This window comes from Zingiber officinale, chromosome 4A, assembly GCF_018446385.1.
Source record: "Zingiber officinale cultivar Zhangliang chromosome 4A, Zo_v1.1, whole genome shotgun sequence".
Classification (NCBI taxonomy): domain Eukaryota; kingdom Viridiplantae; phylum Streptophyta; class Magnoliopsida; order Zingiberales; family Zingiberaceae; genus Zingiber; species Zingiber officinale.
Window position 1 is genome coordinate 145,264,339 of NC_055992.1, and position 72,089 is coordinate 145,336,427.

The 72,089-nt window shown below is 35.6% G+C and overlaps 4 protein-coding genes across 5 annotated transcripts; 3 read left to right on the forward strand and 1 right to left on the reverse strand.

Moving 5' to 3' along the window:
- Positions 1-18,982: 18,982 nt before the first annotated feature.
- LOC121973750 (transcription factor MYB36-like) lies at positions 18,983-20,488 on the forward strand. The gene is made up of 3 exons (XM_042525115.1): positions 18,983-19,164; positions 19,491-19,620; positions 19,728-20,488. The coding sequence occupies exons 1-3, from the start codon at positions 19,029-19,031 to the stop codon at positions 20,395-20,397; spliced, it is 936 nt and encodes a 311-aa protein (XP_042381049.1). The 5' UTR covers positions 18,983-19,028; the 3' UTR covers positions 20,398-20,488.
- A 3,880-nt stretch (positions 20,489-24,368) lies between these two features.
- LOC121972898 (zinc finger MYM-type protein 1-like) lies at positions 24,369-25,748 on the forward strand. The gene is made up of 3 exons (XM_042524514.1): positions 24,369-24,994; positions 25,235-25,307; positions 25,410-25,748. Exons 1-3 carry the CDS (start codon positions 24,369-24,371, stop codon positions 25,746-25,748), a joined length of 1,038 nt encoding a protein of 345 aa, XP_042380448.1.
- Positions 25,749-26,842: 1,094 nt separating this feature from the next.
- LOC121971579 (putative lipase ROG1) lies at positions 26,843-55,699 on the forward strand. 2 transcript variants are annotated; one of them, XM_042522900.1, is made up of 10 exons: positions 26,843-27,330; positions 27,426-27,493; positions 46,850-46,920; positions 47,104-47,355; positions 47,495-47,658; positions 47,750-47,805; positions 47,897-47,949; positions 48,053-48,167; positions 54,646-54,743; positions 55,389-55,699. In XM_042522900.1, exons 1-10 carry the CDS (start codon positions 27,014-27,016, stop codon positions 55,458-55,460), a joined length of 1,266 nt encoding a protein of 421 aa, XP_042378834.1. In that variant the 5' UTR covers positions 26,843-27,013; the 3' UTR covers positions 55,461-55,699. The 2 variants fall into 2 exon arrangements, with proteins under 2 accessions (XP_042378834.1, XP_042378835.1); XM_042522901.1 differs by lacking the exon at positions 55,389-55,699 and having other exon boundaries at positions 48,069-48,167.
- A 1,575-nt stretch (positions 55,700-57,274) lies between these two features.
- Positions 57,275-58,678, reverse strand: LOC121971580 (mitogen-activated protein kinase kinase 5-like). The gene has a single exon (XM_042522902.1). The coding sequence runs from the start codon at positions 58,599-58,601 to the stop codon at positions 57,558-57,560; it is 1,044 nt and encodes a 347-aa protein (XP_042378836.1). The 5' UTR covers positions 58,602-58,678; the 3' UTR covers positions 57,275-57,557.
- Between the last annotated feature and the right edge of the window lie 13,411 nt (positions 58,679-72,089).

A 72,089-nucleotide genomic window follows, 5' to 3' on the forward strand; every position in this document is an offset into this window, starting at 1 on the left:
CGAGAGGGGAATTCCGTCCGACTAGCGCATAAAATGAGGGTCCGGACGTCACTCCAAGTCCGGACGGACGTACCGGCCTGTGGGGTAGGGAAGGACAAGGACATCTTCTGACAGCTGTCAAGTCCCAGGGCTAGGCCATACTCTTAGTCTGACAGTTAAGTGTTCTCTTGTCACATCGAAGACGTGCTTGGACTGTAGCAGTATGGCGTCAGGTAAGCTTTCTGACATATACATACTGAGGTATGGGCTGCGGACACGTACGCGCCTCGGTGGATGTGTAGGAGCTCTTTCACCGCTCTATATAAAGAGCCGCATACTTCGCCGGAGGTACGCGTTCAAGACCTTGGGAGCTACTTTTTCCACCACCTGCTTACCTGACTTGAGCGTCGGAGGGTCGCCGCCGGGAATCCCTTCCCGGCCCGACTTCTGTGCAGGTTCGCCGGAGCTTCGTGCCACCAGTCGAAGATCCACGTCAGCAGTCGGAGAGCGCCCCGTGCCCAGCGTCCGCTGATTCAGCATTCGGACAGGATCAACTAGCATCCACGTTTAACTCTCAACATCTCAATGTCTCTAATCAGTGAGAAAACAACTGCTTGGTGAACCAAGGAGTATAACCCGTGCTAGTCTTATGGAATTAATAATGTATGAATGCATTAATTTGACGACTAGGGAAATGTTAATACGTTTATAATTACGCATGTAGAGATAATCACTAGTTGTGATCCAATCATAATTTCTCTCATACTATGAATTGTATTGTGGATATTTAGTAAATGAGTTTAAGACAATCAAATATATAATATGCACTCAAATAGTGAATCTATATTTAGTAAAAATCGTAAGGCAATCATTGCCTTAGGACATTCCTCAAAATCTAACACTCCCACTTGGCCTAATGCTAATCGCTAGAGTGTCCTAAACCATAAGCATGGGCGTGACTTTCAAACTTGCTTTGTGGTAGAGTCTTTGTCAAAGGATCCTCTAGGTTCCTTTCAATGGAAATTTTCTCGAGCAATATTTCTTTCCTACTAATGATCTTCTTGATCAGATGATAGCGGCGAAGCACATGTTTTGATCGCCGATGAGACCTAAGTTCCTTTGCTTGTGCAATGACTCTAGTATTATCATAGTAAACAGGTAATACTTCGACAATGGATGGAACCACTCCAAGTTCAGTAACGAACTTTTTGATCTAAACTGCTTCCCTTGCTACTTCTGGAACTGCAATGTATTTCGCTTCACAGGTAGAATCTGCAATAGTGTCTTGCTTGAAACTTTTTCAACTAACTATGTCTCCATTTAATATAAATATGAATCGAGATTGGACTTGAAGTCATCCTTGTCTGTTTGGAAATCGGCATCTATATATCCAAGTATGATCATATCACCATCTCCATATACCAAAAACATATCCTTAGTTCTTCTCAAGTAGTTAAGGATCGTCTTGACAGTCGTCCAGTGATCCATTTTTGAATCAGACCGGTATCTACTCGTAACACTCAGAGCATATGATACATCAGGTCTTGTACATAACATAACATACATGATAGATCCTATTGTGGGCGCATAAGGTATCTTATCCATGCAAATTCTCTTGTCTTCTATGCGTGGACACATAAACTTCGAAAGGTGAATTCCATATCTCATAGGTATGAATCTTTCTTGGATTCAAACATGCTAAATCATTTTAGCACTCTATCTATATATATCGACTGTGAAAGACCAAACAACCTTTTCAATCTATCTCTATAGATTTTCATCTCGAGGATGTAAATTACTTCTCCCATGTATTTCATGGAGAATATTTTACACAACCAAACTTTAATTGACTGTAGAACTAACACATTGTTTCCTATAAGCAATATGTAATCAATATATAATATCATGAATATGACTACACTCTCACTAACCTTTTGATACACACAAGGATCATCTGGATTTTGTGAGAAATTAAATTCTTTAATTGCCTCATCAAAACGAATATTCTAACTCTTTAATGCTTGCTTCAGCCCATAAATGGATCATTGAAGCTTGTATACTTTATTCTTGTTAACTAATGTGAAACCTTCAGGTTGTGTCATATAAACGTCCTCGAGCAGATTTTCATTAAGGAAAGTTATTTTCACATCCATTTGGCATATCTCATAATCATGATGAGCTGATATGGCCAGGAGTATCCGAATTGATTTAAGCATGACTACAAGTGAGAAAGTTTCATCATAGTCAATGTCTTGCCTTTGACAATAGCCTTTTGCTACCAACCTTGCCTTGTAGGTAATTACATTACCATCCATGTCGATTTTCATCTTGAAAACTCACTTGCACCCTATAGGCATTATGCTCTCAGGTGGATCCACCAAATTCCAAACTTAGTTTCTGTATATGAAATTCATTTCTGACTTCATGGCTATAAGCCACTTATCCTTTTCTGAACTATTCAGAGCATCTTTGTAATCAACAGGTTCCTCATCCTCAATAAGTAACATGTCATTCGATTCTCTTATAAGAGAACCATATCTCTCAAGAATATTGCATGTCCTACCTGATTTATGAGGAGGTTGTGTCATAATTGGTTGTGATTCTTGACTAGACATCTCGTTAATGTTTATTGGAGTCTCTTGAACTTCATCAGGTTCAATCATACTCCCACTTGCTTTCTGTAAGAGAAATTCTTTCTCTAGGAAGATAGTATGCCTTAAAACAAACACCTTTTGTTCTAAGGGGTGATAGAATTGGTAACCCTAGTTTTCTTAGGGTGTCCAATAAATAAACACTTATCAGACTTAGCGTCCAACTTGTCTAATATAGTCCTCTTCACATAAGCAAGATATCCCCATATCTTTAAATAAGATATGAGGGGTTTCTTACTATTCCATACCTCATATGGAGTAGTTGAGATTGTCTTCGTCGAGACTCCGTTTAACAAGTAAACAACTGTCATGAGTGCATAATCCTAAAAGATTTTGGGAAGATTTGCACGATCCAGCATTGACTTAACTATGTCCAACAAGATTCAGTTATGTCTTTCCGATACACTATTATGTTGTGTCGTACATGGCGGAGTTCATTGAGACAATATACCATTGTCCCTTAGATAATCTTAAAACTTTTGGCTTAAATACTCACCACCTCGATCGGATCGAAATATCTTGATATTTTTTTACCAAGTTGTTTCTCTACTTCATTTCTGAATCCTCTAAACTTTTTAAAGACTTCGGACTTATGTTTCATTAGATACACATACTCATAATAAGAGTGATCATCAATGAAAGTAATGAAGTAGCTATAACCTCCTGGTGCATGAGTTGATATTGGTACACATACATCAGTATGTATGAGCCTAAACAACTCATCAACTCTTTCCAGAAAAAGATAACTTTGTCATCTTGCCTTTTAAACATAAATCGCATGTATCAAATATATTTAATTCAAATGATTCGAGAACTGCAATCTTTTACAATTCGGACATGTGTTTCTTACTTATATGGCCAAGGTGGCAATGCCATGAGTAAGGGGTTAATTGATTATCTAATCGAGTGTGTTTATTGCTCGTATCGATATTGAATGCGTCACTAGATGTATCTAACGCGTAGATGTCATTGCATAAAGTTCAAGTGCAATAAAGAATATCATTCAATGTTATATAATAACAATTGTTACTAAAAGTCAAATGGAAACTTTTTTATTTAAGTAAGAAATAGAAACAATGCTCTTTATTAATGCGGGAACAAAATAACAATTATTTAGTTCTAAAACAAGTCCACTAGAAAGCTATAACAATTATGTTCCGATGGTGACTGCAGCAACCTTTGCTTCATTCCCAACTCACACACTTGTTTCTCCCTTGACGAGTCTTCTGCTATTCTTTAGCCTTTATATGTCATTACATATTGTGAGTCACACCAGTATCCAATATCCAAGTGTATGAGGAAATAGCATGACAATGAATAACAAAAATACTTGAAGAAGATGGGGCATTAAATGTCTTATTCTTCTTCACGAACTCAAGATAGATCTTGCAGTTTTTTCACCAGTGTCCCATCTTGCCACAATGATGGCATAAACTTTTTTGTGTCGGTTTTAGTGTCTTGGGCTTTTTGCTCTTCCCCTTAGCTTGATGTTTTGGTTTCCTCTTAGAACCTTTCTTCAAAGAGTCTACTAACATCACAGTTTTCTGCTTTAACAAAAGGCTTTACAGTCTTGAGCATATTAATCATCTTGGGAATGATCGATTCCAAATTGTTCATCCGATAGTTCATCACAAATTGTGAATGATTTTTTGATAAACCATGTAGAATTAAGTCAACACTTAACTCATGATCCATTGTAAAATCAAGTGATGTTAAACGCTCTATGTAGCTGTTCATCTTTAGTACATATTGTACTGCAAACAAACCCTCTTGCATCTTTGAGCAAAAGAGAAACTTATGTTGGAACCCCAAGGTTATTTTGGTGTGATCAACAAGTTAAGTTAGGTCCTGTGTGTTTCTAACCTTGTGTCTAAGTGTGCAGGAGCTTAGGAGCACAGGTAGTCGAGCGGAAGACGCAGTTAGCGAGAAGGACGGCAGTCCGAGGGACGAGGTGCTGCGGAAGAGTACATCGGCGGACGAGAAGGAAGCGTGCGGTGGTTCCAAGGGACGAAAGCTGGAGCGGAAGATTGCTCGAAGTGCAAGAGACGTAGCTAGCGAGAAGGACGACATGCGGTGCGTCCGAGGGACGAAGACTACGGATGAATACGCCGGCGGGCGAGAAGGAAACACGCGGCGTTTCCGAGGGACGAGAAGCCGGAGGGAAGCACGCTCGAGAAGACCAGAACTTGGGTTCGAATGAGCCCTATTCCGGATAGCATAGATCACCCAACTAAGAAGAGGACCCGGACGAAAGTCAACTGGAGTTGACTAAGCACCCAGGGTGCCCGGAACTGTCCGGGTCGCCCGGACCAGCCCGAGGTGCCCGGAACCCTTTCGGGCGCCCGGAAGTGAGTTTTTGACCAGATCGAGCTTTGACTCGATCTGAACATTGGGGGATAAAATTTATCCCCCCTAGGGCGCCCGGAACCCTTCCAGGCGCCCGGAACCCTTCCAGGCGCCCGGAACCCTTCCAGGCGCCCCGACCAAGGCTATAAATATAGCCTTGGTCTAGAAGCTTTTCATCTATTCAAAAATTGTAAACAACACTTGTGCGCTTCCACTGTTTAGATAAGCTTCTATCTTTCTGTGCCCACACTGCTGTAAAAAGGCTTCTCCACCAAAAGGAGATAATAGTACGACATCTTCCTTGGATTAACAAGCTCCCCGGTTGTAACCAAATCAACTCTCTGTGAGCCTTTTACTTTCTGTTTTTTGATTTTATTTGTTGCTTTTATTTGATGCAAGTGTTCTGTTGAAAGTTCGAGAAGGGTACTTTTGTTTCAGTTTTACAAGGCTATTCAACCCCCCTTCTAGCCGGCCCAACGATCCTACAACTTAGAGACCTCGAACCTTTCGGATCTAGCTTGCTCATCAAATAATTCATGAAGATGATAGACAATATCATAAGCATCCAAATGCTTATGTTGTTTATGTAGCTCAGGAGTTATAGTAGCTAGCATGATACAACTTGCAAGTACATAATCATCCTTATATTTCTGAAGGGCTAACAATTGGTCCGCAATTGCATCGGCATCAAGACTTGTGAGAAGAGGCTAATTAAGGACATAAGATAGTTTTTCAGTTTTGAGAACAATTCTTAAATTTTGAAATCAGTCCAAGAAGTTTAGCCTAATCAGTTTGTTCGAGTCCAAAATCAAACGCAGATTAACAGAAGTCATAATTAAATGGTTAACCTAGAAATACGAAAACGAGAATGTATGAAAGATATGATATTATTTATGTAAATAATTTACATAAAAGCCCGCTTATTTATCAATTTAAATATCCTTATTTTTGAATTCGAGAGATGATAGGTTTTCTTCAAGTGGGTTGATATCCACTACTGATAAAATTAACCTTGACTTTGGCCAACAAGTCATTCTTAGCTATATCGGAAGGTAACAAGTTTACCGATTGCATATTACTTATATGCAACTATCACATTATGCTAGCAACTGATTGATCTTCGCATAAACATCGGGTTGTTAACACATTAACAAGTATACATTAAATGCATATCACCTAATTTTACCTCTATTCACATTTATCATGTCTTTGACACAACAAATCAATGCTTCAAGTTTAAAACTGACCCGTTAATCATGAGATTGTATCTCTATGGTTTGAATATATTTAATTTCAAGTTTGAGCTTGACTTTAGCTAACAACTCAAACAAGAACTTAAACTCTGGTTCTTATCATATTAACGAATGGTGTAGGTTTTAATATTGAGTAAGAGATTTAGTTTCATCTACATCATGCAAATATTCTATCTAAATGACATTACATGCATGACATAAATAATGACACGTCTTACGTATGACATAAATAATGACATGACACATCGTACGCATGACATAGCATGACACATCACACATATGGTAAGATCTAATCACATCACACAGTATGATAAAAATTTAATCATGTCATAATTAATGCATCTACATGACATACAATATGATATGAACATGACATAAATTTATATAGGTTATAATTCTATTTTAGAAATAAAAATATGTTATAAATCTAATTTTAATAAATCAAAACTTATCTAATCAAATTAAGAAACTAATTTTAAAATTTAATTAACATATTTCATCTATAATATTTCTGTCAATCAAAATTCTTTAATTATTTTGAAAATAAATTTTCAAATTAATTTCCTAACAAATTAGGAAATAAATAATTAATATTTCTTAATTTATTACAGAATAATTTAAATTTAGATTTTTTTATGATTTTCTAAATCTTTCTAAATTTAGTATTTCCTAACAATTTAGGAAACTTTTAAAAAATAAAATATTTTAATGAATCCAAAAATTCTATAAAAGATTAATTCTATAATTTAATTTAGAATATCTTAAATCTAGATTTTTAATGATTTTTCAAATCTTTCCAAATTTGGTATTTCCTAATAATTTAGTAAAGTTTCCAAAAATAAAATATTTTAATAAATCAAAAAATTTTAGAAAAAATTAATTCTATAATTTAATTTAGAATATCTCAGATCTAGATTTTTTCTATAATTTTAGAATCTTTTCATATTTGGTATTACCTAATAAATTAGGAAAATTTTCAAAAATAAAATAATTCTTAAAATTTCAGACAAGTCCAGAAATGATAATTTTTAATTAAAATAATATTTCTAAATTTAATTTCTCAAAATTATATTAGAAATTTTTAAAATAGATTTTCCTAACAATTTAGGAAACTTCCAAAAATAGAAAAAGTCTTAATAATTCTAAAAAAATTCAAAATTAATTACAACACTAATTACAAACCATAAAGTAATTTTACGATCATATCGAAGCACGATCAGAGTCTGATACCACTGTTTGGATATGCTTGATGCGAGTTCGTGTTAGAACACGTTTCGTAAACATGCACAACGAAAAATAAAATAATAATAATTCTTAATTATTACATCATACACATCACACGCATACAAGATACAACATGTCAAACATGATCGCATAATTAACATGTTTTGAGAAGTAAATTTACTCTAGATATATCTTATGGATGACTTGTAACAAGAAGGGCATCAACAGTAGCGACGTTGTCGAACCTCGCCTCTATTCATATCCATGCCGAGCTCCTCAAGACAACTCCTTGAGTATAAGCCTCTCCTTCGGAAGTTATAAGTCACGAGCGAAGAAGAGGGATCAAGAGGAAGAAGAAGAGAAGCACACAAGGGCGAATTTTCTCCCTTGTGGTGGTCACAGCAACAAGAGAGAGCACCCTCTTGTTGGCGGCGGGAGAGAGAGGAGAGGGAGAGGAGGATTGAGTTTTCAAAAACCAATCAACCAAATAATGAAACTTGTATCTAATTCTCTCTCAATTACATTTATATATAATCTTTTTTAATTAGTTGGATTAGAAAGCCCAAATCCAACCCATTATCCGTTAACAAAAAATTAGCCCATTAACCCCTTGGTTTGGTTCACAATTAAACCAAGTTAGTTCATGACTAATTCATGATTAAATTAAATATAGTTCAACTCTACCATAAGAAATATAACCCATTTGCGCTTCCATTATGACAAATATTTCCATATTTGTCTTATGTATAGTCCAATTAAACATTTATCTCTCGATCTAAGAATCATATTTTTAACTTATTTTATGTTTTTGAGAGACTCGTTAGTGCGTGTGACCCAATAGGTTTTTGGTTTATCTTGGTCGTTCATAATTAACTACTCAATTATAGAATAATCATGAGTGACACCTAGTAGTACATCATGATCGCCAATTAGCCGAAAAATCATAGTTGATCTTAGATCTAATTCTAAACTCTTAGCGGCTACAGTGAGTCATGCCTTGTTCCTTTCACTCGTCTTATACCCACTTAGTTCAGGACATGGTTCATGTGTCTGTCCCCACTAGACTGACTACGTCACACTAGTCCAAGTAATACTTCCTTGTTTTACGGATTCAAATTACTCGTACATGTGTATAAGAGTCTCGTACTCTTAACATGTGATACTTTGGCTAAAGACTTTGAGTAATAATCCTAACGAGTGACCATAGGGTATACGTCTCCTCACAAGGAACGGTGAATCCTCTGTCGGCTATCCAAACATCTTCGGGCATTTCGACTTATAGCCAATCATCCCGGGTCCACACCTTAATGAGATTCTTGCTTAAGATGTCAAATTATAAGTCTCCATAACCAAGATGAATTGTATACCTCGAGTCGAAGGAAACTTGCATTTGAGCTATAGTAAGAGCTTCACAGACATATCCATATATATAGATAATCATATGAAGTCTTACAGTGAGTCATTCTAATGAACTAGTTACCATAACTAACATCTACGTTTAACTCTCGACATCCCAATGTCTCCAGCCAATGAGAAAACAACTACTTGGCGAACCAATGAGTATAACTCATGCTAGTCTTACAGAATTGATGATGATCGAATGCATCAATTCGACGACTAGGGAAATTCTAATACGTTCATAATTGCACATGTAGAGATAATCACTAGTTGTGATCCAATAATAATTTCTCTCATGTTATGAATTATATTACGGGCATTCAGTAAATGAGTTTAAGACAATCAAATATATAATATGCACTCAAATACTGAATCTATATTTAGTAAAAATCGTAAGATGATTGTCTTAGGATATCCCTCAAAATCTAACACCTTCGACACCTCATCCTTGCCATAGTTATATGCAAACCTAGTATAAGACTTTCCCTTAGCCTTAGAGATATTAGATCGGTATCCCAAACCCGATCTATCATTGTTGGGTCTTTAACTACCCAACATCATATCTAACCCTTTAGATCCAACCTTTAATCTCTCTAGGGTGTTCTCCAATTGATCAAGCTTTGCCTTCAAATCTTAATTTTCTCTTTCTAGGTTCCTAAACCTATAGTCAACATGTCCACCTTGGATATTCCTAGACCTACCCTTTCTAGGCATGTGTCTCCCCTTCTTGGGATTAATGCCTTGGTTCTCCTTAGGTCAACCATTACTAAATTGTCTAGGTCTCCTAGGGTTATGATCTATATTAACTCTATTTCTATCATGATATTTAAATTCAAAATTTTGTATGGGTAAATAATGAAATTTATTCCTAGCATGCATGGGAAAATGAAAATTTGAATTACAATTCAAATTAGGATATTCCTCCCTTACCCTTGAAGCTCCCCCTTGACTTGAGCTTCTCTTCTTCTCCCATTTCTTCAAATGCTCTAGCTTCTTGATCTCCCTCTTCTTGGGGTATTTGGTGTGGTAGTGACCCTTCTCCCCACACGTGAAGCATACTATACACATTCTCCTCTTTTGGGCTTCTTTATTTCTACAACCCATGTTAGTATTTAAATTAACTTGATTGGGTTTAGGAGATACCTTCTTCCCATAGGATGCCTACTCTTGTTGCCCCTTCTTATTGCACCCGAAGCAAATGATGTGGCCATTTGACTTTATTTTAGTGGAGGTGCTCGCTAGATTGGCTTCCAAGACCTCCTCTTCACTTGTCTTGAATTCTTCTTCAACCCTTGAAGATGTGGATGATTCCTCATCTTCCTTTTCCTCGGAAGTTGAACACACATCACCTTTTGATTGCTTCTCCTCCACTTGAGTCACTTTATACTTTTCTTTGGATTTTTTTTCTTCTTGTGTAGGCATAAGTTCTTTGTCTAGAACCTTCTTCACTTTTCTCCACAAATCATGGGAATTCTCATATTCACCTACACAACTCACCACATAATTAGGTAAAATATCAATTAAAATTGATATTACCTTTGTATTTGCCTTTGATCGTGAGGCTTACTCTTTCATCCAATAGTGTGGTCGAAGTTTCTTCCCTTTCTTATCTCTTGGGACTTTGAATGGCTCCTTGACAACCATCATAGTGTCCCAATCCGTTTCGAAGAAGACCTCCATCTTCATCATCCAGTACGTGATGTCCTATAAGGTTCCTCCTTTATACTTCGGCGGAGCAATCAAACCGGTCACCCTTGGAAGTTGCTCTTCTTGACGGTTAGTCCAGTGAAGTATGACCTTGCTCTGATACCACTTGTTGAAGATCAGATGGTCGGCTAGAAGGGGAGTTGAATAGACAGTGCCCCAAATTCTATCGCTTCCTACAATGTTAGCTTACGCAGCAGAAATACAAACTAATATAAATAAGGAAAGCTAAACTAAAAGACAAGAAAGCAAACCAAACTCGACACGCTCATTTGCGTGGTTCGGAGATAACTTGCTCCTACTCTACAGCTGTCGATAAGGTGGACGATCCCTGTGATCCTTTGGTGGATCAAGCCCTGGAACTTCGGCTAGCACGAACTCTTTCTCGGTAGAGTAAACCTTGGACAACCTTGATCAATACACCATACTCCAATCACAACTCAAGGTAGATTACTAATAGGGGTTAATCACCTTTATTTCGTCAGCCTTAACCAAGCTTCCAAGCCTTCGTTATATAGGCTACGAGTTGGAAAACCCCGTCTACCAACCAACTGGTAAAAGTACCAGTCAACTGCCCTATGTGGAAATTCGACTGTTACAACCCAACGGTTCGATACCAGTCGACTGGTAAAAGTACTAGTCAACTACTCCACACTGGCCGAGCAATTAGAGACATTCTGTTCGCTCCCAGTTGACTACACCAGTTGACTGACAAAATCATCAGTCAACTAGTAAACCCTAAAACCTAGGGTTTCCCTCTCAGAGTACAATCTCTCAGTACTCGGACCCTCACGACTCACTTGACTCTTCTTTGCAGCCTTGATAGCTTGCCTTCAAACGTACTTCCTTTGACTCTCGTCCCTTGGATGCATTCAAGCTTGCGACTTGTCCCAATGTCATCCTTCGCGTATGCCTTGAAGTGTGCTTCCTTCGGCTCTTGTCCTTTTTGTCTTGTCCACGGTCCCTTGAATGCTCCATCCTTTACCGAACCCGAAGCCATGAAGCTGAGTCATATGTATATCCTGTAAACCTGCACAACTCAAATACATATATCAAATACAAAGGTAAACCTAAATTAAACTCTTTGCCCAAACATCAAAATACATGGTAACATCAGACCTCAAGATTGTTGGAGCAATCCCAATGGTCCGCGGGACCATGTGTTTTGGTGTTTGGGCAAAGGGTTTAAGTTAGGATTACTCTCGTTATTTGATATGTGTACTTGAGTTGTGCAGGACTGCAGGTGACACATGTGACTCAGGTTGACGGCTTCGGGTCCGGTGAAGGATGGAGCATCCGAGGGACCGTAGACAAGGCAGCGAGGACAAGGGCCGAGGGAAGCGACTTCGAGGCATACGCGAAGGATGGCATTGGAGCGGGCTTGGATGCATCCGAGCGAGAAAAAGGCTTGAAGGCAAGAGGTCAGGTGAAGAAAGCGTCAAATGAGTCATAAGGGTGAGTGCGAGTGCATGAGAGATTGTACTGAGTAAATCTAGTTTTAGGGTTTTATGGACCGTATGTGATCGGTGATGGATCGATCGCTGATGCCTTTATGTGAGCCGTTGAGAGAGCGTTGGGTGGCACGGTCGGTGGTGCATGGACGATCGGTAGTAGCAATCTGGTTCTGATTTGTTCCAAGCTCTATAAGAAGGAGCTTAGTATGGCCGGCCAAGGCGACGAAATTAGACTTGGTTAAGGTCTAATTAGTAGTCTACAAGTGCTCAAGAGTTTCCCTTGTATCCAAGAGGTCTTGGTGAGTTTGTGGTGAGGTTTCTCCACCCACAAGGAGGTTTGAGCTAGCCGGAGGTCTTCCGGGGAGTAATCCACCGATGGATAGGGATCGTCCACCTTACGGACACGCCGTGGAGTAGGAGCTTTATCTCCGAACCACGTAAATTGGCGCGTGTTGGTTTGCTTGCTCTCTCTTGTTCTTTGTATTAGTATTTATCTTTCGTATTTGTGTTTGTATTATTTGTATTCCGCTGCACAACTAACAAATACGTAGAAAGCGAGCGATTTGGGGGCGCCGTCTATCCAACCCCCCTTCAAGCCGGCCGCAAGATCCTCCAACAAAGATTGCCTCCAACAGGCATATCCGAAGCGAAGCTTGCATAAGATAGGACATTCTTCGGAGCAAGCTAACAAACCTTTACTTGGAAAAAGGTGAGAAAGTGGTCAGACTACATGCTAAGATCAAGGAGCTGATCACTGGACTGGTCAATCTCAATAAAATGGTAACAAATCGGAATTCAGACCGCTATGCACTTAACGGCTTTCCCAGAACTCCAGAGTGGATCTCATCATAGATGCCTACTATATCTCTAAGGATTTGGAGGTAAGTACCTTAGAAGAACTTTTTTCGACATTAGAATTACATGAATCTAGATGTGCAGGTACAAGAAAAGAGTCAAGCTAGAATCTAGCATTGAGAGGCAACAAGACAGACGAACCCGAGTCAGACTCATACCTTGATGCAGACCAAGAAGCATGTATGGTAAGAAAATTAAAAAAAAAATAACAAGTTTAAAAAAATGCAGACCAAGAAAAATCCAAGGAGCAAATGAAAGATTCGATGCTACAATTATCAAAAAGAAGGACACATGATGGATGACTGCCCAGAGTTCAAGAAGGAGAAAGACAAAGGGCCAAAGCGAAACAAGTACAAAAATCTCAAGGTTACTTGGTATGAAAGTTCATCATCCGAATCCTAGATAGAAGCCTATCCTGGACTAGCACTGATGGCTAGTCACAAAGAACCAAACAACTCAGAAGCAAGCATCGATAAAGGGGGAACTACATCTGAAGAAAGCATCTGTGAAGGAGAAGAATCCAACTTCGAATCAGATCTGGTAAGTGAGGTATATCTTCTACCACTTGATAAGTTATATTCTGCTATAAAATCAATGTCCAAATCTTTTTGTAAGCTTAAAACTAAGAATATAAATTTGAAAAAGGAAAATATAAGTTTAAAAATAATTTTAGCTAAAGCATGTCCACTAGAAGAATTCGATAAAGTTAAAACTGAAAATGTAAAATTAAAAGAAAAAAAAATTTGAAAAATTCTATCTGTTTAAATTATGTTGTTTCAAATTTAAGAAATTATCAATAGCTAAATTGATATTATAAATTTTATAAGGGTCAAATCAAAAAAATGACAAGAAAGTATATTTCAAGAAATTTTTTTATTAATGCAGTAGGTAGGAACTTTTATTGAGTTTCAAAATCATGCATAGGTTAAATCTTTATGCATATTTTTTTTAATTTACTTTAATATTTTTTTGCATGCTTAAAATTATCTAATTTTTTTAAATAAATTGTTTCATATCTTTTCTGTTCAAAATTAATTAGATCCTAATTTTTCCATGAAAAAGGATTGAATTACTGCTCAGTAGAAAAAAAATTTTAAATTTTTTTTACCGTTAATGAATTTTTTTACAAATTTTTTACTAAGATATTAATTTTTAATATTAAAAATTGTTTAAAAATCAATCTTCGAAAATCTATTTTTTTACCCAAATACTTTCTATTTTACATACTCAAAAAATTTTGTAAAAATTTTCAAACTCAAAATATATTTTAAAATATTTTTTTAAAAAAATATATCTCTGTATAAAATAATTAATTATTACTTATATTAATTTTATTTATTCGTAAAAATTTTATCACAATTCTGGAATATTGTGTTTAACAGTGACAAATATTTTTAGAAATTTTCAAAAATAAAAATAATCTTTAAAATTATTTTTCTAAAAACTAGCTTTTAAATTGTAAAAATTCATATTTTCTAAAAATAAATGTCACACATTTGTTTGTAAGTCTTAGTCAATATGATCAAAGGGGAAGAGAAAAGATTAAGTCTAGGGGAAATACATTTTTTTTTGTATTAAATGCTTAAATTTGCATATTAATTTATTTTACTATTTTTTGTTAAACCCTAACTTAACTTGGATTGATTCATATTAAAAATGGGAGATTGTAAGTACCCCATGGTGATTTTGATGTGATCAACCAAGTCAAGTTAGATCATGTATATTTGATCCATGTGTTTAAGTGTGCAAGGGCTTTGAATCACAAGAAGTCGAACGAAAGATGTAGCAGATGAGAAGGATGGTAAGGGAATCAACTCGACAAGCTCGGTGCATCCGAGGGATGAGAAGCTGCGGAAAAGTACATCAGTGAAGCAAGAAGGGCGTGCGCGACGCTTCCGAGGGACGAGAAGTCGGAGCGGAAGACTATTCGAGGAGAATGTCCGAGTTGGATTCGGGTGAGCTCAACTCTGAAAGGTCGGAGGATCATCCAAGCGATAGGAGAAGGCGCCATCGACCGGAGAAGGAGCTAGCGATCGGAGAAGGCACCGGACGGTGAAGTTGACTGATACGGGTGCTCGAACAAGATTTTTTGGGTGCCTGGACCACCAGGGTGCCTAACGGGCACCTCATCGCAGTGGATCACTTTTTGGGTCCACGTTAATAACGGTCAGAGAGCCCGAACATGGTATAGGTGCTCGAACATGAAAATTTTCATCTTCAAACCGTTACGAAGTGATTGCATCAAGATAAAGTTTGTCACGTTGGGGGCACCCGGAGATGACCTAGGCTCTTGGAGTTGTCATGTTAGCAAATGACTAGTTTGTACTTCGAATTCTTCATTCAGTTTACATTTTATGTACTTCCAACACTTGTAAGAGACTTCTCCGCCAACGATGAAAGGAGAATTTTATTAGTGCTTTCAATGCCTTAGATTAACAACTTCACTAGTTGTAACTAAGTAAAATTCGGTAGCCTCTTTTATTTTTATACAATTTAATTTTGCTTATTATAGTGGTTGCCTAATCTAAAAGTCGAAAGCTTTGAGAATGGTATATTTTTAATTTCAAGCAATTCATCCCCTCTAACCGACCGCACCGGGACCAACACATTTTAGTTGTCTTACTTAATCAAGGGGCTCACAAACATCACTTCCGTTATATGAAAGTGACAAATTTCATCTACATCATTCACATCCCTCCACATAACTCATTGCATACCCTGTAAATAATTTTATAATTAATCTTATTATAGGTGACGTTTATCGATACTAAAGTACACAATTTCTTATGTAGAGAACCGTAGTGATTTCAGGTCAAAAGAATGTTTATATTAATAGTCACTATGAGAATATTTATGATACTCATATAACAATCCATGAAATATTCTCATGACGGTTCAATTAAGTACATATTCTCTAATATATACTTATGTCTTAACTTGATATCTTATATCTATAACTTATATGCTAATGTCAATGCATTAATATTACTCTTGTATATTAATATTTAACTAGAAATGTTTGAGAATCTGTGTTGTATATATCTATAATCTATCACAATCAATTCAAAGATGCTATAGAACAGAACATGCCATTTTAGAATTTTATTATATTTATTCACTTTTACATAAATATAAAATAAATATAATAAATACAAAATATTAGCTGTTATTAAAATATGATTAAAAAAAGTCTCATATCAATCATCTACCAGGTGGACGAGATGGATTGTGCTTCCAATTATGGTCAAGCGTCAAGTTTGATAAAGAAAAAGCAGAATGGAGAATTACATGGGACGACTAGCTTTTGGTGAAGAAGGAAGGAATGGAATATATGAGAAGTACAAAATGCTACATGGTAGCTAGGAGAGACAACAGCGTCCTTACATAGTGACAACAATTTTTTCAACATATGTAGCCATTTTGGACAATGATACTTGGCCTCAAGACTTTTGACAGGGATTGGTAAACCAAATCAAAGAACACTTGTTCTCATAATTCCAAGTCATAAAGTAGCAGACAAAGTGTTGTGGCTTTGACTTCTGGGTCATGCATGACTTGTGGATTTTGGTAGAGTATGATGGGTCAAAGTTAACTTTCAGGGACTTTGAATCGTCAAGTGAAGTTGCTACCATTCAAGGTTTGAACTTTACACCAGCCTCGTCGTCAAAGGGAAGAAACATGAAGGCTTCATATGTATACATATTCCTCATTGCTCTAAACCTAGAGACTCGACTAGTCCAATTGAACACCCACAACGCTTGGTCTCACTGAACAAGTCAATCAAGATGGTACAATTGCACGGGTCAATCAAGAAGGTCCATTTGCATGAGCTAGATGAGCTGAGCTAATTTGCTGGTCAAGTAGGCAATATGGTATAGCTGTCCAAGCGAGCTGGATAAATTAAGCAAGTTGAGTGAATCGAATAAATCAAACGAGTCCAATGTATCAATCAAATCAGACTTATCAAATGAGTCGAACCATCCAAAAAGAATGAGAGTGGGACAAAAATAGGTTGGATAATAAAGGATGACAATTTAATCAGGTTCAGATCAGATTACATATCCTCCGTCTTCGTACCAAGGATCAGATATTATCCTCATACTCGTACCCACTAAAAGATCATATATCTTCTACACTAATAATTTTTTTTATTTATATCCTACTATTATTATTCAATAAAAGTATATTATATATATATATATATATATATATATATATATATATATATATATATATAACTTAATTGAGTATTTGGTTCAGATATTGGTAGTCCCTCTATATCCTCCTTTATTCAGGTCGGATATCCGATCCTCCATCGGATTCGGAGAAAATTGACATCCCTATAGATATGATCATTGGACTCACATGGTAGGTGTGTTTTACGTGTAAAGTCGGGCTAGCTAGATGACCCAGTATGAAGTTGATTAGGTCAATCAATTTTATTGGGTTGAAATCTAATTTGGTTGAGCAAACTAACCAAGATAGGTCGACAAATCATTCATCTCTCTCACAATTAGGTCGACAACTATTTAAATACAGTTTCCGTGTGCATTCCGTGGCAACATGGCAACAAGATTATACCTGAACGGTTGGTGATGTCCCACTGGGCCATCAAGATCAGTTCACTGGATGTTTGCTTGCACAAATCGCCATTGCTTGTGAGCAATATCATCAAGTAAAATTGTTTATTTATTGAAAAAGAAAAAGCTCTTTTGCACAGAGTTCCATCTGGGTCTTCTTAACTCTGAGTACCTGGCCTTCAATTTAATATCCAAGTGCGCCTTCCACTTACACCAGTAAAATAATTCATTATTCCTTTACTTTAAGAGACTGTGGAAGTTTCTACCTTGTAACTTAGTAGACACTGCAACCCCTTAATGCTTCATTTACTAGAATCCAATTAGGTGTATCAAATTCCTCCTTGATACCTCACTCCCTTTGTATTTCCAGTTCATTGCCCTTGGGTATCCCTTGTGCTTATCCTAATATACCTTTCCCAAGCGTCAAGAGAGGGCTTGTTGCTGATGGGAGATTATCCCCATGAGATTCTCAGCAATAGGCAAGGACAAAAAGAAAAATACACAAGCCAAGTCTCTTCTTATTTATGTCTAATCCTCCCCAATATATTTGTTAATCACACAATCATCAAAGTAGGGATTGCCTTTTAGGGTGTCAAAATTTTACTTTTTAGAAAGTTTTAATATCGTTCTTTGCACCCTTCTCAACGTCAGACTATTAAAGTCAATGTGAGGCTCTCTCTCCTTTGGTGTCCATCGACTTCCCTTTGTTAATTAATTGGGGAAATATGTATCCACTTGTCAAAGAGACTTAAGGCCACTAATCACTCTTTCATTTTTAAAGTCCTATTGCAATGCATAAAGATGGTTCATAATTGATTAATTATGAGGTTAGTCATAGGGTTGTTGAAATGTTAATTAGGGTTCGTTGTGAATGGAAACAATCCCCATGTTGACTATCAACTCAAGCTGTTACTATAGAAAGTAAACAAAAGGTTGTCAAGTGGATAGGGGATCTTGAATTACTTCGTCCCTGTACACACATTTCCTTCTTGAAATCAGGTAAAACCCAGTGCATGAATTATGAAGAAATAGAGCAAAGAATACAATAGTCTTAAGTTGACCAAATCTATCTACTTCTTTCGAGCTAGTTTATTACTCTTGGTGTAACAAATTAAACAGGTAATGGGAAATCAGTCTCTTAACCTCATTATAATATAGTTTTAGCTCAGTGGATTTGGGATGTAGTCGATGACAAGTTTTTTCTTTCAATAAAGTTATCTACAGTGTCACCGTGGTGAACTTTGCTAACCAATCTAATAAGATCTTGGATAGTCCAACAGTTCCATATGTCAAACTAAAAAGATTTACTTTGAAGCTGCTGCCTAGAGAACAAAGGCCATGCATTGAAAAGTTGTGCAAAGATGGCCAAAAGCAATGACAAACGAAACCCTCGAGAACAATTCAGCAAAGCCTTCTACCATAACAAGTCAAAAGCAGCTTTGTCCTGTCCTAAGCATCACATCCAACCTGTGCAACTTTTCTGTCCCAGTCTCCTCCTATTTAACCTGGTCTTGTGCCACGGTTCTTCTATTGTCTATCAAAATTAAAAGCTTTCAAGTTGTGTAACTAAGAGAGAGGAGAGAGATGGGGAGGGCTCCGTGCTGTGACAAGGCTAATGTGAAGAGGGGACCTTGGTGCCCTGAGGAGGATGCTAAACTCAAGGCTTACATTGAAGAGCATGGTACTGGTGGTAACTGGATTGCACTTCCCCATAAGATTGGTTAGTGAATTCGTTGGGCTTTTTGTTCCAAGGAAAAGAAGTATTGATCATTAGAAAGTTATTCAAGTTATTCCATGCATGAGCTAAGTTTAACTAGCTACCTGTTTACTCTTAAACACTTTGATACTAATTGCGAGGATATATATATATTTCAGATGTTTCAATGTGGTCTATATTTCAGAAGATTCAATCTTTAGTAAAATATCTGTTGATTTGTTTCCTTATCATTCAAGCATGAATAACAATAAGATAACAGAAATTATTCGAGAATAATCTGAAAACCAAGTTGTAAAGTAGCAAGTGTTTAAAGTGTGCCATTATTGCAGGGTTGAAAAGATGCGGGAAGAGTTGCAGACTAAGATGGTTGAATTATCTGCAGCCAAACATCAAGCACGGTGACTTCTCCGAGGAAGAAGACTTCATCATTTGTAATCTTTATATTAGTATTGGGAGCAGGTAGTTAGTTATTGAATCATACAACTCAAAACCTTTTAGATTTCTTGACTTTCTAATTAATCATTCAATTATATATATTCTCAACTCATCTAACTCTGCATGTATAGGTGGTCAATAATAGCAGCTCAATTACCAGGAAGAACAGATAATGGCATCAAGAACTATTGGAACACCAAGTTAAAGAAGAGATTTCTCGGGAAGAATAAAAAGCATCATGCAATATTGCAAGAACAAAAAAGTCAGAGAGCTACTGGAATAATATCTGACGATAGCATAAACTCAGAATGCATACCCACGTCGGTCATAGAAAGGATGCAACTCCATATGAAGCTTCAAAGCCTCTACAATCCCTTATCTTCGTGCCACAATCCTGCATTTTGGCCCAAGATGCAAACCAACGACCATATCAGCACTTGGAAGGATGCCTGTGCCATTGAGGCAAACTATCAAACAGAATGCAGTCAAGTCAACCTTCACCATATGCACGACATGAACTGCTCAAAGCTACAGTTTGACTCACCTCCAGACATGAACCCATCAGCTGCACGACACATCAACAATGAAATATTTGAGGATAAAAATGGGTTCTTTGAGCAGGATGAACACGAGATGAACGGGTTGTGTGATTACAGATCACAAATCAATTGGGAGAAGGAGAGCTGGGATTCATGGGCTACTTCTAGTGGCGAATTCCAGGAGGAGGCATCGAGCTCTTGGGACTTGTCGGCAGTCTTCCAGACAGATTCTATTCTTCAAAATGACAACAGAGATTTGTAATGGACGAGACAATTTGGTTGCATCCGTCTTGATGATGTTTGGATTCCATAATGCATGTTGTAATAGTTGATGTAGATTTTGTTGACGATAGTTGTGGATTTTATCAAATAAAGCACGAGACTCCTGATGCTTTAAAAAGGGACACAAAAGACATAAAAGTGGCACGATACAAGAATTATTACAAAATATTGATTCGTCATTAGCCAAAAATTATTACAAAATATAGATCGACTGTTTATGAATAAGAACAACCTGACAAATTTATCCATTGAGAATTTCCTATATAAAAACCTTGGATGGATGCTACTCTCAGTTATCTCAAATCCTAGTGATTCTATTTCTCCTTTTTCATTCTTTAGTTGAGATATGAGTTTAGTTTTATTTTATTTTTCTTTCAATATTAAAATTAAAAGAACTCTTCTGGAGATCATAATTAAGCAAGGAGAGAGCGCAAGCACCGCCCAATATATATGTTACTAGAAGGTGAAACAGGGTTAGATGGAGAGAATCTATGAAACATTCTTTTCATGGAGCCCTAAACTACTATGATGACCCTGAATGCTAGGAAGGGTAATTGATATGGAGTAACTTCCCCCTATGAATAGTACTAGGTCACATGGTTCAATTTTAATTTTTTTATTTTATATCGAGAGCTTAGAGCTTACAACACGATAGATGATCCAGTTTTATATTTTATCCACTAAGTAAATTTAGGAAGCACGATACACATCATCAGAAATTTGATCCTTACAGATTCACCTTGCATGAGAATCAAGTTTTCATTGTATGAGCGAATTGTCAAACCTCTTGCCATACCACCATTGCTCTAGGGCACGTCACATGGCTCAATTAGAGCATCCAAGTGGGAGCTCTGTAAGCTCACAGCAAGGGAAAAACCTCCCTCCACTGTGGAGGGAGGTTTTTCCCTTGAATCGAAGAAGCGGTTCTGTGGTTACGGAGTCACTTCTTCGACTTTTTGTTTTTGTTTTAATATTATTTTTTGTTAATAATTGTAAAGAAAAAAACAACAGCTATTTTAGCCGTTGAACAACGACTATTTTAGCCGTTGTTCAATGGTTAAATTTATCTTTTTAATTTAATTTTTTTATAAATACATTATCGATTTCATATTTTTTTCATTCATTGTTATCTTTGCTTTCGACTTCTTTCCTCAACTCTCATTTATAAAAGTTATTTTATGTTAGTAATTTATAAATTTAAATTTTATTAAAATTTAATTATATAAAATGTAAATATGAAGGAGAGATAATGAAATATATATAATGAAAAGTGTGAGACCTATGAAAAAGTTATTGAGAGGTTTTTTGATAGTGAAGAGGGGTGTGAGGTTTTTAACTTTTGATGTAGCGCAGATATGACAACGAAGGAGTTTTCAATGGGCTCTAACAACTATGGATGTCCTTAAGTTTAAGGCACATTATCCCACCACATCCCTGTAAATGTGTCAGCATTAGACAGTGTGAACAAGGGCGGATGTACCGGGGGTGGAACCAAAAAAAAATCGGGGTGGTAAGAAACTCTTCACAGACTTCACAGGCACTCGCAGCAGCCAGCAACCGTAGAAAAAACACGAGCGGAGCGGTAAGCGGAGAAAACGAAGAGTCGAAGTCTCGAAGATACGAAGACCAATTCATGTTTTTAATTGTGAACCACGTCCACATGTCCACGTTGACACGTTTCCATATATATAAAGGTTTACTTTTTATATTTTTATTTATCTCCTGAGGATACATATTTTACCCTAATCAGATTTACTTTTTATATTTTTATTTATCTCCTGAGGACATATTTCCCTTTTATACATATTGATTCTCCTCCGTTTTTGGTTTCCGCCACTCACAAAACCTTGTGATCTTGCCCTTTATTTTTTTTGCTCTCTATCGAGCGCCGACCAAAGCGGCAAAGCCTTGCGTCCAAAGGCTTTTTTTTCTCTCTACCGAGTGCCGATCAAAGCGGCAAAGCGGCAAAGCCCAAAGGTGAAGCCTTCAGCTTTCAGGCCGTGTTCTAAAAAGCGTCATTAAGCGTCGCTTAAGCACGAAGCGAGGAAGAAAAGCTTCACTTTAGGTGAAAGCGGGGGAAAAAGCGATCAAAGTATGTTTGACCAAATTAAGCATGATTAAACGCACTTAATAGCGCTTAAGCGTGATTTTTTATTTATAATTTTAATTGATTTGTAAATTTTTAAAGAATATAAGGAAAAAAATTTAGAGAAAATGAAGAGACACAACGTCTCTCAACTCTTGAGAGAAAAGACATAATCTGCCATAAACTCCCTATCTGCCTATTATCGAGAAAAATTGAGGAGATCGAATTAGAATCAGACAAGGAATTAGATAATATCTAGTTTTTTATGTTCTTTTATTGTGAAAACTGAAAACTGATGGATATTATAAATTTTGTGACTTTTGCCTTTCTAAACATGTGAAAAATTTATGCATGAGACTTAAATTTATCATGTTTAAGTATTATTTGATCTATTTATTTATTTAAAATAATTAAATTTTATTTAAAAATCAAAAACGCTTTTTTACGCTTAAAATTGTCCTAAGCTCGCTTAAGCTTATAAAGCTTGAAGCTTGGACTCGGCGCTTCATCGCGCTTTGTGCTTTTTAAAACATTGCCTTCAGGTAAGTGGATTACTAGATTTTATTTTATTTTATTTTTTTAATAATTGTTTGATTGTTTCTTGATTATAATGTATGATACAATTAACAATTTTAAAGTTTGATTGTTTAAATGTTTAGTTGCTTTTTATATTTTATTGTTGGATAATTGAAAATTTAGATTTTGTATATTTAATGGTTGGATAATTTGTAATTTAATTTTTGTATAAACTCCGAATATGTAATTAATTTTTTTATTAGCTGTTAGTTAATTATAATTTGTGAATATTGATAATTTATGCTAAATTAATTTTATTTTTTTAAAAGAAATGATGTTAAATAATTTATTTGTGTTATTGTTAAATTGTTCACATTACTTTATGTTGATAATTTTTTCTCATACATTATAATTTGTAGAAACTGTTGAAATATTTTGCAAAGAGGAGTTTAATTGAACCGTCTAGTGTTCTGGATGAAGAATTTACTCCTGTACCACAACCACCACCACCTCCTTCTCCTCCTCCGCAAATTTTATTTGAAAATATTGAAAATCTTAGTAGTGAAGTATAAATTGTTGTTGATCCTGATTTACGAAAATTGATTGAAGAGTATGATGTTGGTGCTAGAGATCGTATTCGAAAAAAATATGTTGCTATGAGCCCTTGTCAACCTCGAGGCCATAATTTTCCAAGAAAAAAAATGGGTAAAGACAATAAATATTTTAGAGAGGTTTGGTTTAAAGACCGTGATTGGTTGGAGTATCGTGTTTCAAAGGATGCAACCTTTTATTTATGGTGTTATCTTTTTAGACCTAGCAATATAGGGTTTGGAGGAGATGATGTGTTTACGAGATCTGGTTTCATAAATTGGAAAAAAGCAATTGAAAAATTCAATGAGCATGTAGGTGAAGTTGGTAGTGCACACAATGAGACAAGAATACAGTTTGAGAGTTTTAAGAATCAAAGACAAAGTGTGGAGTATTCATTTTCATCGGGGAAACATAAGCTTGAAGTTGCTTATCGCAAACGCTTGACTTCCATTTTAAAAGTAATTCAATTTTTGTTGTTACAAGGATCGCCTTTTTGGGGACATGATGAGTCTTCGACATCAACCAATAGAGGAAATTTTTTAGAATTACTCAAATGGTATAGCTCAGAGTGTCTAGAAGTTGCGGCAGTTGTTGGAATGAATGCACTTGGAAATAATCAAATGATTGCCCCAAAAATTCAAAAGCAATTGGTGAATGTTAGTGTAGTTGAGACCACAAATGCTATTCTAGCTGATCTTGGAGATAGGTGATTCACTTTACTACTTGATGAGGCTCGTGATTGTTCAGTGAAAGAGCAAATGACAGTTGTTATTAGATATGTGAACAAACATGGAGAGGTGATTGAACGATTTATGGTTGTAGTTCATGTTGCAACAACTACAGCTGCTTGTTTGAATGAGACAATCGACTCTTTATTTGCTAAGTATGGTTTGTCAGTGGCGAGATTGAGGGGTCAAGGATATGATGGTGCTTCAAATATGTCTGGAGAATTTAATGACTTAAAGTCACTGATAATGAAAGAAAATCCGTATGCATGGTATGTTTATTGTTTTGCTCATCAACTCCAGCTAGTGGTTGTAGCCATTGCTCAAACAAATCAATATGTTTGTGATTTCATGTGGATTGTTGGTTCGATTGTGAACACATATGCATCATCTTGCAAAAGGGCTGACAAACTTCGACAACTTAAACATGACAAAAAAGTTAAACTTCTTGAAAGAGGAGATATTAGTTCTGGTAGAGGACTAAACCAAGAAACTAATCTAGCTAGACCTGGAGATACACGATGGGGGTCTCATCATTCAACTTTATGTCGTATTGAACAAATGTGCCCATCTGTTATAGAGGTTCTTCAAAATTTGATTGATGATGGTGATCGTTCTTCTAAGGGTTTAAGTAGAACTTTGGTTGAAAGAATGAAGAGGTAAGAATTTGTGTTTATTCTACTATTTATGAAACGTATATTGGCAATCACAAATCATTTGTCAACCGTTCTACAAGAGAAAGATCAAAATATTGTGAATGCGATGTATTTGATCAATAATGTGAAATGCAAATTGCAAAAGTTGAGAGATTCTGGATGGAATATTTTACTTGAGGATGTGAAGAAGTTTTGTAACACTCATTCCATTGAAATAATTAATATGACAGATAACATCAACAGTCGTAGTAGTTTGAAGAGAGATGGAAAAAATGTTAATTTTTATCACTATTACCATGTTGAAATCTTTTGTGAGGTAACTTCATAATTCTATTTTTGTTTATCATCAATTAAATTCTTTTAAACAGTAACATATTTATTAATTTTTTACTTTTGTTGTTTGATTTTTAAATTGTAGGTTATCGATATTATTCTACAGGTGATGGATAGTCGTTTATCTGAAACAACTATAGATTTGCTGATTTATATGTCATGCCTTGATCCTAGAAACTCGTTCTTTAGATTTGATGTACAGAAAGTAGTGCGTCTGACTCATTTTTATGAGGATGATTTTTCTTGGAATGAGCGGATGTTAGTTGAACAAGAGCTTGAAACATATATTGATGACGTCAGATCAGATGAACGGTTTGAAGACATTTCAGATTTGGGAGCTCTTGCAAAGAAAATGATTGAAACAATGAAGAACCGCGTGTTTCCTTTGGTTTATCGGATGATTGAGCTAGCCTTACTTCTTTAAGTTGCTACTGCAACCGTTGAAAGAGTGTTTTCGGCAATGAATATTGTCAAAATAGATTTGCGAAACAGGATTGGAGATGAATGGATGAGTGATAGTTTGATAGTCTATATCGAGAAATATGTTTTTAATACTGTCGACAATGAGCCAATTTTACAGCGTTTTCAGAACATAGAGTCTTGAAGAATGCAATTGTCACGTATTCGTTAGTAGATTGCTTTAATATTTTAATATTATTGTACGAGTTTTTTTTTATAATATTGTACCTTTTTTTTTCTATATGCCAAGTTATTTGAAAAATATTTTTTAATTACATAGAAGTTATTACTATTAAAAAAAAATTTGCCGCACTCAGATCACGACCGTCCCTCTATGATTGAATTCTTGGATCCACCACCGAGTGTGAATACAAACCTAAAAACCTATAAATATGTCCCAAGACAACTAAAGAAAAAGAGACCTTTTGAGTGGGGAACTCTAGTTGTACTTGTAGCAACTTCACATTGGCGTGACAGTAAACCCACTTAGGAATACAGCAAGCCCACATGGTATCATAGTAACCCACCTTGGATTATCGTGCTCTTATAAAATGGATACAGTTTAGCCGAATTATTTACATCTGAGTTAGTTCCGACTACTCTTAATAAAATTAAAATAATCTATCATAACTGTTCGATTAATTTTATTTTTTTAAATATTACTTATTCAATTTATTAGAATTCAATTTTAATTTTTAAATTTAAACTTTGATTAAATTGATACTTGGATTAATTAACTGATATGTCATTAATTATTTTTACTACTCTTAATACTTTGGATGTTCAATATCACAATCGGCTGTTAAAATCGATTAATTTGATAAAAAAAATTAAATTAATAATTATTATTTATTAATTTGATTGGTTTGATTTTCAATTTAATTAGTACGATCGAATCAGATTTTAACCCTACTTCCGGGAGATTGGCTGTTTTGCGGGAATCCCATGGTCCCGCATCGCTTGACGCAGCGATGAATTTCTAGCGGACCCATGTTTATACGAAAAAAAAATTCTTACACCTATAAATTAATTCGTGAGCAATGGCGCAGAGTCGGTCCAGGCGCGTGATGCACATAAGCAAAGCAGGTTCACGGCCGTTAAAAACGGATGTCGGAGTTTTGTAGTTAGAAAAATATCTCCATCGCATCGCTGCGGTGGCGAGCTAACGGAAGGAAAAACTCTCTCGCTTGACCACTGGAAGCCAAGCTCCCGCCCTCGTGTCGGCCACGGATGCTCGCCGCCGACGCCATGCTCCGGTCGTCGAGGTTCGACTTTAGGGTGCCCTGGATCCGTCGCCCCAGAGGCGGATTGGGCGAGAGATTAGGGTTACGGCGGCGATCCACTAGGCAGGAGCCGGGTACCGTCGGTGAAAAGGCTGGTTCCCTCCGCTGGATGACTTCCTGCTTCATGGATCCCGCGTCTAAGGGGAAAAAGATGGAGGCGGAGTCCGTCCGCGGCGGGGAGGACCTATGGGACGCCGAGTCGGCCGCGCAGCAGGGGAGGTTTCCTGAGCATCTAGTTGTGATGGTTAATGGCTTGGTCGGGAGGTAACTCGACTCCTTCTTCCAGTTTCTGCCCCTCTCGATATCTTTCTGTTCTCCCATCCGCGGAGAAATTTTCACTTTCTTCCGATTGGTTGCAGCGCCGAAGACTGGAAGTTTGCTGCTGAACAGCTGGTTAAAAAACTTCCGGACAAAGTTATAGTCCACCGTGAGTTTTGCTATTGAACTTTCTTTTTCCCTTTTCATTTACTTCCTGATTTGCTAATTGTTTGATTCTTCCTATCCCTTGTTTTATTTGATATGAAGTTTAAATATTAGACGGAGGCTGATTCATGAAGCACTCGGAAGAGTTAAAAGTTGTTTAATTATCAAAAATATATCCATTAACTTGGGGTTGGTAAATCAAAAGTAAAAATGATGAAATAATTGAATGGCAAAACAAACAACTACATATGAATGTAGAAAGTAGTTTCTGTTATTTTCTTTCATGACTTTCCATCTGTGTCAGATTTTGTCACGCCCTGCACGAGCTTTTAGTTTATTTCCTATTTTTTGTGAATTTGAGTTCCAGTTTGGTACTGCATGGCTTACAAGTATCGCTTTCATGCTCAATTACCCTAAGCAGATGTTGTGATCTAGTAGTAGAGCACCATGTTTCAATGACATCATGATCATGAGTCTGAAGCATTTTTTAAAGAAGCATGGCATGAATTATACTTCTTAGAGAAAATACCACCAGCGTAGAAGATCCCATTAGAAACCAATGAAGAAACAAGAAGGATGGTATATCAATCAGGGAGGATGATGACAATGATTCTCTCCTGTCTAGGATGTTCAAATTCAAACTATAGATTCTAGAACTTTTAACTATGGAGCAATATTTTGTTCTATGAAGCACAAATTTATTTACTAGTTTATATATTAGTGTCATTATAAGCTCACAATCATACATGTTTGATGTGAATTCTAACAAGTTAAAAAACTGAAGTTGTGATGTCCCTATGGGTCTATGATAGTTGCTAATTGGTGACTCTTGTTCAACATCCTTTTGCCTAAACCTTGCTATTAATTTTAGTTTATGTTTTTCACACTGAATTTTACTTGATTTGATCATCCCAAATCAACCTAGTTTACCTGATCCTAGGTTTGATTGGTCCATAGGCCAACTTTATTATTAATTTATTTATAACAAGTTAAAAGAACTTAAGTTGTGATATCCCAGTGGGTCTAAGACAGTTGCTACTTGGTGACTCTTGTTCAACATCCTTTTGCCTAAACCTTGCTATTAATTTTGGTTTATGTTTTACACACTGAATTTTACTCGACTTGATAAACCACCCAAATCGTCCTATTTTACTTGATCCTAGGTTTGATTGGTCCATAGACCAATTTTGACCTCCTAAAGATGAATTTGGTGCAAATAGATTAGTTTTTATTTTAAAATTTGAATTTGTAATTAGTTTTGGTAATTGTCCTATTTTAGTTATTGAAAATTTAGTAACTTTCTATCTTGCAACATTATTTTTTAAATTGGTAATAGTTTAATGAGTATCTTTTGATTTGGTAAAAGTTTATTATGATTATTACGTTTCTCAATTAGTGGTATTTCTTTTCTAATTTAGTTGATATTGAGTCAAAGCGTCATGTCTCTTTATTTCTTGATTTTTCTTTCTCAGCATGAGATAATTGTCTCTGTGCATCATCGATACGTCCTATTCTTCTATGTGATTTGAGGGTTCATTTTTTGGTGCTGCATCAATTGGTATTGGAGCTAAGTTTCAATTTTAGCGCTTATTTCTCCACCATTTGCCATCCATTTACGATTTTAAATTCATCATTGTGCATCCACCCATCTGCTACCTTCACCAAAATCCATTTACAACCACCAAGAAAAAAAAAAGGCAGAAAATCATAAGAGCGCCTGTTTATCAAAAGGGTGTCCCTCTTTTATAAATTATCAAAACAATGCCCACCTATATTTTTTTTGCCCAAATCACCCCTCTGCGCTCCACATTAAAGTTGCTTTGTACAACACTATCTTGGAGCTCCTTTATATAAAGCTACTCGAAGGTGGAATAGTTTTGACTAAAGCTAGGCCAAACCTGCTCTGCCGTAGAGTAGTTGTGGGTTAAAGCAGCTCCAAAGTGGAGTGTAGAGGGGTATTTCTGTAGGAAATGGGAACGTGGGCTTGTTCACGTTGCCCACTTTTTTAGGAAAAATGTCCCTTTTACCTTTGGGATAATTCCCATTACAAAGGGCGCATCTAAGGGTGGTTCACGAGAGAGGTGTGGAAGAACGAGAGGAAAAAGAACATCCGAGGCTGTGAGATTTGGTTTGTGGAATTGCGGAGAGCTTTTCGATTTTTGTAATTGCTCTTCGACAGCAAGTTCTGCCATCGTCGATTGCAGATTTGCGGGAGATTGCTGTAAGTGTTTACTATTTACCGTTTTTATTCGTTTTAATACATGCATTTAGAATATCAACAATAGTATCAAAGCTTTATTCTAAATGCTTGAAATGAATTATGAAATACATGTTCGGATTTTTTTTTGTAAAATCGCTTGCATGAAAATATCTGTGTTGTTCATTGTCAAAGTTGCTGCCGTTAAGGATTGCGAACTTGTTGCAATATGCTATTGTCCCAAGGTAATAGACCTTGTTGCGAACCATGGCCAATGCTGTTCTTGTGCTCCTAAAGCCAGGAAATGTATCATGGCTGAGGGATATGTTCTCTCCGTCGTCGTATTATAGCAAGCAAGGGTAGCGATCGACTTTTGTGGTCGGAGAACCCGGCGACCGCATCAGGATGCCGGCAGTAACATTTCAAGGCTGGTGATGAAGTCTTGTTTGGTCGGTTGCGTGCTCAGGCTGCCTCTCGTAGTTTCTATGCAAGTAGGTGACGACGACGTCTTTGGGTAGGGGCGACCGACATCTAGCGCTAGAAAGGACAAGCGAAGGTAGGCGACTGGCCATCTTGGCCGGTGACTGTGTTTGTTGTGGTTGAGGCGGCGTGCGACATGGGATCGTGTGGCGAAGAAAGTGGTGAAGAAATAAAAATGTGGGGAAATGACGAAGCACAGTGATTTGAGGAAAAGTTTGATTTTAGAAAATCAAATAAAAAAAGAAACCTTTTGGTTTCGAATACAGTAGCAAAAGAATTTTATTTTTCCATGCATATTTTTTTTAAACTGTCTATTTTAAAAAAAAAATTATATATATAAATTATGCATGTTGGAATAAATTATGATTAGTTGGTGCAATTAGACCCGATTTAGATTAAACCATTAGTTGGTTTAGCCGAACTAGTTTGATTCAAACCGGAATCGATTTAGGTTAACTTATTGGGGCTTAGACCAAATATGATCAAATGACCAGATTTGTTCTATTGGGTCAAATTTGATTATATTGATTAGGTTTATTCTAATAGGTCAGACTTAAATCAATGGTTATTGGTTTGATCAAACGGACTAGAGTTTGATCAATAAGTCTGAAATTCGATGAAATGGACTTAGATTAAACAATAGCAGAACATATGTACAGTAGATTCCTGTCTAATTAGATCTGTTTTAATTGAGGACAATGGACCAAGCTTAGGATTTGGATTCCCGATCGACCGATCCAATGGGTTAGTAGACTTAAACTCTTAAAAATAAAAAAGATTTATTTTTCTTGATTTATTATGTTAGTTCTATGTCTGTATAAATTGAATTAAGCCGGTTTTGTACTGGTTAGTTGGTTTTGTACTGACTTACTAATTTTAATTTTTCAGATGGCACGAACAATTACTACATTGACTCGTCGCAAAGTGCGGCGGAACCAGCTCAGGGAGGAAATTCAGGAGATGAAGTATAACTTTACTTATGCAGTCGACGGACACGTTGAACGACTTTATGAGCTATTTTGCAAACTTGAGTGAGAAGAGTTTCCAGTCTTGGACCGTTATAGGATTTGGACTTTGATGCATTCATTGCCAGAGTATCCTAAGGTGATAGCAGACTATGTTTAGGGACGTCATGAAGGACGTATCACATATTCAGAGTTATGTGAGGAATTGCTTCACCATATAGCTGAAGAGGATCCTGAAGAGTTTGAAGAGGACCGGAAATGATTGAGGAAGATCCAGAAGAGGATTCGATTGTGGATCCGATAGAGAATCTGAAGCTGTCCCATCTGTGATTATCCCAAATGAGCCCAGATTGAAAGGGATAATGTTGGCCATTGCACTAGTGTCTGTCTTAGCGGGAGTGGTGTTAGCCTATCTAGTTTATTAAAGTTCTGTTATTGTTATTGCCATTATGTATGAACAATATTAGTTTATTTAGTTCATGTCAGTTTGTTATATGTTAACAATATGCAACATATTTTTATGTTAATGATATGTTCATTTATATGTTTAATTTATGCTGTTTACTCTACATGCTGCATGATAAATGATTAATTCATTTTGTTAAATGATTAGTTCATTTAATTAAAGAAATCATGATATAATAAATGATTAGTTTATTTGTGGGGATGTGTGTAATAGAATTGATCAATATTGATTTGATTGGTCATACGAATGATGAGTGAAAACATAGTTATCACTTTATTTTGTAAACTAATTCAAATTAATATTGAGTCAATCATAAATTGCATGCATATGATTTAAATACTAAATAATCTGTTTATTTATAATAGATTATGACAACCAAAAACATTATAGCTGAACTCAACAAGGGTGAAAAACTTAACGGGGATAACTATAAGATCTGACAACTCATGATACAATATGTACTTGAGGAACAAGAAGTTCTGGAGGCTGTAATCAGGTTATGGTAGAACCTGTAGATGGTCCTATTGCATAGAACAGACAAAATCTTGATGCCTATAAGGCATGGAAGAAAAAAGACTCCATTGTAAAGGGTATATTGATTAGTTCAATGGTAGACGACCTAACTTTTGAGTATGAGTCATATACTGAGTAGCCCTTAAAGAAAAATACAGTGGAGTGAGTCCGAGCAAGCTTCAACAGCTGAACATGATTCGGGAGCTTAAAATTGCTGGTTATGAGTTGATCGATGAATAATAGGTTCAAGCAGTTGAACAAAAAGAAATGGTTCAAGAAAGGGAAGGGAATGAAGAAAGAAGCTACTACTGGGGACAGGGCCTAATCAAGAAGATATGAAAGAAGACTGGAAAGAAACCTAAAAGCAAGTTGACTTGCTTTAACTGCGGCAAGAAGGGTCACTTCGCTCGGGAGTGCATTGAGCCGAAAAAAGTAAATCCAATGTGTCTTCTTTTCCCTAGCTCAGTGTTGTTAGTTGATTCCTATTCTTTATGGATTATAGATTCGGGAGCAACCAACCATGTAGTTCGAGAGCGAGTTACATTTGTAGAGTACCGTCAGGTACCCGCTGACAACAAATGGATCTATGTAGGAAACAATGCAAGAGTTGAAGTTAAAGGAGTCGGCACTTGCAAACTCAACCTTTGTAGTGGTAGACTCCTTAAATTTGATAGAATCTTGTTTTCGTTACGTGCCTTCTTGATTTAGGGTATTGTATTAATTTTTATAGTCGGTGTGTTAAACTTAAGATTGACTCAGTCAATTGGACATAGTTTTTTAACAAATGATTTTATTGTTCTTGATGTAGAACCAGATGTCAATTGTGCAATTGAAAGTTGTTTTTCAAACATTGCTAACTAGTGATGTAGGTATAACTGATGAGGTTTGACATGCTAGATTAGGACACATAGGACAAGAACGTATGAATCGGTTGGCTAGAGAAGGTCTATTGGACACTCAGGTTAAGATTCACTTGTCTATATGTGAGCATTACCTTGGTGAAAAAACTAGGAAACCATTTGGTAAGATTATTAGAGCTGAATCACCATTACAGTTAATTTATTCAAATATTTGTGGTCCAATGAATGTAAAGGCTAGACATGGAGCTTCTTATTTCATTACATTTATTGACGATTTTTCTCGTTTTGGTTGTGTATTTGATTTCTCATAAATCTGAAGTATTAGATTACTTCATTCGTTTTGTGAACGAAGTTGAGAATCAAATATAATGTAAAGTTAAGACTTTACGCACTGACCGTGGAGGGGAATATTTGTCTGATATGTTCAAGACAATATGTAATGATAGAGGGATTATAAGACAGCTGACAATCCCTGGAACTTCATAGCAAAATGAGGTAGCTGAAAGAAGAAATAAGACTCTTATTGAAATGGTTAGGTCTATGATGACATAGGCTAATTTGCCCATCTCCTATTGGGGAGATGCATTATTAACTACAGTATATATATTTAACAAAGTGTCTTCAAAATCAGTTTCATCTATCCTATATGAACGTTGGAAAGATAGAAAACTAGATTTAAGTAATCTGAGACCCTGGAGGTCAGCTGCTTATGTTCATGATAGTTCTCACAAGTATAGAAAACTGGGACCTAGGGGTAAGAAATGTATCTTTATTAGATATCATGAGACCTCCAAAGTTTATGTTTTCATAGGTGAGCAACTAGATGGAACTATCTCCGAAATAGATTTAAGAGATGCGACTTTTCTCGAAACAGAGTTCCCAACCAGAGGTGATGTTGATAAAATAGTTCCTCTATTTGAGGAGGATGAAATATTATCAACAAGAGAGGTGTCAAAAGGGATGCCTGAGTCTAGTCAATCGAGTGGGAATAATATGCCAAGTTATGAGTTGACTTTTCAATAGCCTAACTTATGAAGAAGTGCTTGTAAGATCAAACCTAAGAAGATGTTTGATATTGAGAATGAGACATTAATAACACTTCTAGTTGATGATGACGAACCTCAATCCATTGAGGAAGCATTGGGATGTAGAGTTAGAGAAAATGGAAAGCTGTAATAGTTGAAGAGATGGAGTCTATGATTCAAAATCATGTTTTGGACTTAGTCGATCTTCCTCTTGGCTGAAAGGCTATTGGGAATAAGTGAATTCTCAAAATAAAGAGGAAAGTTGATGGATCGATTAACAGATACAAAGCTCATTTATTTTGAAAAGACATTTTCTCTTATAGTAAAATTTATATCAAAACGAGTTATTTTGGCTTTTGTGGCACATTATGACTTAGAATTACATCAAATGGATGTAAAAATCGTTTTCCTTAACGGTGAGCTTGACGAAGAAATCTATATAGTTCAACCAGAAGGTTTCATTGCTGAAAGCCAAGAGGAGAAAATATATAGACTTAAAAAGTCTATATATGGGCTAAAGCAAACGTCAAGACAATGGAACATAATATTTAAAGAAGTCGTTTTATCTTATGGTTTCGAGATGATCAATGAGGATTATTTCGTTTTCTTAAAAAGAGAAAAAGGAAAGTATGCCATTTTATCATTATATAGTGATGATATGCTGATAGCTAGAAATGACATTGAGTATGTGAATGAAGTCAAGAAGTGGCTGTCATCACAATTTGATACAACAGATATGGGAGAAGCTGAGTACATGTTAGGGGTGAAGATCATTAAAGATCGTTCTAAAAGACTTTTGGATCTGTCACAAGAGTCTTATATAAATAAGATGTTATATCATTTTAGCATGTCTAATTTGTGAAAGGTATTATTTTGAGCAAGAGTATGTGTTTTGGAGACCTAGATGATAGGAAATCCACATCGGATTATGCATTCTTGCTGAATGGTGACGCCATCTTATGGAACAGCAAGAAACAAGCTTGTGTAGCTTTATTAACTATGAAAGTTGAATATGTGACATGTTCAGCAGCTGTGCAAGAAGTAGTCTGGTTGAGAAGGTTCCTGAAGTCTCGTAACTGTCTACTGTGACAGTTAAGCTGTAATAGTTTTTTTCAAGGATTATAAATATCACAGCAAAGGCAAACATATAGCTATAAAATATAACTTTGTGTGGGATATTGTGGCTAAAAGAAAGATAATTCTTGAGTATGTCCCTACACGTACTATGCTTACAGATCCTTTTATTAAGCCAATGACTAGAGAGTCATTTAAAGAACATGTAAAATCTTTGAGATTTCGTAGAATGTAACAACATTATAATTACAATCAGATATTGTGATTTGATTGTATAATTTATCATAATTTATTTAGTATATATAATTTTATTATATTCATATAAGATGTGAGCATGTTGGCAGGATGAGATTGGTCATCTCACACGGACAATCATCTCTGTTTGTTGAGTATAAATAAAGGTAAGACCGTTGCTTATGGGACCGCTTATGTAGCTGTGAACAGAGACAGATCCATAAGTTAAGGTCGCCTTGATAATTGTGTCAAGTTGAGATCATTTATGTGTTAGTAATAATCGAAGTAAATGAACCAACCATTTACTGAACATGTTGAAAGCCATATTGGAATTCATATGTTGAATTCAGAGTTAGACTAGGTATGTCTAGATTAAAATCTGTACGATGTTAAATTTGAGAAAACATGCGCTTTTTTTAGTAAAGAGATTAACATCGTAGTATGTGATTCATATCACGTGCTATTGCGATAATGAAGGTGGTAGGAGAATAGATCCCTGTTTCTCTACTATGTGAGACTTTTGAGATTATAAGTTAATCTTAATTTTGCTCTTAATGACTATTTAACTGTTTACTTGAAGTTTTAATCAATATATGTTACTTTAGCATGTATCCTATAACTATAGATGATTCGGTCTATGGAACATAATTAGGAAAGCGACTGATTAGAATAATAGATTCTAGCTAAAAAGGAAGATTAAATAGATTTACATCTTTTAATGTTATTCATTGGTCTACTCGTTTCTGTTATGTATAGAAATCATTGTGAATATTGAATATGGAATATGCTCTTGACATAGTAGTTATTATAAGAGATTAGAGAAGTTCATATTGATGTAAATAAAGCTTATTTAATCTGGGTAAATAGCAAGATATGTATATCTTCAAGATAATGGTTGTGTACCACTAGGAGATTGGATGTATCATGGATAAAGGGTATGTGCCATCAGGACAGAGAGGCTATGTGCCATTATGAGAATGTCTCTGATTCATTTGGTAGAACGGCTAAATGAAGTGTAACAACTTTGTTAGCACTGATTACTCAAAGAGCGGCTATGTAAGGTGTAACAATCTTCTTAGCATCTATCGCTCAGTGTGTTGCTGTCGCACGAATTATTTTCTTTAAGTATGGATTGGATGTTCTGATATGGTCCTTTTGACTAAACTCTTATATAGTCTATGTGACTTATTTAGTCTTTGTGACTAACTGGTCTTAGTGATTTACCTGGATGAACTACTCTTAGTGACTTACCTTGGACGAGTCGGAGATGTAGGAAATGGGAACGTGGGCTTGCCCACGTTGTCTATTTTTTTAAGGGAAAAGTCCCTTTTATCCCTGAGATAATTCCCATTATAAAGGGTGCGTCCAAGGGTGGTTTACGAGAGAGGGGTGTGGAAGAATGAGAGGAAGAAGAACATCCGAGGCTGTAGGATTTGATTTGTAGAATTGCGGAGAGCTTTTCGATTTTTGTAATTGCTCTTCCAACAGCAAGTCTTGCCGTCGCCGATTGTAGATCCGCGGGAGATCGCTGTAAATATTTACTGTTTATCATTTTAATTCATGTATTTAGAATATCAACAATTTCATTATTAAATTATGTTGTTTTGATAAATTTTGAAAGAGGGGCACCCTTTTAATGATATAGATAAAAAGGATGTCCTTTGATTGTCTGCCAAAAAAAAAAAATACTGCATTATCAGAGTCCTGTCCTTAACACTTGATCTGTTTCGTAGTTGTGCCAGGTAGGGATGTAAACAAGCCGAACCGAGCCGAACAGTATTAGACTCGAGCTTGGCTTGTTTAAGTTATATTCGGGCTCGAGCTCGAATCAAACTTTTATTACAAGGCTCGAGCTCGGCTCGTTTTAGAATTATCAAGATCGCGAACAGTTCGAGCTCGGCGCGTTATTAGCTCGATTATCATAGTTAACGAGCCTAATTCCTTAAGCGAGCTCGGGCTCGTTTTCGGACTCATTTTAGAGCTCGTTTTTTTGGCTCATTTTAAAGTTCGTTTTATGGTTCGTTTTAGAACTCGTTTTTTGGCTCGTTTTAGAGCTCGTTTTTTGACTTGATTTAAGGCTCGTTTTAAGGCTTATTTTAAGGGGGCGTTTGGTTTTTTCCTAGGAATAGGAATCGGAATGAGAATCATTGTATTATGGAATGAGAATGAGTATGAGTATGAATATCACTCTTAAAAGTAATGTTTGGTTAGTTACATATTTTCTATCAGAATAAATTAAAATTTCCTTTTTTACCCTTAAAGGAAAATAAGAGAAAAAATTAGATGTGAGAGAAAAATGAATGTGAGAAAAAAATATGATAAAAGAGAATGATGAGAGAGAAAGTGTGATGAGAAAGAATGAAGAGAGAAAAAGCGTGATGAAAGAAAATGAAAAAAAAGATTGTGATAAAAGAGAGCATGATGAGAGAAGATGAGAGATAAAATATGATGTGAGAGGATGAAGAGAGAGAAAATGTAATGAGAAAAAAATAAGGAGAGAGAGTGTGATGAGAGAGATTGAGGAGAGAGAAAGTATGGTGAGAAAGAAAGTATGATGAGAGACCAAGTGTGATGAGAAAAAAAGAGAACAGTGAGTGTGATGAGAGAGAAAGTATGATGAGGGAGAAAGTACGATGAGAGAGAAAGTGTGTTGAGGAAAAAAAGGAGGGAGTATGACAAGAGAGATTGAGGAGAGAGAAAGTGTGATGAGAAAAAAAAAGAAAAGAGAATGTGATGGGAGAGATTGAGGAGAGAGAAAGTGTGATGAGAGAGAAAGTGTGATGAAAAAAAAAGAAGGAAGAGAGTGTGATGGAAGAGATTGAGGAGAGAGAAAATATGATTAGAGAGAGTGTAATGAGAAAAAAAAGAGAAAAGAGAGTGTGATGAAAGAGATTGAGGAGAGAGAATATATGATGAGAGAGAAAGTGTAACGAGAAAAAAGAGGAAAGAGAGTGTGATAGGAGAAATTAAGGAGAGAGAAAGTGTGCGATAAAATGATGAGAGAGAAAATATGATGAGAGAGAACGAGGAGAGAGAAGTGATATGAAAGAAAAAATAAATATATTTTGATATTTGATAGTAAGGGAGAAAATTTGAGTTTTAGGTTAAGAGTATTTTTGGAATAAGGGAATATTTTGATTGATGAAAATATGGTAATGACTCATGGAAGGGGAGGTACATGGGAATGAGTTATTACTCAATTTCAAGGATTCATTCCTTTATTTGTATTCCTATTCCTATAATCCAAACATTAATAATGACAATCAATGATTCTCATTCACATTCCTCACTCCTATTTCCCTAAACCAAATACCTCCTAAGACTCGTTTTTTGGGCTCGTGAGCCTGCAAACGAACATGTTTGCGAGCTCACGAGCCGAATATCCTTAAGCTCGAGCTCGACTCGATAAAACTGTCGAGCTTGAAATCGAGCTCGAGCTCGACTCGATAAGATAAACGAACGAACTCGAACGAGCTTTTTATCGAACCGAGCTTCGAATAACTCGCGAACTGTTTAGTTCATTTACATTCCTAATGCCAGGAAGCTTAATGCAAGCTGACAATGAATAAGGATCCGCTCCTTGTGTTCTATCACCACACTTGTTTGCAACTGCATCTGCGGGTAGTTGTGTCTATCCATTGGTGACCACTAGCACTTGAGGTCTCACCTTTTGTGACACCAACTTCCTCGCCTACTGCACTACACTGGTGATTACATTTGTTGCCGTTGAACGCTTGCATATCACGCCCTGCCTCTCAAGATCCTGCCTTGGTGCAAGTTGACAATGAACAAGGATCTGCTCCTTGTTCTATCACCACATTTGCATGCAACTGCATCCACAGGTGGTTGCGTCCATCCATTGGCATCCACTAGTGCTTGAGGCCGCACCTCTTGTGACGCCAACTTCCTCGGCTACTGCACTACACTGGTGACTATACTAGTTGTCATTGAACACCCACATATCATGCCCGGTATCTCAAGATCCTGCCTTGGTGCATAGAGATCTGCACTCCTCTTCCCCAATGTTGGTAGAACCTACACCCTTCGTTGCTATCAACCTTGCCTTTTAAACCTCTTATACGGTCAACAGTAGTCAACGGCTTCTTCCCTGATGCTTTTTTTGACAGCACCAACCACTGATCCGATAATGGCATTGCATCACTCCACTTGTCTTCTACCTTTTCAAACTCAATCTCGAGCAGCCCTACAATGACGCCATTTACATGATATTTATCAGTCAACACAAGGGTTGCAACCCTCCTTTGTTGCAATCAAAGCTATCAAATCCCATCTGTGTCTTCGGTTGTAAGAAGCCAGATAAGCCCTCTTTCACGACAAGGCTTCACCCATGATAAAAAAGGGAGTGAAAAGTTTTTTGTGAAAGAAAATAATGAAAAAAAAATAGTAACAAACCAGTTAATGAAAATACAAAAGAAAAAATATTGTTGGATTCTTGAGAAAGCTGGAGAAAGTTAAGAGCCTCTTCAGTTTAGTGGAATCTACAACATGGTTGGGAATCACTACAACACCTATGGAGGAAGGCTTCCACATTGCTAGAGGGAAAGATATCAAGTGCAACTCATCTTATCAACTGAGCTTGACATTACATGAATCAAATGACAACTGTAACCCTGACGAGCATGACATGAATCACATGACAACTTTAACCCCGTGACGAACCAGTCATGGCCAGTCCTAAGCCAGATAAAGGAGGAGGGTTGTGTTAGGTTACCGGTCATCATTAAAAATATGACAAATATTCAATGAATGAGTTCATTAAACTATTATACTAATACTAGGTTGTTTCCAGAAAGAACACGTTACTGTAACGTCTCGACAACGATCGTTATATCTTTAGAACTCGAGTGTAGTGCTAAATATGCAAGAGTTCGCGTTGCAGGATCTGATTGTAACGTATCGGCAAGGACCGCTACATCTTCATGAGAACTTGGCTGTAGTGTTTGCAAGAGTTTTCACAACATAGGTTGGATAAGAACAAATATGATAAGAAAACTAATAATCTAAGATTTGGAACATTAAACATAAGAACCTTTATTGGTAAATCAATAGAGGTAGTAGATACGATTATTAGGAGAAGAATTAGTATTTTGTGTGTGCAAGAGACAATGGGTATGTGAGAAGGCAAAGCTAATAGAGAATTCAGGTTTGAAGTTATGGTACACAGGAAAGAGTAATGCAAGAAATAGAGTGGATATTGTTGTAGATAGTTCGTTAAAGGATGAAGTTGTAGGAGTAGTTAGAAGATGATATAGAATTATAGCCTTTAAGATAATAGTAGCGAAAGAAACTATGAACATAATCAGCGTATATGCACTGCGAGTAGGATTAGATGAAACTACCAAATTAAGGTTTTGGGACGACTTAGATGAAATATTACAAAACATTCCGGTAAATGAAATGATTTTAATAGGAGGTGATCTAAATAGACATATCAGATTGAAAAATGAAGAATATAAGAGGGTACATCGGGGTTATGAGTTTTGAACAAGAAATAAGGAAGAGAAAATTATATTAGATTTTGTGATAATATATGACCTTGTATTAGTTAATACGTTTTTTAAGAAAAGAGAAAAACACTTAGTCACGTTCAAATGTGGAAATAATAAATCGCAAATTGACTTTCTTATGGTTAGAAAGAAGAATAGAAAGATTTATAAAGATTGCAAGGTCATCCCTGGAGAAAGCTTAACTACCCAACATAAGTTAGTAGTGTTGGATATACGTCTTAAACATAGTATTAATAAAAAGAAAATATATATGATTCCTAGAATTAAGTGGTGGAAGTTAAAGGATGGGAAACAAAATATATTTAAGGAGAAGATAGGAGTACAATTATTAGGTGAAACATACGGTGATTTTAATACGACATGGGATAAGATGGTATTAAAGTTGAAAATAGTAGCTAAGAGGGTACTCGGTGAGTTAAAGAGATATGCACCACTAAGTAAGGAATCTTGGTGGTAGAACGAGAAAATACAAGAGAAAATAAAGGAAAAACGAATAGCTTATAAGGAATTATATAATTGTAACATCGAGGTATACAATTGCTAAGAAAAAAAACTAAGAGAGTAGTAAATGAAGTAAAGAATGAAATTTTTGAACGATTATATCAAAAATTGGATACAAAAGAAGGAGAAAGAGATATTTATAGAATAGCTAAAGTGAGAGAAAGGAAGACAAGATCTTATTCAAATAAAATGTATTAAAGATGAATATAATATGATACAAGTAAACGATAGAGGAATAAAAGAGCGGTAGAAGAGGTATTTTCATTAACTTTTTAATGAATATTTAGGTGACCAACTTAATTTAGGTAATTTAAGTAGGTCATGAGTATAGAAATTTAAATTTTTATCGTAGAATTCAAACTTCAGAAGTAGAACAAGGTTTAAATGGGATGTACAATGGAACAGTCGTTGGACCAGATGATATTTCGATAGAGGTATGGAAGTGTCTAGGGAAATAAGGTATTGAATGACTTACAAAATTATTTAATATGATATTGAAAACGAAAAAAATGCCTGATCAATGAAGGATAAGTATTTTAGTTTCCTTATATAAGAACAAGGGAGATGTACAAACTTGTACAAATTATAGGGGTATTAAACTAATGAGTCATACCATAAAATTTTGGAAATAAGTAATAGAAAAAAGATTAAGGAGAGCATGATGACTGAAAATAAATTTGGGTTCATGTCTAAAAGGTCAGCAATAGAAGCTATACATCTTTTTAGACAATTAATTGAAAAATATCGGAGCAAAAATAAGATTTGCACATGGTATTTATTGATTTAGAAAAAACTTATGATAGATTATATGGAGAATTCTAGAAAAGAGAGGTGTTAGCATAATATATATTGAATTAATTAAGGATATGTACGAAAATGTAACAACTAGAGTAAAGACTTTAGGCGGAGTAATTTAAGCATTTCCAATAAAGATAGGGTTATATTAAGGATCAACTTTAAGTCTCTATCATTTTACACTAATTATGAATGAACTCACTGTACACATTCAAGACACAATATCGTGGTGCATGTTGCAGATGATATTATTTTGGTAGATGAAACACATGAAGGAGTAAATGCTAAACTAGAATTTTGACAGGAAATACTAGAAGAGAAAGGTTTTAGACTTAGTAAGAATAAAGACAGAATATATGGAATTTAAGTTTAGTAATATTAGACATAATAAGATAATTGTTAAGATAGAAGATGACGAGTTGCCAGGAACTGAGAGCTTTAGATATTTAGGATCATTTTTGCAAAATGATGGAGGTATTGAGAGAGATGTCTTATATATAATACAAATGGTGGATAACGTCGGGTGTTTTTTGTGACCATAAAGTACCTTTAAAACTTAAAAGAAAATTCTACAAAATCGCAGTTAGACCTGCTATGTTATATGGAACTGAATGTTGGGCTATGATTCAAGCACATGAGCAACATATAAGAGTTGTAGAGATGAGGATGTTAAGGTGGATGTGTGGACATACGATAGTCGACAGAATATGAAATGAGAGCATTAGAGAGAAAGTCGAAGTTAGCATTTATTGAGGGAAACCTCCAACGGACACATTTAAGATGGTGCGAGCATGTACTTAGACGACCGATACATATTCCAGTTAGGCGATGTGAAACTATAACAAATATGCATATCAAATGAGGAAAAGAAAGACCAAAAAAGATTTGGTTAGCATCAATAAAACTAGATAAAATTTATTTAAGTATAGATGATGATATAATAGGAGATAGAACTCAATGGCGTAAAAGGATCTATTTAGCCGACTCTACTTAATAGGATAAAGGTTGGTTGTTGCTGCTGGTTTGTATCATGTTGGTATAAATGCATTCATCTCTAAAAATTGTCTTTTGATTATTTAGTTGGTAAATACAAATCTTTTATGTTAGAGGATTTTATTCATTGCAAAAAATGACAATTTCACTATATTTATTAATTTTTTTGAAAAATCAAAGGAAATAATTACATGCATAATTTTTTACTTGAATTTTAATTTATTTATCATCCATCCTATTTTTCCACATTATATTCATTGCAATGATTTACTTTCTATGCATCGTAACACACATGATGAGAAGAAATGCCATAACAACCACCAAATACATGAGTGATGAGATACATAAATACCACTACGCTATAGAAGATGAGCTTTGATTTATAAAAACTAGAACGAATAATTCTAATTCACAATCTCATTATCAACTAACATTTCTAAAAATAATAATCATTATAAGCCTAAACATATTAGGATAAAAACCTTAAGGTGCGTTTGATTTGTGTGTTTTTCATTTTCATTTTTTGGAAAATATGTATTTTCTGAAAAATGGTGTTTGGTTTGTATCTTCCACATTTGTATTTTTAAAAAATAGATAGCATTTTCTGAAAAAAAAATTAAAAAATGTCTAAAAGTCATTTTCTATTTTTCAAAAAATGCTCGTTTTCCAGAAAATGAAAAATGAAAAACGCACAAGCCAAATGCATCCTTATTTTTGATGGAAAATGTATCTTGATGCATTCCTTCATTGGTTAATGGAAATAGATAATATTTTGATATTTATAAGATGACCTCTATTGAATGGGTATAATGTCAAATCAATACTTAGTGGATCTGCTAGTGAATATTAGTAATATGTCAAAGACCATTAGATACCAATTCTCACAAGAACTCATCGCATGTCATGAAATGAAAATAAAATTGCTGAAAAAAATTTGTCCAGCCTATTTTAAGAGATGAATGCCTAATAAGTATGCAAACACAGTATTTTTCCTTAATTAGTCGAAATTTGAAGTCAACATCCAAAACATCTAGTTCACCTACAATTAAAGAACTTTTATTTAAAATGAAAGAGCTGAACTGAAGCCTCTGAATAATTTGATGTTAACAAAGTTTTCTAATAATATTCTAGAAGAGCCCCTAATGACAACTTAGATAAATCCCTTGATGATGCCATTTTAGAAGAACCTTTTGTTGATTTAAATCTTAAGACAACAATCAACTTGACGATGATGAGAAATTAAACTCACAAATTATAACTCATTCATCTTATTCAAAGAAGAGAAAACGAAAACTAAATGGCAAAAAAAACTATGAATGCGAGATATCAATTTAAAAATTGACATTTCGACTAATACTTTCACTTGTATTTTTTCTTTTATAGTTCCTTATGACTTCAAAGCTTGTCATCTTACTTTGTTAGTTTCCTTATTTGCTCATATCTACTAAACTAAGTGTTCCATGTTGTATATGAGAGATATATCTGTGTAGGAACGAAATTATATTGAGGAATGTTTGTTATAAAGTTCCTAATGAAACGATAAATTTTTTTGCTTGCATTCATAAATTTGAATTGTCACATGTGATCTTGTTTAGAAACCTTCATGCTTAATTTATTTAATTACATTGTGAGAAAAATATATTTTAATTTCATATGTAATTTTTCAATTTTAGCTCAATTTTCAAATTGCAGGATATGCTAATTTGTTAGGAGAAATTTAGTCTCCATTTGTTAAAGGTTGTACATTCCAAATATGCTCTTACCATTGTCACTTTCCCATCTTGTGATTGCTATAAAGACATGGACATCATCCCTGCTATCGGATAAATTGATAAATTCTTTTGTTTGTTGGGAAAGACGATATAAAAGGAAGGACACAAAGTTAAAGCGCAAAATTAGTAGATTGAATTGACTTCTTGCTTATTGGAATAGACGTCCAAAAGGGTCTTTTGGAAAATTAATGAAGAAACATCATTGAATTGGTGAAACAATTGTTCCTCCTCTTGGAAAAGTAACCCAAGAAAGATGTTGAAGGTGTCAAATTCTCTTAGGTGGATGAGAATGATATGAACAACAATTAGATTTTAATCTTGAGTTTGTCATTAATTTTGTTATTATCCTATTTTAGGTGCCGAAGGATTGATAGCCTTTTATTTGATAGGAATTCTTTTAAATTGGTAGTAGTTTATTGAGTATCTTTTGATTTGGTAAAAGCTATTAAAATTATTATGTTTCCCAATTAATAGTATTTCTTTTCTTGTATAGTTGATATTGGGCCTATAAAAGTTCTCTTTGTATTAAATATTTTGGTTTCAAATTATCCTTGTGCTTCATTGAATTCATCCCATTTTTTTTTTTGTGATTTGAGGGTTCATTTTGGTGCTATATGACTGGATCCACCCAATCCCAAAAGTCTATAACATAGCAAAACTATCTTGATTCCTTAGCTTTTTCCATAATTTTATCTGTGAAACCCCTAGAATCCAACAAGACAACATATCGCCTTCTAATGGGCCAACATTGATCTCCTTCTTGTCAACTCTCATACATCCTACTCATAGATATTTTTTCACACCTAACTAGCCCATTTTTGATTCATTATTTTTTTTTTCTTTTTAGGGGTAGGCTTACTTCAAGGAGCGAGGATTTGATCAACTATAACACAATCTATCTTGATCCAAATCTAATCTCCTTTAGAGATAGGCTCAGTTTTAGATCCTTTGATCCCTGTCAAAATCAGAAGCATGCTAGATAAATGTTGAGCGAACCTTATTAGGAACATCACTAAGATTTCAACTATGGAATATGATTTTTTTTTTTCTTTTCATTTAAACAATTTGAAGTTAGCTATAGCGTTTACAATCATAGTTTAAAATCTCGAGCTGTTTATACAGGCTAAAGCACGCGTTGCGCGGGCCTGACACTGCCTTCGGAAGCGTCGCGCGGGCCCGGTGCGGACGCGTCGTGCCGGCTCTCAGTGTCGTTGGCGGCACAAAGGGGTAAAGTTTGACTTATGAGGTTAATAATTTTAATCAACCCCTAACTATATTGAGATGATTTAAATAGGCTTAATTAAAGTCTAATAATATTATCCCATTAATTTAATATATGTGTATATATATTTTAAAAAAATATTTTATGTTATTTTATTTTTAAATATTTAGATTAAATTTTTTATTTTTAGTTAATATATTTTATATTTAAAAAATACCGAAACTATATCAGCTTGACACGATACGGTATTGAAATTGTATTGTTCTGGTCTGGAACCGAAACCTCGGCATGGCTCGAGATTTTATACCATGTTTACAGTTATCAAAATCAAAATCCTAAAACATTAAACACCCAACTTATCTAGAATGTAAAGTATGATCTTGAAAATGCATAATTAACAATCATGAGGAAGATCCTGAAACAGTCAAAATATCTGTTTATGTTGGGAACTTACTGAATATGTTTCATGCGATTGCATCTGTGGAAATTAATCACAAGTAATTATGATAATGGTAGTATTGCAAATGCAATTGTTTGCATTCAGGTACTATTAACTAGGAGATCAATGGTGGTGGCAATATGTTTACTTAAACATAAGCAAATGCATATGTATGCTTGTCGTGTGTTTTGATTTGGATCTATCAAAATAAACATACTGTTCAAAATCCGGAATCTTGGGTGTCATTTCTATATCTCAAGGAAGAGTAATAAATTTGCCTTTTGTCTTACATCCAGGCAGTGAATGCAATTCTTCTAGACTAACATTTGATGGGGTTGATTTGATGGGTGATAGGCTTGCCGAAGAGGTAATTATTTATCTAACTGTTATTTTTGGATTCCCTTTTCACTTGTGACAACTAGTGTTATTCTTGGTTAACTTCCATCTTCATATTTCATGTGACGATTTTCCTATGACCTACCCGGCAAACTGTGAATTGTACAACTTAGTTTGCCATATGAAATATGTGATACTTGTTTTTTGATTGTAGGTTAGAACGGTTGTTAAGCAAAGAGGGGGCGTTCGCAAGATTTCATTTGTTGCTCACTCTTTGGGTGGCTTGGTAGCTAGATATGCTATAGGAAGGCTTTATGAACCTGTAACCAGTGTGGAATTTTCTTGTGGAACAGCTGAAGAAAGTAAAGGCAAAGACATCTGCATGCTAGGAAGAATAGCAGGGTTGGAACCTATGAACTTTATAACATTTGCTTCACCACATTTAGGTTCGAGAGGGCATAGACAAGTAGGTTATCTTCTTTCTTATAGTAAATTGTTTTATTGGGCGTCACCTTCTACATATCAGTTAACATTCTCCTCCAGTTTCTCTAGTGTATTGTATTTTGTGTGTTCATATTTGCATTGCTGTTAATTCCATATTCCAGCTTCCTTTTCTATGTGGGCTTCCATTTCTTGAACAAAGGGCGTCTGAAACTGCACATTTCATAGTTGGGAGGACTGGGAAACATCTATTCCTAACAGATAAAGATGATGGAAAGCTGCCGCTTCTCGTACGCATGGTTGGCGATTGTGATGATATAAAATTCCGGTCTAACTTCTGCATTTGTATCTCTGTATAGTAATTTTAAAGGTACAAGTTTCAAATTTCTAGTATTGAGTTACTTCTTTTTTCTTATCAGATCAGCTTTGCGCTGTTTTAAACGACGAGTTGCTTATGCCAATGCAAATTTTGATCGTATCCTATTAGTCACCATCTGTTTCACCCATTCTTTCTCCCAACTTTATACATAGTTCACCAGTGTATCAATGCTTAACCTGTTAAAAAGATATGGTAGGATGGAGAACATCATCAATTCGGCGTCAACGTGAATTACCAAAAGTAATACCACAATCTTTTAATTACTTTTGGATGATATTCTTTAAATCAATCTTTACACTTCTCTTTGTACTTGATGATATTCTATTTCATCTGCTCCTTTCAGCATCATCTTCTTGTAGGGGACAAGAACTATCCTCACATTGTTTATGTGGACAAAGGAGATAAAATAAATACTCATAATGAGATGCCTATTGAGGCTCCAAAAGATGAGCTAGAAGGTAATGAAAGGGGAAGGCCTATATTTAATCATTTTGTCGAAAATTTGTTATTTACCCGTTGTATGCATTCTTTCTTATATACCCTCAAACTTAGTATATATGGAGATTAAGTTTATCTATTTTCCCATGCCGTTTTGAGTGTTGTACATGTTTTAGGTTATCTATAGCTATAATTTCTTGCATCAAGTTGGCTTCTAACTATCATATTAAAATATGTATTTCAAAAACATTTACTGTTATATTTTATGTAGATTCTCATCAACTTAAACTTGAAACTGACATGGACACCATTGTTGGAAGATACACTCATTGCTTCAAAGTGAACAACTCTACTTGTTAATCAATGAAATTATCAAATAATGTAATAATCTCTTCTGATTGCATCTTTTCTTTAACATCATGACAATCCATCTCTATGTTTTGATCCTCTCATGAAAGATTAGATTAAAAAGAATATGTATGACAACTTAGTTATCACAGTCTTGCTTTATTGCTTTAGTAGGAAAAATCCCCAATTCAATCATACTGGATAAGTTCATGTGGCAAGAGGTTTTACTCTATGTTCTTTTTCTACAGATAACCACCACAGTTTTTTTTTTGATCATATTCAATCCTGAAAGGAAAATATTTTGATGCGGACCGCCTATGTTCAGGAAAACTTGCCTAATCTATATTAGCATATCCTATGATCTAAAGATGACCTCAATAGCAATATAGATGACCCTTGCCTATGGCATTCTTAAAATATCCAGAAATGGTTATAGTTATCTCATTGATCTTGATATGGAGACTCAAGAAATTGGTCGACTGCACTCACCAAAAATGAGATGTCAAGTATAATAATAAAATAGTTCAATTTGCTAAGTAATTTTAGTACTTCTTAGATTAGATAATGACTCTTATCCTTGGATTGGTACGACATTTATATTCATGAGAATGTCATGTCTAGCTTCTAGTGTACGAAATTCTTAAAGCATATTAACCACAATTTCATTGTGAGATATAAATGTTTCATAGCAATCTCTTTTCTAAGAAAATGCTTCGCATTACCCAAATTCTTAGTCTAAAAATGTGGAAGATATGCTATCAACTTCGTGTTTCCTGTAGTATCATTACTAGTAATGTTATTGTCTCTACATACAGATAGACAGATATACATTTTATAAACTAAGAGGTAAGTTGAAACATATAGTGATTTCATAAAATTATGCTTATTCAAAATTAGAAAAGAACATAAAGAAATTTGCCAACTCGTGCTCTAGGAGATTCTTCAACTGGAACAGAAAATTTTCAATTTGCTTACCATGTATATCTCATCCAAATCACCATAGAAGAAAGCATTCTTGATATTCAATTATTGTATCAGTCATTTAGAAATGTCAGCTTCTGTTAGGAAGTGATAAGCTAAAGCAATTTTAGTGACATGAGGGAATATGCCTACATAATCAACGTGATATCTCTATCTTTTGCCATAATCCATCTTTAGTTCATTAATTGAGCCATTAGGAAATATTTTAGAAATAAACACAATTAATAGTAGATCTGACAAAAGGAAGAATGACTAGTTCTTTTGTTATGATAGAATGCAATGCTGCCATCATGTCAAGCATTGTTTGTCTCTAACTTGGATCTGGTAGTTTCTCTAAGATAGTTTGGGGAAATGATAGCATAATCCAAAGTAGAAATAAAAGAAGAATACCATGTGGTCAAGAAAACACAAGATGTATTAAGAAAAAGATGTTATTGGGTGGGGCATTTATGAGTTCCTTTCCTTGTATCAATGTGAAGGTCCAGGTTGAAGGTAAGATTAAAGATCATTATGGTTCGTATAGTGCAGGTTAGTCTTGAGGAATGAATGTAACAGCTTGGATCATAATGATTTGCTATAGGCTTGTAGTGGTTGGGTTGCTGGTGTGAATCAATTTACAATAGATGGTGGAATAGGAAGAAATAAAAATATAAATGATCTCAATTACAGATTTGGGCAAGGTAGCTGAACTGGAGAGAAAGGGAATAAACACAAAGAAAGGTAGATTGTGGAAAGGATATGTGTAATTCAAATGGTACCCTCTTTGTAGATGAGAATATCCAAGGAAAAATCGAAGGAAGATAATTGATGAACCTTGATGACAACTTATTTTTTGTTTTTATTTCTGCTCAAGGATGACATGGATAAGGTTTAGGAAAGGATATGTGAATGGTATGCAGCCAAGCCACTAGAAATGCATGTGTACAGTTGTTCATTGTTAGTATTAAAAATATTAAAGAAATAATAACTTTAAAAAGGATATATATATGTGGTATGTGGTTAAGCCACTTGAAGTGTGTGTGTATGGATGTATGTTGTTAATATTGAAATTATGAAAGAAATAAATATTTTTATAAAATTGATAATGTATGTACAATATATTACTTAATATATCCAACAAATACACCCACATAAAATAAAAATGCAAAACATTGAAATATAATAATTACTATATATCAACAATGTAAAATAGATCTAATACATAAGTAGCATGCATATAATTAATTTATAAAATGCTTATCACTTGAAAAGGAAGGGGAGCCTTGACGCAATGGTAAAGTTGTTGTTGTGTGACCTAGAGATTACGGGTTTGAGTTGTGAAAACAAACTCTTGTAATATAAGGGTAAGACTACGTACAATAGACCCTTTCCCAAGACCTTACATTGACGGGAGCTTTGTGCACTGGCGGCTCTTTTTATTATTTTGAAAAATAAGTGTTTAGGTGTTTAAAATTATCACTAATAAGGTACAAGTTACTAATTAGGGTTAATATAGAGATTTAGGTAAATTTGGTTCTGTCTAAACTAGTTCATATAAATTGAAGTGGTTCTTTTCCTTGGACACTGTGATCCCTTTCCCCAAACACATGGTGGAATACTACAAGTGAGAATAACACCGTGCCAAAGTTGAAGAGCAAGCATTACATAAACAAGCAAGCAAGCAACCAAGCCTTCCTATTAAGTGAGATCGGCTATATGGATCCTCTTACGCCATTGGGTTTGATTCTCTACTATATCCTCATATTTTATTCTATTTTATCATTGCTAACTAAGTCTTCTTTGGTCTCTCTTCCTCTATTAATGTGTGTATTTGTCATCGTCTCACATTGCATAACTGAGACATTTATTGGACACCTAAGTATGTGCTTATATCATTTTAAATATGTTTCTTGGAGTTTTTCCTCTCCACCTTCAACTTTCTCTTTAATATTCTCCTTTCTTATCCTATCCATCATCATATGTCCGCACATCCACTAGTTCAGTCTAAACTAGTTCATATAAATTGAAGTGGTTATTTTCCTTAGACACTATGTGATTCCCTTCCCCAAACACATGGTGGAATACTACAAGTGAGAATAACATCGTGCCAAAGTTGAGCAATTCTTACATAAGCAAGCAAGCAACCAACAACCAAGCCTTTATCCTATTGGATTTGATGCTCTACTATATCCTGATTTATATTTAAATGAATTTTATTTTATTTTATCATTGCTAACTAAGTTTTTTTTATCTCTCTTCCTCTATTAATGTGCGTATTTGTCATCGTCTCACATTGCCTAACTGCTTGAGGTATTTATTGGACACCTAAGTATGTGCTCATACTATTTAAACGTGCCTCTTAAGAGTTTTTCCTTAATAAATGCAACTTCGACTTTCTTTTTAATGTTCTCATTTTTTATCCTGTCCATCCTCATATGTCCGCACATCCACCTTAACATCATCATTTTTGTTACTTATCTTTTGCTCATGTGTTCACTTTATAGCCCAATATTGAGTTTCATATAACATAATAAGTTTAACTGTTGTTTTGTAAAACTTTCTTTTAAGCTTGAATTCTTACATGAAGCAATAGAATTTTATTATAGTTCTACCAAATACCTACTTTCTATAAAGTAATAAAGTTATTGTAGTTCCAATAAATACTTCTTTTTTTTTTATTTTCTACAAGGCCATTATGTTAAGGTGTATGTGAGCAAGATGATTGACGGTGAGTTCTTTGATTTGAGAAAAAACTTACACTTTATCATTGTCATATATGGGAATACAACCAAAAAGATACTTTTTTATGGTATGTGATTTGGTTAGGGATGTAATTGAACAAAATTTTCACGAAAAATACTCATCTCCAGAAGAGCTCTTTTATGTTCCTTTAATATTAAAAAAATATAGAATTAAAAGCTTAAATATCAATGAGTTCGACTTATCAATTTTTATAAACAAAGCTTGTGAACAATTCATAAATAAATTTATTTATGAACTTTTCTCGAAGGCAATTATATATATATATTATGGTTGTGCTTCCTTTGGTTTTTCAGTAGCCATATAAAGAATAACTATATATATATATTATGGTTGAACTCTATTAATGTTTTAATTAAATTACAAGGACAACCATGTTTTTAGTTAAGAAAAGGTTTGAATTTGGCTCATGGTTTGAAATCTCATATCTTGCTGGGCAAACTAGTTGAAATATTTCGTTTCGATATATTATCAAAACTGGATATTAGTCGCATTGTGTCAATCATGTTGATGAGGATTATTTCTTGTCAACACTCGACACCCTTTCGCATGTTAATATTAAGATAATATCACATTATTTTTATTTTGTAATTTGTCTTCATTGGAACATCGACATGATATTGACATACATCGGAACGTCGACATGATATTGAAATAGTATTGTTCTTGTCAAAGACCAAAACAACGACATGATTTGAGATTTCGAACCTTGATTTGACTTACATTCCACAAACTTCTCAATAAACACACTTTTTTTTTTTTTTGATGAAAATTCTCAATAAACACACTTGAATATATTTAAGGTTGATAAGATGAACAAACATGCTTGGACATAGTCAAACTTAGCTATATTCGACTTGTTTATAGCCTTAGTTTTTGCCAAATCATGGTTCAATGCTATATAGATATCCATTTGTTTTTCATTTTTCAGATGCAATCATTGAAATACTAATAACATTCCTATCATTTGCAAGTATTTTGATGGTAAAAAACAGTATAGATCGTATTTTGGTCCTTCGATTAAAATTTTTTTAAGGATATTTTTTTTTTATAAAAAATATGATATAATACTATGAAGGAAAATTATGTGCAAGTGCTGGAAATAACATTAATGGTGCATAATGATGTTCATATGTTATAACAAAAGCCAATATATAATTTTGTTGTATAACTCAATAAAGATACATATATTGTTTTTTTGCACTTTGAAAGATACTTCCATTTTTGCTTTTTTGGTTAAAGTATGGTATCCTACCAAAAAACATCTATTGGTTTTCATTCTTTTATATGAGTATCATTATATATTACTAATGACATTTCGAGTATTTGTATTTATTTTGATACCATGATAATGGAAAATCATATTTTTCAAACAAGTCAAAATATGATATCTTTTAACATTTTTTATTACTAATGCAAAAATATGATTTTACATTATCTTAATGCAAAATGTATGTACAAATGGTACAAATGCCATTAGGGATGTGTAGTGATGCTTACACATGAAAATGAAAGGCAAAAGAGCTACATTTTGAGCAAAACATGTTTTGCACTTTCAAGATGCAAACAATATACAAATATATCAGAAATATTTTTATTAAGGTATAATTATGCCTACTTAAAAATAAAAGCCATTAGAAACCTCATGTTGAAACATGCTTTGCAACACGAGTTTTATTGGTTTTTATTCTCATCAGAGCGCCATTACACATGCATTAGTTCTGTTTACACAATTTTGGTATCAGGAATCTTAACCAAAAACCAAAAGTCATAATAAGCTCCATTTTGGCATGTTTCTATCAAAAATATAAAATGTGATTTTCATTATCTTAGTGAGATAATATGTGCAAAAGCTAAGAATGTCATCAAGGATTTGCAGTGAAATACATATGGAATCCAACAAATATCTGGATAACATAAAATTGCATTTGGAGCTACGTTTAGCTTTATACTTTTGAGGTGTAATAAATATATAAAAATATTTGAAATATTTTTATTGAGGTGGAATTATGCATACATTAAAAGTAAAAAAACTATCAGAAGTTTTATGACACCAAAGCATGTTTTGAAGAAAATATGCTTATTTTACAAAATTATTTATCAACTTTCATTTACATAATATGTTTAATTGATACTCATTAAAGATATACCTATAACTTGCACACAATTTTGGATACCGAATATCATTGCTTGTAATATGTTTTATTGAAAGGACTGATATAATTTTATACTATCTTAGTATCAAAAATAGGTTTAAATTATGGGAGCATCATTAAGAAAGTGAAGTAATGCTTACATATGAACATGAAAGTTAATGATTCCCTATGGCATTGAACCATGTTTTGACCAGACTATGATTCTATCCATAAAAAAATTATTGTTTTTTATTCCTGTGTATTGAAAGTCAATGCTTAGATTTGTGTGCTGCAGAAGAGATGATTAGAGGGCTTGCACAAGTACCCTGGGAGCGTGTTGATGTTAGCTTTCAGAAAAGCAGACAAAGATATGTTGCACACAATACAATCCAGGCATGGATTTTACTATTCTGTTTGGCATTCGCTTTAATAACAATATCTATTAAAAATAATTTCTTGAATCAAGAGTGTCTTGACTCTTCCACTATATATTATATATTGACACTAGAAACCTGACCTCACTTTGTTTATTATGCAATTTGGGCAGTCTCAGTAGATCATAAATTCATGGTTTTTTCATAAGTATGAAACCCTAGGATTTTCAAGATATATGCCATTGCATCACTCTGAATTATGATTTCCAGCTATATAAATGACAAGTAATATCAGGAATACTATTCTTAGGTTGCTGACTTGCTGTCACTTCAGAATTCTGGTATCCTGTCCTTGTTACTTGTGGATTTCTATTAAAATATAACTCCAACTGCTTTCATACTTTATCACCTTAGGAGTTTGCTACTTTTCTATAGTGATAATCTCTGTTTCTCTGTTCTGCTTAATTCATGTTTTTTTCCCTTGAATAGATGCTTTTACTGTAATGTTTGCCAAACTGAACTTTGTTTATTAATTTGCGTCCTTATCAGAAATTCAAGTTACGCAAGTGTAGAGTGAAATTTTCCTTGTGTTTTATTCATACTGTATGTACCAACTTAGTATCCTTAGCCATATAGTTGATAGTCTGTATATTCTAAGATGCAGGTGAAGAGCTACTGGTTAAATTCTGATGGTGCAGATGTGATCTTCCATATGATAGACAATTTCCTCATCTAACCCCTTCAATTTTGATGGTTTTTTCTTTTAGAAATTGGTGATCATTGCCACATTGAAGCACAGCCAATTTTGTACATTCGTTCCACTTTGTTCATATGTTTCTATTCTATTGTATGGCTTATAACTTCCTTTTTCAAAACGTACTCATTTGTGGTGGTGCATTTAGAAGTTGACCTTTTGTATGCTTGCAACACAACTGCAATCGATAAAAGCCCTGTTTAATCCTTCCTATCGTTTCTCATTCTGCAAAATTTGTTGATTGATGATAAATACTTGTACATTAAGTTCCTTATAGATATTATGTCCTTGAAAGCATGTAAATTCATCAAGGCCAGGGTGGTGACTATACCAAATCTAAAATTTAGATGAAAATTTACAATATTTACCACTGGGAAAGAAAATAGGTGTCTGTACTTTTTTATGCTTGTTTCAAAATTTGTTTCGTTTTTAGGTCTTTATTGTTATAGTGATGTTATTCTGAGGTATGATGTGCTTAAAAACTATTTTGAATCCTGGCGTCTTTGCTTGTGATAGAAATCATTTATTTCTCAAAGATTCATCAAGAATCGTCATAATAGAATATCTAGAGTTGGGTGTTTCTGGCAACTTCTTAATTAAATAGTACATGGAGAAGGAAATACCCTTCGTCTGCTTTGAATAAAGTTGATTTGGTGACTTAAAATTAGTTTTTTTTTTTGTAAAAGTAAAATTAGTCAACTGAGTAAATAAGAATCTGTAATTTGCCTTTCAGAATTATTTTACGTTAGCAAATACTGTACTTGCACGACTAACTGAAACATGAGAAATAGAGGTAAAAGTATTTTATTTAATAAGATAAATTAAAAAAAGTAAATAAATAGACATGTAACTTTGTGTAGAAGTTAATGAGGAAATAAAATCCACACAACCTGAATTGTTTTTTGTTTGCGTCTTATTGTTTCTATGCCTTAATAGAATTTAATTCTTTCTCTTTTGCTAGATTGATATTATTTTACAAGAATGGAGGATCTTCCCATTTTCTTGACCTGATACGTGGGTATGAAAGAGCTTTTGTATTTAAATACCAGCACCTAAAAAAGGCCAAAGAACGTTTGTCTTTTCAACTCACTCAGTATGGCATTTACCAATAACAGACCCAGCAGAGGCACATATCCCATGATTCCGGCCACACAATCCCATGATTCTGGCCTTGTCAAACATCCAAGAACAAACAGTGGCACAAACTGTTGATGGCCAGACTGTTGCACGCAGCTCTTGTCCGATAAATCAACCCCCCCAAACCAGAGGCAAACTGGCAGAGCATGCATCGTCTTATCACTGTTTTCTACAATCTCTCATCCTATCATTCATGATTCATCCTCATCGATCACCACCACCACCAACCATTGTCAGCCACACCACCCTCCATCAACAGAACGTACATGGCACCTTTTGCATCTTCTTTTGCATCATGAAGCATGCCATACAACATACTAAACATCTGTATCTTTCTTTCCCTCCTCCGGAATAAAGCCATGCATACCTGTGAGGGCACATGCAATGGTACCAATTTGTTCTCAAATCACCATCCTTGTGAAGCATGCATGGCAGGAGCCATGAGCTCTGTTGCAGCTACAAATATGAGACTCCACCACATGAACAGAGATGCCTTTTTAGGGCCATCCATCTTTCAAATGGCATGACTCTAAACTCGGCCTACGCTTCTCTCTTGATTCCGAGTAAAAATCGATGCAAACCCAACGACCAAATCCGATGAAAGAAAAAAAGGGAAAGCACACGCGAGAAATGTTACAGTACAAGAACGAAAAGGGCCATTGAAATGTAAACAGAGATCGAGTGGAATTATTTTGGTAGAAAATCCATTTCTTATGAACTCGAGATCGAAGAAAATAAAGAGGTAACAAAATGCTAGCTTGAACAGGATAAAAATGGCACCTTTCCTCTTCTATCGACTGTGTTTGGTGCGATAGAACAGCTAGCCAGGAAGGTCGGGTCGGGTAAAAATGGCAGCTACTTTCTTTGCCCACCGGCAGAGACCTCCTGTCGCGGCGTTTTGGGGGGGTGGGGGGGTTTGATGGGTCCCCGGGCCAGATGGGATCATGGGTGGGCGGATGAGGTCAAGGAGGAAGGCTGGTTGTTTGTGATGAAAGGGTGCTGGAGGAGTTGGACGGCCTTGAGGCGCTGCGCAGGATCCTTCTGGAGGCAGCGGGAGATGAAATCTCGGAAGTCGGGCGAGGCGGTGGGCGGCGCCTCTGGAGGATCAGCGTAGCAGATGGCGCACATGAGAGAGGCCCAGTCCCCCTGCCGCCCGAGGTTCTCGCCGAAGGGGAAGCGGCCGAGGTAGAACTCGAGGATGCTGAGGCCGAAGCTCCAGATGTCGCCGGCGTAGCCGTCGTAAACGCCGTGGTTGAGATCGGTGTTGATCCTCTCGGGGCTCATATAGGCGATGGTGCCGACGGAGGAGTTGCAGGGATCCATGGTCTGCGCCAGGATGCGGCTGACGCCGAAGTCGGCGATCTTGACGCGGCGGCCGGAGTCGATGAGGAGATTGGAGGGCTTGATGTCGCGGTGGACGATCCTCCTCCGGTGGAGGTAGGCGAGGCCCGCGAGAACCTGGCGCGCGACTTCGGCGAGGAAGGGCTCGGAGGCGATGCGGCTGCCCTCGAGAGAGCCGCCGTCCATGAACTCGAGCAGGATCTGGATCTCGCCGCCGTGGTCGTACATGGCGAGGCACCGGACCACGAAGGGGTTGTCGGCGGTTCGGAGGATCTTGATCTCGCGCAGGATCTGGCGTCGCACCGCGTCCTCGTGGTTGCCATAGATGACCTTGAGGGCGTAGTCGCGGCCGGTGGGGCGGTGCCGGACCATCCAAACGGTGCCGCCGCTGCCGCTGCCGATGCGGCGGAGGCGCTCGAGATCGGAGAAGCTCGGCGGCTGGGAGGACGAGGAGCAGGGAGGGGCGAGGGAGGTGGCGACGGAAGAAGCTCCGACGGTGGAGGGGGCGGAGGGGGGCGGTAGGGGAAGGGGAACCGCTTGGAAGGGGTCGCGCTGCGGGAGGGGCAGCGTTAGGTCTGGCCGACGGCGAGGCCGGTTCGCGTTGCCGGGCTGAGCCGGCCGGAAGGGGGCTGGACCGGGCCTCATGGTAAAGTAAGGAGAAAGAAAGAACGCAGAAGAGAAAAAGGAAGAGCAGAGGAAGCGGCTTCAAATAATGGATAGAAAGAATCATCGGATCAAATATGAAGCAAGTCGTCTAGAGATAGAAAGAGAAAGACGGGAATTTGAATGATTGGTGATTAGATATTATTATTTTTTATGATTACATTATTAGCAATATATAGCTATAATTAGGTCTAAATTGATGGACTAAATCAAACCTCATAATTAACTTCATATAAATTCCAGAAGAGTCTAGAAGAGATTCATCTCAGCATTGACTAGATTTAGTCGTCAAGATTAACCCTTCTGTCCAATTACCTTCTGTCAGTCGATCACTTTTTAAAAAGTGAAGGGGGAAAGAAATTAAAACATTTCTATCAACTTTACAATCTCTCTTCTCTTCTGATATTCTCAATTATCTTCATCTTAATCATCTGCTAAAAAGTAGTATAACTGCCACTCAATGTGCATTTAATTTTGCAGTATTAAACTTGTACTAATTTCATCAACCAGTTGGTGTACATGGAAGGCAAGCTCCTGACTCCTCTCTTTCTTCTGAATTCATGAAATTTAGTTTTCTAATCAGTTTCTATCATTTTCAGCAAGCATTCGGAATAGACCATGCCAGTAACTAGCTGTATCAACATGTACCATTCATATCAACATCAGTGAGCAGTCGATATTTATGTTTTTATCTTTTTCCCAACCATTGGTTTAATTTCTTCCTCTTCTCAATCTAAGTGTATATTGAGAACTTCCATTTTCTTTATCTAGTCCATCATTTTTTTGTACAATGTATGGGATACTCGGGGGAACAAATTCCTACCACGTCAGCAAACTTAAGCATGTGCGGTCCCTGACCACATCAGCACATAGGCAAGGTGCTTAACAACTCGAGCACCCGGACGTATCAGTTCAGGCATTCGATGTTCTAAGCACCTCGACTCATCAATTCAGATGACTCGGCTTTGGAAATTGACAAGAAAAAAAAACTAATAGTCATTTTGATAAATTAAAATTATTTTTAAAATAAAAAAATATAAAGTCTTATATAAGTCGATTAAGAATTTTTAAACCTTAAATTGAAAAAAAGATAAAAGACTAAATTATTCTAAAAATTATAAATAAATAATTCTAATAAATAAATATATATATATAATCTAACATTCCTCTCAAACTCATGATACTAAAGTTAGAAGTATCGAGAGTTTGTTAGACAAAAAATAGAAGCGCGAAACGGAATGAGTCTTGGTAAATATATCAGTTTTCTACCGTGAGGAAGGAACAAAAAGAAGTGTGATAGTGTCAAGCTGTAGATGATGACGGCTGAAATGTCAGTCAATCTCAATATACTTTGTTCTCTTATGAAAAACTGTATCGCGTGTAATCTGAATGACATTCTGATTTTTACAATGAATAGTAGTAGGTTGTCGAAGAAAAATTTTCATTCATGTAAGCAACCAACGTAGCCAAATAATCTCAAAAGTGGTGGTAGCCATAACACGACACTCAACTTCCGTGGAAGATTTTGAAATAACATCTTGTTTCTTACTCTTCGAAGAGATAAGAGAATTTCAAAGAAAAATATAGAAGTCGGTGGCCGACTTATGATTCGTAGGGTCGCCTACCCAATCAGCATCAGAGTATGCACACAACTTTAATGAGGAAGTAAAAGGGAATAAGAGACTCTAAAACTGAGTTCCTTGAAAATACCGAAGAATACGAAGAACAATAGTCCAATGAACTGTGATTGGTGCAGTGACAAACTGACTAACTACATGCACAACATGGACAATATCAATGATTCACAGTGAGATAAACCAAGCTTCCTATAACTGTACGATAGAGGCTAGGATCTAGCAAAGGAGAACCATTTGATGGAGAATACCGACCATTAGTCTCCAAGGGAATATCAACTACCCATATTTTCCATTGACGAATAGAAGCAACGACAATTAACATACGAACGGTGGTCATTTTAGTAACAGGTGCAAAAGTTTCCTCAAAATCCATGTCATAGTCCTAAGAGTAATCTTTAGCAACAAGACGAGCTTTGTACCATCCGAAAGAACCATTAGATTTAGTTTTGATCTTATAGATCCAATAAGAACAAATGACGTATTTCCCTGGTGGCAGAGGTACTAAATCCCAAGTATAAGTATGATGCAGAGCAGTTAATTCCTCATTCATAGCATTTTGCCAAAGAGGATTACCAACAACTTCTCTATAGGACAAAGGCTCAGAAAGATGATGAATAGAGACAATAAAAAAAGCAAAGGAACTAGAATAACAAGAATAAGTAAAATAAGATAGTTTGGTAGACTTACAAGTAGACCGATGAATAGGATTGTCAGCAATCTCATGAGGTGATGGAACAGTTGCAGGAGGGGGGGGGGAGGTGGAGGAAATGTCTCAAGAATACCAGATTCAGTGATGCCGTCTTGTGGAAGAGTAGCTGTGGGGAAGGCTTCGTCAGTGTCAGTACTGAAGGGATCAATGCGAATAAGATCTACATGCGTCATGTAATGTGGTAGAAGAGGTACGGAGAAGAAAGGAATATGCTCAAAAATACAACATGACGAGAGACATACAATTTTTTACTAATTGGATCAAAATGATGATATCCTTTTTGACCAACACCATAACCAAGGAAGACACACAAAGCAAACCTAGAGGACAACTTATCACGCTCGATGTGTGGTCGGAGAATAAAATAGGTAACCAAAAATACATAAAGAGGAATAATTTAGGACCATGAACATACCGTTTTTGAAAAGGAGACAAACTTGAATTGTGAGAAGTTGGAATCTTATTAATTACATGATTAGAAGTAAGAACTACTTCTTCCCAAAAAATACTAGGAACATCCCTAAACAATAAGAATAAGTGGGCTATCTCAATAAGATGTCTATACTTTCTTTCTGCAACCCCATTCTGTTCAAGTGTTTCTCGACAGGAGGTTTGATGTTTAGTACCTTCTAATGCAAGTAAACAAGAAAAAACATTGGAAGTGTACTCTCCCCCCTAAATCACAATGAAAATACTTGATAACAGCCGAATGTTGAATTTTGATAAGAGCTTTGAAGTAATTGAAGATGGTAAGGTAATCAGATATGTGTTTCATAAGATAGACCTAAGCATAATTGTTGGGGTTGCAAGGTTGCAAACATAGTCCCGCATTGAAAACACATGGGAAAGATCATAGATTTATAAGAAAAAGATATCTCCATTAGCAAAATCATGAGGGCTTAGGCTCAAAGTGGACAATATCATACCATTGTGGAGATATCTAAATTCTTTTCTATCCTACAATTGGTATCAGAGCCTTGTAGCTCTGAAATTACTTAATCGTTTTTCGAGCAATTTTAAAAAACTTTTTCTTTTTCTTTAAAAGTGTTTTCTCTTAATTCTTAAGTAATATTTAAATTCTTTATCCCACACTACTAATCCCAAGACGAAAGTCTTGGAAATATTTTTCTTTTAACTCTTTGATTGCAAGAATGTCGATGTCATATCAAGAAGGGCGAAGCATCTACGACTCTCGACCGTACGATCAAGTCTACTTCAATTCCTGGAGGAAAATGATGGAATGCTTCATTGGAAGCAACAATTTTGGCAACTGGATTACGCTGAGACAATCTTCTCAAAACTCAGAAGCAAACACAAAGATAATAGACATATTAATTAGTATTTTACTTAACAAAATTTTGTGTCAATTAGAAGATTACAAGAACACATCGAGTTATGGAAAAAATTGATCGAGCTTCATGAGACTTTATCGAGGCTAGAAGATCAAGGCAAAAGTGAGCTCGAATCAGAGTTTGAATCCGAAGAGCTAATCCTCAGAGCCAGGCCTAGAAGAACAAGACCAAATCAACTTCATCGCACTAGTGGCTAAGGAAGAGGCTGATGGATCTGAACTCTAGTCAGAATAAGTGTCCAAGCCCAAATCCGAGATGATAATGGCCAAGGGAGAGAATCACATAACATGTTTTGAGAGCAATGAAAAAGGACACTACAAAAGCCAATGTCCAAAGAACAGATCCAGACAACCGGAGGCAAAGGAGGAACCGATGCCTAGAGTCCGGAAAATGAAGGACCACATCGAATGTTTCAAGTGCAAAAAGATGGGGCACTACAAATCTCAATGCTCGGAAAGAAGATCCAAGGATCCAGGGGAGCAATTAAGGTAAAACAATTTATTTTACATGCAAAATTGCATGCTTCTTGTTTGAATTGTACTATTAATTTAAAAAAAATATGAAAAATCCTACATTAACATTACTTAACAAAACTAATTTAATTAATAAAGATTTAAATAATTCAAATATAATTAAAATTAATTAAATCAACCCAAACCTTAAGCAAGACCTAGATCTAATTAATCAAAACTTATTTATTCAAGATAATTTGAATTTAAATCAAAATAATAGTTATCTAAAATTAATTAACAATAAACAAAATTCAACTAAAAATTCAAAAAATAAAAATAAAAATGTAAAATACTGAAAAGGGCAAATAACCATAAGGGAATTTTTCGAAATTTTTAGAAATTTTCTAGGAATTTTTCAGAACTCGTATGACAAGTTTAAGGGGATCAAATATTGGACCCCGGGAAAGCCGGTTTAGGTTACCCCATTTTAATGAGGAAAAGTTAGATTTTTTCCTTTTCTTTTCTTTTTCTTTTTAATTCCTTTTCCCTTTTCCGTCGTCGAACTCGTGCCCGAGTCGTCCTTGACGCCGTTCCTTTTCCTTCTTCTCCTCTCACGCTCGATCTGTCCTAACCGCTTCCTTTCCTAACCGGCGCTGCACAAGACGATTTCTTCTTCCTGTGTACAAAAGCCCTCGGCAGAAGGGAAGTCGGGCACCTCTCCTCTTCCCGTTTCTGCCAGCCTCTCCCTCTTCGTGAGTTGCTGCCACGCCACCGACGAACCTCACCGTGCCCTAGTTTTCTTCGCGTCTTCTTCCTTGGGCGATCAGTGACTCTTCCCTCAGCCGATCCCTTCCCTTCAGTCGGGGTGCCCTCGTGAACTCAAGCTACTCAGCGTGCCCTAGATCGTTGACGTTGATTGGGGCTCAGAGCACAGAGGTGAGGATCCGGATTTGGCGACAATCTCTGGAGGCGGCTAATCAAGGTAAGGCAGTGACGAGAAGTTTATGGATTCGAGGATCTTGTTTGATTTGGTTTTTCGGCTTGTGACCTTCTTCCTGTTCTACACTAGGAGGAAGATCTTGGATCAGTTCTTGCTGTTTTCCCCTAATCAGAGCTTAGACTCCTTCTTCCTTGCGGAGGAAATTTAGGGATATTGGTTGGAGGTAAGTGCCATACCTAGCTGTGGATTTGGGCTCGATTCTCTATTTGGGTGTTGATTGCTTGATCTCACCTTGATCCGGAATCACTGCAAATCAGTTCACTTTGTACCAGCAGGGGCTGAATGCTCTAGATCAACAAGCACGGCTGTGAAGTTGCTTGTTCTTGTTCCAACAGCTGCTTACCTTGAATTCCATCAGCAAACAACCCTTCACCAGCAGCAATCAACGGTTGTGAATACGGCTGTGAATTGAGGTAAAGAGTAGGGTAATGAAATGAATATTGTTTATGTGTTTGAATTAGGTATGAGGTAGACTTCATGATTAGTATAATTGATTTAGGTTTGGATTATTAATCTAATGGGGTGATTGGGGATTAGGTAACTAACCCTAATTAATCGTTGGATTTAATTTAGGTAGGTTGAGGTTTATGGTTTAGGGTTTTCCCCTAAATTGTTCTTAAGGATTTTATTTAGCTATTCATTTGAGTTGTAGCTAAATAAAAATGTATATATATTGGTGACACAGGACTTTGACGCGAGACTAGAATCTCGACGTCGGATTTGGACCGGATTAGACCTTCCTATTGGAGGCGGGTACCTTGACTTATCTATTTTGATATATCATGTTGATATGCTTAGTAATATTTAACAAGTAGTAATATTTATGTTCATTTTTACATCGGTATGTCATTATCCATTACCTGAGCATGCTGTATTTATTTCCTACTGTTGCATTCATGTTCCTTTGATTATATATGACCTTAAGGTAATGACATACCATGCCCTATTATGTTCAGGACATTGATTTATTTTATCATACCTGACCTGTGTACCTAGGTCATATTATTTGATCCATATATCTTTTGGTATACATTTTGGTAGAGATGAATAGGATCAGGATATTTCCATATTTAGTATCATGCATCATCTCATATGATTGCATGCCGTGCGATTGTTGGCTCCATTATTGTTTAGCACATTACCAGTTACATGGATTTACACACACAACCACTCATGGATTAGTGGTTTTTATCAGACAGGGTGTGTTGCAGTAGGTTGCTCTGTCAAGGGCTCCGTTGGTCCACTCATGGGTAGTGTGACGCAGTGTGATAGTAGGACAGGGATCCCTCCTCTAGACTGACTCAGGGAGATGAGAGCATTGAGCTCCCCCACTTATGATTTGGGGTAAGGAGGATAGGTGTACTTCGACAGCATCCCGTCCACTCGATCACTCAGGAGCAGTGATGGCGAAGTGCACGGTTGTCACAACCCTACCTACTCAGTCTCACCATCGTGTGTGAGACGGTTGACTGGCGTCAGGGGTGACCAGGACATGTTGCATCATATGCACTGTCTGCATTTATTACTTGTGTTTGCTGCACTTTATATGGAGCATATTTGGTGGATGCATATGCTTGACATGCATACAAGATTTATGGTACTCTCGGTCTAACGACCTTGTTATCCATATACCCAGGTCCTGGTTAGTATAGATACTCCTGCTCCTTATAGTTTTACATTTTTCATATGATATATATCCAGGAGACTGTACACATATTTATTACTAGTTGTTATTTCTTACTATGCATGTCAGTAGTTACCCGCTGAGGAGTTGACTCACCCCCTTGATATTACTATTTTAGGTTGAGGTTGTCCAGAGGATTTCTAGTCGCTAGTTCCCCCTCCAGATTGCGAGGATTTTCATTTTGGATTTTTTCTTTGGTTTTCTTATTATGTTATCGTCTATGTTTTCAGACTTGTATCTTTTTGGCACTTTGATCTTATATGGTCCTTTATTATCGATGTGTTTTCATTTGGATGTATGCTGGTGATTTGAGTTTTATGGGTGTAGTTGAGTAGGATATAAGATTTGAGTTTTATGGGTGTAGTTGAGTAGGATATTTGAGATGATTTCCTTATCGTTGCTTTAGTTTGGTTTGTTTACTATTATACTGTGTGGTTATCACTTTTATTTTATTGTATGTTTCCGATCGTGTTGGCTGTGTATGGATATGTTGTAGGTATGCATCAGATTGTCACCCGTATAGGGGAGATGCTACCGAAATTTCTTCTAGTAGGGACTCCTCTGGGGCGTGACAAAAAAACTAAACTATAAATTAAATACAGAATCAAATTTTAGAAAACTAGAAAAATAAAATTAATAAACTAGAAAATATTATTAATAATTTTATAAACTCACAAAATCTAGATTTAAGCTACAAATTAAAACCAAATCTAAAATAAAACTTCTACAACCTAACTATAATCATGTACCATTTAATTATAAAACTAATCAATAATAACAATAACATTAAAACAACAACAATAAAATAATATTAGAACAATAATATTAAAACAACAACAATAAAATAATAATATTAATAAACAATAATAAAACAACAACAACAATATCAACAGCACCAACAATTGGTATCATGCATGAAGTGTTTGAATTGTTTGACTTGCCATGATCATACATACTTTTCTGTTATATAACATATCATGCATCTTCTCTTAATTTAGAATGAATTGTTAGTTAAAAAGGTTTACCAAACCTTAACAACATAACATCAGAATGTATTGGGATGATAGTACGTCAAGGAAACTTTGTCAAAGACATGTCTAAGTTGAATCTTGTGTATTCTACTTGGTGCATTAGGCTTATTGGATTTGACCGAAGCTACCCCAATCAAACATGGGCTAGTTAACCAAAACTTAGTATTAAATTTTTTGGGCAGAACTATTTTGGAAAGTATTCAACAAGTGGTCCACCATTGATACACAAGAAGGTCATATGCCTCGCTACCGTTAACACACAATTAACTTAAAATAATTTAAGTAAAATTAAAATTCAAACTCAATTTTAACTTAATTACAACGAAACTCACAATCAATAAAGTCATCTCACACAATTATAGGATTACTATATTTGAAAATTTATAATGGGTGAGATGCTAAGAAAATTAAAATTTAAAATATTTTTTTAAAAATGTTTTGAAAACTTATAAATCTATTTTCTTAAGAAATATTTTTTAAATTTTGATTGATGATTGATTGGGTGTATTATATATATATATATAAATTATTGTTATTCACTACCTAAGTCTTTAGATCTTTAAGTCAACCATGACCCTTAGACACATCTAGGAGTATCTTCCTTATGGGTAACAAGGATATCTAAAAAGAATGTCTGGTTAAGGGGGAGAGACTATACTGAAGGACATATTTTTTAAAAAATATATCTTCAAAAAGAGTTTCAAAAGTTTTGATTTCAAGCATTTTTTTTTTAAAATATATTATTCAAAATCTTATTTTTGAAAACATATTTTGAAAAATATTTTAAAACACTCTTTGGAAAAATACTTGATAAAAATTCTTTACAAATCTTTTTAAAAATTATCTTTAAAATCTCTTAATTCTTATCAAATATTTTTTGAAAATTACTTTTACAAAATTTCTTGAAAATTATTTTTTAAAATCATCTTGGTTATGAAATTAACTTAAAAATATTTTTGAAAATTACTTTCAAGAGTAGCTTTTACAAAATTTATGTTTCATTCTTTGAAAAACTATCTAAAAAAAGATGTTCTCTTTGCAAATCTTTTTGAAAATTATTGTTACTTATCTAATATTTTCAGAAATCATTCTTACAAAATTTCTTGAAATATTGGAAGCATCATTGTTAAAAAAAAATATTCTTAAAAGATTTTACTTAGAGAATTCCTTGAAAATACTTGAAAACATTTTTTGAAATAAGCTTTGAAATATTTTAAAATTTTTTTTCAAAAGTATCTTGAATTTTTTTTTTTTGAAAATGATACTGCAATTTCCTTCCAAAATTTTGAAATTATCAACAACTATTTTTAAACTATATTTGATGCATCTTCATTTAGAAAACCCTAAATATATCTTATTATTGTCTTTCAAAAGGGTGAGAGAATACCTTAGAAAATATCTTGTGAATGTTTAAGGTACTACATCATTGTTGGTGCAAAACTTAAGGATACCTTAGCAATCAATGAAATTTATGAAGGGTTCTTTTTGTTGTGTGACAAAAGGGGGAGAAGAAGGGTTTAAGTTAGACATCTAATTACCCCTAACTTAAACATATTTGTCAAACATCAAAGTTTTAATGTCCAACAAATATGTTTAATGGAGCTTAGTCTTGGAAAGTCCTAGTTATAGGCTAGGCAAGAAAAATCTCGGTAGATCGTGGAAGCCGGGTGGGTTCGATAGGTCTGAAGGACCTGATCCCTGGGTAGCCGAATACTGAGGCAAGGAAAATCTCAGTATATCATGGAAGCCAGGTAGATTCGATAGGTCTGGAGGACCTGATCCCTGGGTAGCCGAATACTGAGTCATGGTAAGTGAAGTCAGATGGAGAAAATTCTAAGGAGTGGTAACCTTAGATTTTGGTGTGTGAAGCCAGATGGAGAAAATCCTAGGGGGAGATAACCTTAGGTAACGATAAGTCTTGGAGGAGTGAACTCCAAGCAAGGTCAGACACTGAACAGAGAAAGTCCAAACAAGTCTGGAGGACTAATGCTTAGTAGGTAAGTTGAGGTAAGCAACTGGAGGAGCAACAGTAAGGTTGTGTTCTTGAAAGGAACAATCTAAGGTCGCTGATCCAACTGAAGAAATCAGGAAGGTTTTCAAGTTAAGATCAAGACAATTGAACTGTCTATTATTATTACCCATGCATTTATTATTACTGTGCTAATATCTATTTTGCAGGATTATTGTCTAACAATGTTTTATAGGTTCAGCCTGATCGATCGATTGAACCAGATGATCGGTCGACCGAACAAGGCCAACTCAGAGCAGATATTTGTTCAGACCAAAATAGAGTGAGGTCTGATCAAAGCTTGATCGATCGATCGAACAAGATGATCGATAGACCGAACCCTGATGACTCAGCACAGTTCAGATCGAGCAAAAATAAAGAAAGAAGATCGACTGATCGGTCGACTGAACCAGGGGATCGGTCGACTGAACCATTATCACTTAATGGCGCATTAATTCCAGATCTCGGTGAACAGGGAAGGATCTCTATTCGATCGACTGAACAAGGGGATTGGTCGACCAAACACTTTAATGTCATTAAATGCCGAAGATTGAATCAGTATCGGAGCTCAGCGAAGATGGAAGGGAACTAGTTCGGTCGACTGAACCTAGGGATCAGTCGACTGAACACCGACGACTCTTATAAAAGTGAGCTCGAGGTCCGAGGCTGTGGACATACATAACGAAGCAACGAAGCAAGAAATCTGTTCGAAGTTCATCTCTGTGCAAGCTGCGATTCGTGCTACGACTACTCATCTACTACTCCAAGAAGGGCCGACCGAGCCTCAACTTTTATATACTGTCGGTATAACTTTTTTTTGCTTGCATTGTACTTAATTCAAGTAAGATAGTAGGTTGTTACTATCTTACTCATCTTCTTGTACGCACTGCTTCTTTCCAAGGTTTTCGGAAAGAAGAGTTTTAGTAAATTACCCAATGGTGCGATTAAGGATCGCGGGTCTTGGAGTAGAAGTCGACCTAGACTCCGAACCAAGTAACCAAACGAGTCATTTACTTTCTGCTGCATATTCTGATTGTCTTTAAAATACAAAAAGAAAAGTTTTTAGAGTGTGATATTCACCCCCCTCTATCGCACTCTTTCGATCTTACAATTGGTATCAGAGTAAGGTTGTTCTTCACCGGACTAATCGCCTGAAGAAGCATGAGCTAGAGCCATGATCCAAGATTGAACCATGTGGGTGAAACTTGAACAAAGTAGGAGAGGCCCTGAGTAAGTCAGTGACCTGATGCTTGAGGGAAGGCCTTGAGTAGGTCAAGAGTGACCCGATACTCGAGGGGAGGCCCTGAGCAAGTTAAGAGTGACCCGATGCTTGAGAGGGACCTTGTGGTCCTTTGTTTGAGAGGATGAGGATTGTTGGGGTTGCAAGGTTGTAAACATAGTTTCACATTGAAAATATATGGGAAAGATCATGGGTTTAGCCCAAGAGCAAAACCATGAGGGCTTAGACCCAAAGTAGATAATATCATACTATTATGGAGATATCTAAATTCTTTTCGATCCTACAATAACGAGTGCAATCATTAATAAAAGAAATATAATATCTTGATCCCCTTTGATAGTAACAGGAGAAGACCCCCTGCACATCAGAATGAACAAGATCAAAAGGATTAGGATAAAAAACAAACTTTTATTGAAAGGTAATGTAGAAAATTTTACCAGTTTACAGCCATTATAATTAGAAATATTATGACTTTTTAAAGGTCCTAATACTTCAGACAATGCTAAAAATTATAAACAAGATGCTAAAACATGACATAGATAAGTATGCCACAAATAAAAATTAAAAGAAGAATGACTCAATCGAAAAGATGACAGATCGATACTAAAAGCTGCAACATCTGGTACTTGAAGCTTATCTAAGACATAGAGTCTCCTTTACCTACAGTCTATCCCAATCACTTTTTGAGATCGTAGGTTCTGCATATAACAATTAGATAAAGAAAAAAAAGATTAAATATCCAGACTCAAAGAATTGGCTAACAAAAACAAGATTAAGTGTAAGACTAGGAATATAATGAATATCAGGAAGAGATAAAGTTGTAACAACAGAACCAACATCTATTAATGACATCAGAGTACCATCAGCAGTCACAATTAATAAAGATAAATTAGAAGACAAGGAGATAAAAAATGACAAGTTAGGTGATATATGATGAGAGACTCTAGAATCTAAGATCCACAAAGAGGAAGATATACCTGATGTACCAGAGGATGACAAACCTATATGAGAAGAAGCAAACATGACAGAGGACTGTGAAGCAAGGAACTATTAAAACTGCTCAAGCATATACGGATCTAAAGATAGGGCAACTACTATATTACTAGACTGAGGTAGTCCATATGACAATTGTTGTGGTTGATTATCATATTTCTATGAAGCATTTTGATGTGGAAATGGTGGTTGTTGAGGTCGTTGCTACTGCTACTACTGCTAGGTGGTCGTTTCTGTTGCTACAGCAGTTTACCTTTGTTCAACAATAATGGACACTAAGACTTTTAGTGTCCCTTTTCTTTACAATAAGCACATTCATCACTTGAAACCTTTGAAGTTGACCTACTTTGATTATGAGGCAGAGGCTGCTGTGGTACTGCAAAAATAGATGATGTAGATGGTGCAATAGTCCTCTTATCAACCTGAGACTTAAGACGAATTTCCTCAGCTAGCAATTCATGTACTATTGAATCAACAGAAGGAAGAGGACTACAATGTAAAATTATTCTGCACAATCCTTCAAAATCATCATGAAGAGCTATCAAGAATTGGGCCAGACGTTGTTCTTCTCTATGAGTGACATAAGCTGGGAATGCTCGCTATTTTGAAGATTATGTGAGTGCCAACTAGTTCCCTAATTCTGACATGAAAGAATAAAAGTCTTGGATGCCCATATCTTGCTGTTGAAGTGTGTGGATATTTGCTTCTAATTGATATTGTTTGATAAAGTTAGACTACGTGTATAATCTTGTCAGATGATCCTAAACCTCTTTAGCTGTCTTGTACTTGGCCAACTAAGCACCAATGGAGTGTGAAACAGAATTATTGATCAACGTAATAATCTTTGTATTATCAGCCTCCCAAACATCCAAGGACTTTGTATAATCATCTGCATTGTTGTCCATAGGTTGAACTCACGCACCTAAAACATATCCCCACAGATTTTACCCGCAAGAAATTTTTCATAACATATCCCCAATATGAGCAATTTTTTCTATCCAGTCGGACACTAATCAATTGAAGCATATCATTTGTGCGACCACTAATGACGACAGAATGAATTGTGCTCACAAATAATCAAAGAGAAAACAAAACTAAGTTGATGTGAAAATAAAAGAAACCCAATCAAAACTGTATGGTTGCGTGAAAAAAAGTTCTTCAATCAAACTATCAAAACCACGAAGATGAAGGCTCCGATACCATGTAGAAATTGATAATGAGAAAAAATAGTCGTCTTGATAAATCCAAAAAGTGTTTTTAAAATAAAGAATAAAAAGCCTTATATAGCTAGATTAAGAAATCCTAAACCCTAAATTAAAAAGGTAAAAGACTAAATTACCCTAAAAGTTATAAACAAATAATTC

Coding starts and splice junctions, on each gene's coding strand:
- LOC121973750 (XM_042525115.1), top strand. CDS start 19,029: ATGGGGAGGGCTCCGTGCTGTGACAAGGCTAATGTGAAGAGGGGACCT. Junction 19,165..19,490: donor TGCACTTCCCCATAAGATTG/GTTAGTGAATTC, acceptor CCATTATTGCAG/GGTTGAAAAGATGCGGGAAG. Junction 19,621..19,727: donor TATATTAGTATTGGGAGCAG/GTAGTTAGTTAT, acceptor CTGCATGTATAG/GTGGTCAATAATAGCAGCTC.
- LOC121971580 (XM_042522902.1), bottom strand. CDS start 58,601: ATGAGGCCCGGTCCAGCCCCCTTCCGGCCGGCTCAGCCCGGCAACGCG.
- LOC121971579 (XM_042522900.1), top strand. CDS start 27,014: ATGCTCGCCGCCGACGCCATGCTCCGGTCGTCGAGGTTCGACTTTAGG. Junction 27,331..27,425: donor GTTAATGGCTTGGTCGGGAG/GTAACTCGACTC, acceptor GATTGGTTGCAG/CGCCGAAGACTGGAAGTTTG. Junction 47,356..47,494: donor GTTCGAGAGGGCATAGACAA/GTAGGTTATCTT, acceptor TCCATATTCCAG/CTTCCTTTTCTATGTGGGCT.
- LOC121972898 (XM_042524514.1), top strand. CDS start 24,369: ATGACAGTTGTTATTAGATATGTGAACAAACATGGAGAGGTGATTGAA. Junction 24,995..25,234: donor TTGGTTGAAAGAATGAAGAG/GTAAGAATTTGT, acceptor TAACATCAACAG/TCGTAGTAGTTTGAAGAGAG. Junction 25,308..25,409: donor ATGTTGAAATCTTTTGTGAG/GTAACTTCATAA, acceptor TTTAAATTGTAG/GTTATCGATATTATTCTACA.